The sequence below is a fragment of the Gossypium hirsutum genome, chromosome D01 (genome assembly GCF_007990345.1).
Source record: "Gossypium hirsutum isolate 1008001.06 chromosome D01, Gossypium_hirsutum_v2.1, whole genome shotgun sequence".
Taxonomy (NCBI): Eukaryota; Viridiplantae; Streptophyta; class Magnoliopsida; order Malvales; family Malvaceae; genus Gossypium; species Gossypium hirsutum.
Window position 1 is genome coordinate 52997384 of NC_053437.1, and position 72089 is coordinate 53069472.

The 72089-nt window shown below is 35.4% G+C and overlaps 1 non-coding gene across 1 annotated transcript; it reads right to left on the minus strand.

Moving 5' to 3' along the window:
* Positions 1–31789: 31789 nt before the first annotated feature.
* LOC121214162 (small nucleolar RNA R71) lies at positions 31790–31896 on the minus strand. The gene has a single exon (XR_005909748.1). It is a non-coding gene; the product is annotated as a small nucleolar RNA R71 (small nucleolar RNA).
* Positions 31897–72089: the final 40193 nt, after the last annotated feature.

Here is a 72089-nt window from a genome sequence, read left to right on the forward strand (position 1 = left end):
AATCGGTAAAAATACCTAATGTTCATAAGTGTTAGAGTGGGAATTTGATGTTGCCATAGAAGGGAAAAATGTTTAGCATGTCGTAAAACATAAGAATAAGGGATGAAGTTTAATTTCTGAGCTTTGGGACAAAAGTGTAAATATGTAAAAGTTTAGGGGAAAAAATGTAATTTTGTCAAAGTTAGAGTCAAGGACTGTTTTGATGAATATGGGTATTAAATAAGCTAAATTTGCAATTATAGATCACGAAGAACGAAATTCAGAGCTAGACCGGGGAAAGAAAAAGATTGAGAACTAAAGTGTTAGATTTGATCACATTTTTTGTACTGAGGTAAGTTTACGGTAAATAAATGCAATATTTTGATAATTATTATTAATGCTGTTATTTTTCAGCAATTATGTATTTATTTCATGAAAATATCTAATGTTAACTCAAGTATGAGATGACAGAGAATCAGTGTTAATAGGCCCCGTTGAAACCTGAGGAATGTATCGGATACAAATGTCATGACATTAAGAGGATAAGATCCCATGTAAGACCATGTCTGGGACATGGCATTTGCATCATTGAGATTATGAGAGGTCCCATGTAAGACCATGTCTAGGACATGGCGTTGGAACCGAGATGAGAGGTCCCATGTAAGACCATGTCTGGGACATGAAGTTGGCACTGAGATGAGAGGTCCCATGTAAGACCATGTCCAGGACATGGCGTTGGCACCAAGATGAGAGGTCCCCCGTAAGACCTTGTCTAGGACATGGCATGGGCACCTATATGAGAACTCCCATGTAAGACCATATCTGGGATATGGCATTGGCAGTACAAGAAACATCCCATGTAAGACTATGTTTGGGACATAGCTTTGGCATGTTATATTCAGACAGGAGACCCGAGTATCCTTAGTATTCCAAGTGATTCAACGGGCTAGTAAATAGATGATGTTACATGAAAGTTCAGGTAAAAGCCTAATAGACAAGTTCAGGTGAGTTAATAAGATTAAGATTATCTTAGTTATCAGTTGAGAAAAGAAATTTTAGCAACGAAGTAGTAAGTTAAGCAAGCAAGTAACTAAACGAGTAAGAAAGTAAGTAAAGAAGAAAGTAAAGATCTTAATGCTTAATAAAAATTTATGAATATAATTGTTTATGATAAATGTTGTTATTTATTTACTTGTAAACTTACTAAGCTTTATGCTTATTTCTTTTATTTCTTTTTCTTTCATATAGTATTATCAAGCATAGTCGGGATCTTGAAGACGTCGGAGAGCATTCACACTATCAACCACCACAACTCGGTATTTTAAGACGATAAATGTTTTGAGCTATGGCATGTATAGGGACTTGGTCATTTCAATTGTATATTCTTAAGATATGACCAAAAGATGATATGTAAATATTTGATGATGAATAGTTATTAAAATGGCTAAGTATGATGGTGTTTGTTGTTATAAATGTCTAGGTGCTAAATTATGCATAGAAATCATGAAAAAGTAAAAATTGGTAGTAAATCAGTTTTGAGACAGCAATAGTGACGTGATTTTGAAAAATCACCAAGGATAGTAGAAAATGAATTAGAGGGTGGATGAGATATATAATTAAATCTTATTGAGTCTATTTTCACAAAAAAAATAACAGTGTAGACAAAGGAATTATGTATTCTAATATATTTGCATTTTAGTTAGACAAGGTCAAAGTGGTTTTCGGAATCCCCTATTTTGACTTTGTAAAATCATTAAAACTTTTACAAAAATATTTATGAGTTGTAATTTATATTTCTAGATTCCTTATTGAGTCTATTTTCTGTAGAAACAAGTGAGAACACTATATGAAGTCTGTACAATGAGATAATTGAATTTTAGTGACGAGAGGTCAGGATAGTCAATCAGTGAAATAGGGGAGAATTTAACTAATAAACTCTACTAATTGGCTGAACCAAAAATTCTGAAAACTTTATGGTAAAAAGATATATGAGTCTAGTTTTAGGGAAAATTTAGAGATATAAATTTCTAGTTTCGTAGCTCGAGTTATAATTAATTTAGTAACTACTGCGCAGGTGGACAACCTTATTATGAACAATGAAATAACTTTTAAAAGTAAATTTTTATACCCCGAACTTTTAAGTTAAGTCAAATAACGCCTCATGCTCGAATCCGGCAACGGTATCGGGTAAGGGTTGTTACATTTTATTGGTATCAGAGTAGGTTTAGTCGATTCTCGGAATATTCAATATGAATAAGAGTCTAGCTATACATGCCATACTTATATATTTTGATAGTGTGACGACTCCTGACGATTTTGAAATGTTTTCTTTTATAGTTATAGATCAGATGTTAGAGCACCCGCAAGAACATATTCTATTTGTGCTTGGGAAGAGGTATTCTCCCCTGATGTGATTACGGGTACATTTTCTCTCTATGATACTAATGTTATTGCTTTAATTTATCCGAGTTCGACTCATTCCTATGTTTGTATGAGATTGATGCCTAGTATGAACATGCTTATAGAATCCACTGAATTTCTAATTAAACTATTAAATCCATTAGGCCAGTAGGTGTTAGTAGATAATGTACGTAAGAGTTGCCCTTTGATGATTAGAGGTCATTGTTTTTCAGCCGATCCCATGCTATTGTCGTTTGATGAGTTTGATGCGATTCTTGTTATGGATTGGTTGACTGCCCATGATATGATAGTGAATTGCATAAAGAAATACATTGAGTTGAAATGTGAAAATGGTGATATTATCCGGGTTGATTCAGATGAGTCAGATGGTTCTCTCTCTATGATTTCTGTTATGTCTGCTCAGAAATGTTTGAGAAAAGGGTGTGAAGCTTATCTTGCTTTTGTATTGAATACTAAAGATCCAGAGTTGAAAATTGAATCAGTGCCAGTGGTACGTGAGTATTTAGATGTGTTCCTAGAAGAATTGCCAGGTTTGCCTCCTGTTAGAGAAGTTGAATTTGGTATTGAGTTGGTTCCAGGTACAACTCTCATTTCTATTGCTCCTTATAGAATGGCCCCGTTGGAATTAAAAGAATTGAAAGCTCAGATGCAAGAATTAACTGATAAAGGTTTTGTAAGGCCTAGTTGTTCTCCGTGGGGTGCACTAGTGCTTTTTGTGAAAAAGAAAGACGGTTTGATATGGTTGTGTATAGATTATCGGAAGCTTAACAAAGTAACAATAAAGAATAAATATCCACTGCCTAGAATTGAACCTTGAAGATTACAGTAGGGGCAATCTGATTAAGTAAATATGAAGTGTTTCTTTAGAGATACCAGCCGAACAAGATGGCATTATGAAATGTCGATGATAGGGCCTTAATGAACAACGTACAATGACAACTCAAACATGAAGGAATCATTCTCATGACATTCTACATTCATTCATATACATCTAGTAGGGAGATTTTGATTCATTTCGATCATAACACCCAAATCACTAGGCATAAATAGGGCCATAAAATGGATTCTACAAGTCATGTTCCCCAGAGAACAGATCGGTGAAACCACAAATCCTATACAGCTAAATTTGCAGTGGAACAGATTAAAGCTAAAGGCAACGAATCTTATTTCCCTGGCTTTACAATGGAATAGATTAAAACTGAAGGCAGTGAATCTTTTTTCCTGGCATTTTATTGGAACAGATTAAAGCTGAAAGCGGCGAATCTTATTTCCCTGGCGTTGTAGTGGAACTGATTAAAGCTGAAGGCAGCGAATCTTTTTCCCTAGCGTTACAGTAGATTAAAGTTGAAGGCAGCAAATCTTATTTCCTTGGCATTGCAGTGGAACAGATTAAAGCTGAAGGCAGTAAATCTTATTTCCCTAGCATTGCAGTAGAATAGATTAAAGTAGAAGGCAACGAGTCTTATTTCCCTGGCGTTGTAGTGGAACAGATTAAAGCTAAAGACAGTGAATCTTATTTCCTTAGCATTGCAGTGGAACAGATTAAAGCTGAAGGCAATGAATCTTATTTCCCTAGCGTTGCAGTGGAACAGATTAAAGCTGAAGGCAGTAAATATTATTTCCCTGGCGTTGCAGTAGAGCAGATTAAAGCTGAGGGCAACGAATCTTATTTCCCTGGTGTTGCAGTGGAATAGATTAAAGCTGAAGGCAGTGAATCTTATTTCCCTGGTGTTGCAGCGGAATAGATTAAAGCTACAAGTTATGGCGGATCTTATCTTCCTGAAGTTGCAGTGGAGCAGATTGAAGTCACTAATCCTATCTCCCTGAAGTTGCAGTGGAGTGGATTAAAACTACAAATCCTATACCTTTAAAGTTGCAGTAGGTCGGATTAAATCTACCATAATAAGTCTTATTTCCCTGAAATGCAGTGGAGCAGACTAAAACCACAAATCTCGTCCCCTTTGAAGTCGCGGAAAAGTAGATTAAAGCTACGAGTCATATCTGAAGTTGCAGTAGAGTGGATCGACGCAACAAGACGTAGTGGCTGGAATTAGGCTACTTGAAGAAGAGAAGCACCAAGAGAGGTCAAGACTCGGCAAGACTAGGCAAAATTGGCCTTTAAAGTCTTTGCTCCATTCTTGTTACACGATAATGAGCAAAGAGGGGCAGCTGTAAACGGCCCATTTTACCCGGGGCCCAAAACCAAAAATTACAACTAAATAATTTAAAACCAAATAAATAAAGTCCGTTTACATTTGTCTAAAAAGGGCCCAAATTACATCAGACCCAATCCTAAGCAAACCCATTAGTCCAGACCCAATTAAGCCCAATACAAACACATTACATTAACTTAGTTCCAAACTGTGGGCCCAATAACTAACCCTAGCCCACAACACTAAAAACAACAGAAACCCTAGCCTAGGCAGAGGTAAAATGCAGCTACCGCACCTCACCCATGCATGCCACCACGAGCCTCCAGTTGGCTTCTCACCTGCAACAAACGCAACAAACAAGCAAGAAGAAGCAAACAATAACAGAAAGTACAACAAATAATAAGAATTTTTCTATAATTTTCATTTTTATTTATTCGGCTATATAAAGCCATTTGTAATACTGTAAAAAGGGATTCAAAAAATCAATAAAAAAGAGAACATATAACAGTGAATTTTTAAGGTGATTTTTCGATTTCCATTTTTCTTTTTTTTCTTTCTTTTGTTTCCTTTGATTTGTTTTTATTGCGAACTAAAAAGAAACGAAAGAGGCCATACCTTCGTAAGTGCGCCATCGGAATCTCCGCATGCTCTGTCCCAAATCAGAGTTGAGAGTGGAGGATTTCGGGCTTGCGCAGTGGGGAAGAGAAATAGGGTGGTGGCTACTAATTTTAGGGTTTAAAAGGGGCTATTTAAAGTAGGAAAAAAAACATCGTTTAGGGCTTGTGTCAATGGCTCTAAAACGGTGCCGTATTGAGCCATACCCGATGACCTGATCCAGATGTGGCTAGATCCGTGCGTTTTGGTATGGGGAGGGATATTTACGCGCCAAGTCCCTCTGCTTCTATGTCGTGGTTCAATCTAGTCCTTTTGTTACTTTAATTTTGGTTATATAATTTTCTGCTGGTTTCATTTCGACCCATGATGGAACGCTGCGTTTTGGAGGGTAGGGATTAATTTCCCTTTTGGTCCCTCCCTATTATTCTCGCATTCAATGTGGTCCATATCCTTTTATTTATTTTAGATTTGCCCCTAAATTTTTGTTTTAATTTCAAATTAGTCCTTTTGATATTTTTGCTATTAAATTAATTAGTTTAATACTCTTATTATTATTATTATTATTATTATTATTATTACTACTACTGCTACTACTATTATTATTATTAGTAGTAGTATTTTTTTATCAATTTACCTAACCTTTGTTATATACATTATTTTATTCCATTATGTACTATTATTTTAAGTTTTCTTATATTATTATCATATATTATTATTTAATTTCATAATGAATTCTTTTATATTTTTATGTTAATCCAATAGAATTTATTTTTTTTAAATGGTTTTATTTTATAATACGTAATTTATATTAAATTATTTTCATGTTATATGTTATGGATTTCATATTATTAAAACCATTAATTTTAAGTTCTTTCTTTAACATATTTGTATATATTTGTTTAAATCTATCTTCATAAATATCTAATTTATTTAACATAAAGATTACATTTCATTTAAATAAAATTTTTCAAAATAAAGCAATACTCGATATCCAAGATTTTCGTGAAGATTGTGCCCTAACTTACTGGGCTTCAATTTTCTTCGTTGAATTTAAGTAACCGAGTATCCTTTTTTAAAATCAAACGTAAAAATTTCAAATCAAAGCTTATCTCAGGAATTCGAAACATTGTGTCCTAACTCATTGGAATGACCCTTCGATATCTCAAGACGAGGTTTTTTAATAAAGGCAAACTTATATCTCGTCTTTGGAACACCGAGAAATTGTGCCCTAACTTACGGGGTTTCGGTTTCCTCATTGAACTAAGATGGTCAAACACTTTTAGTTTTCAAATACACAAAGTTTCAATAAAGGTTTTTAAAGGTTAGCTTATGCTCAAGAATTCAAATGTTGCATCCTAACTTACGGGGTACGACATTTTGTTGCCTCGGGATGAGAAAGCCTTTTTATATTCATTCAAATCTATCCAAGTATTGTTTTAAAATATGACATTAATAAAAAGGGGAAATCGTTTTTCATCTCTTCGAATTTTCGACATTCGACTTTAAGACATTAAATAATCAATTCGATACCAATTTTGGGCGTTACGAGGGTGCTAATCCTTCCTCGTACGTAACTGACTCCAGAACCCATTTTTTTTCTGAAACTCGTAGACCAAAATCATTTTTAAGGTGATCCGATCACACCTCAATAAAAGATCGGTGGCAACTCTAATTTTCATTTTTTAAGTCGACACTATTTTTGTTTTCAAAGAGTTGTTTCGACAGCCTTGTGAGTAGATTTATGGGTATTGACTTTAAACTCCATCTTCCTCTTTATGGGGTTCATTGCGTTCCCCTCCTTATCAATTTTCGTGAGCTCATCAATAAGATGATCGATGTCACGATCTTATACAGTCGTAGAAGCTAGTAGGGTGGATGAGGGAAAAATAAAGGGATCTTGGGGGGAATGTGAGGTGAGCTAGCACTAAAATTAAATTTTTGGCTTCTTTACTTGGGCTACCCAGTAACAGAATGGGCCCAACTATCCAAAATATCGTACCTCGTACCTTGACATTTATTCACCCAGTTTGTCGCGGTATAATTCTCTTTGAGATGCTGCGGCAAAGTCCTCTTAGTATCACAACTCATAATCCCACACTTTTATTCTGTCTTCGAAAATCTAAAAAAAATTTGCTCATTAGTCAAAGATAAAAAAAAATCAAACAACATTATATAATTAATGATAATATATAATAAAAATGAAATGAAAGTAAAGCAATTAAAGAAAGGAAAAATAAAAACAGATTTGCTAACTCAAACATCTCAGAGGTCAATAGATTGCTCGTCACGATCCACATGAGCACCCAAATAGTGCTTCCAGCGTTGTCCATTAACTTTGAATGTGACCCCTATTTTCCAATCTTTGATACTAACGACTCCATGCATGTATACGTGAAATACTTCAAAGGGACCTGACCAGCAAGATTTTAATTTACCAGGGGACAATTTGAGCCTCGAGTTGAACAATAACACCTGTTGCCTTGGATCAAATTGTCTTGGAATAATTCTGTTATCATGTCAATGCTTTGTCTTCTCCTTGTACAGTTTAACATTTTCATATGCTTGTGCCCTGAATTCTTTCAATTCATTCAGTTCTAACTGTAACAGTCTGATTTTGACCCTAATCGGACATAGTGGTTTCGGTTCCACAAATTTGAGTCAAAAAAATATTTTAATATTATTTTATGTGTTTACTATGTGTGAATTTGATTGAGTGAAATTTTCGTGTTTCAATTTTGTCGTTTAAGTGATCGATAAAAGAAAATGGCTTAATCACGTAAAATGAAAATTTAGAGGTTAAATCTAAAAGTACCTAATTGTTGTTGTCTTTTTAAAATGGGGGATTTATGATGCAATTAGACCAAAAAATAGATAGTGGGTGGCAGAGGACTAATATAACCTCATTATATATGTTTTTTTTATTAATTATTAAAGGTTCTTTTAGTAAACTAAAATAAATGATAATATATGTTAAATAAAGCACAAAAAAATAAAGCCATTTTTATCATCTTCTTAACTGAATTTGAACAAAAGAAAAAAAAAAGAAAGCTAGCTAGGTTCGACCATTGTTGTGCTTAAATTTAAGGTTAGTTCTTTGTTCGGATTTTGATAATTTTTATATTTTTGAGATCGTTGCTTTGAATACTTCAAAACCCATGTATTAATTTTGTGAGTTGTTGATGATTTTGAAATGTGTCATTGATGAATGTTTGAGTTTTATGATATTAGTTGATGAAATATCAAATATATGTGTTACATTAACATGTTTTGTCTTTGAATTTTTGGTGAATTTGAGTAATTAGAGCTAAATTGTGAAAATAAATTTTTGGGGGACTAAAATGTGAAATAAATTAAATGTGTGGAATTTTATGAAGACAAGGAAAATTCGGCCCTAGCATGGTGTGTGCAAATTTTGTGTATTTTGTGTTTTATGCACTAGGGACTAAATTGTAAAAAGTGTAAAATATCAGGGGCAAAATGGTAATTTCCCATTTATGTGTTTTTGGATTAAATTGAATGGAATTATATTTAAACTAGTTTATTTTGAATATATTTAGATCAAGAACAAAAGAAATCGGAGCTGGATCGAGGAAAAACCAAAATCATCGATTAATCGCCCTATTTTGATTTTCAATGTCTGAGGTAAGTCTAATAGCAAATGAATGTTATTAAATTAATATATATGTGTGTGTGTGTGTATTCTATAAGCTGAATAAAATTTTATGAATTCAATATAAGTTAACCGAATGTATGTATTGAATTTGGTAGGTTGAAATTAATTGTATGAATTATATGTATGTTAGCCAATGTATGCCTGAGTGCTATAAGTTGAAAATAATAGTATAAAATATATATAGATAGTAACCGAATGTATGTTTCGATTTATATGAGCCGAATTTAATAGTATGAATTATACATATATTATTCAAATGTATGTTTGTTACGAATATTTGAATATAATTCGATTTTTGCTGAGATTTGATTATTGAGAAGATTTATATGAATCATAAAGAATAGTTAATTTTTCTGATAAAGAATTTTGTGAGTTCACGAGCCACTTCGATTGCTAGTGTTGGCAATGTTCGGCAGAATAGATCCGAGTGCAAGCATTGTGGCAAATTTCATCCTGGAGATTGCAGATTGCATGATCGGTCTTGTTTTAAGTGTTGATCGCAGGATCATTTTATCCGGGAGTGTCCGATGTTAGCCGAGCAAAACATTGTTCAGAGCGCCAGACCGAGTAATATGTCAGTGCGAGGTAGACCACCCAGGCATACAGGTAACGTAAGTGGTAGTCAGAGAGGGACAAAAGATACGATAATTCAATCTGAAGCTCGTACACCTGCCAGAGCATATGTTATACGCGCTCGCGAGGAAGCTTCTTCCCCAGATGTCATTACCGGTACTTTCACTCTCTATGATACTAATGTTATTTCATTAATTGATCCTGGTTTGACTCAATCATATGTGTGTGACACTTTAGTATCTAGTAAGACTTTGTCTGTTGAGTCTACTGAGTTTGTGATTAGAGTATCAAACCCACTAGGCCGGTGTGTTTTGGTTGACAAAGTGTGTAAGAATTGTCCATTGATGATTTGAGATTTGTACTTTTCGGCTGATTTAATGCTGTTTCCATTCGATGAGTTCGATATAATCCTGGGTATGGACTGGTTGACTTTACATGATGCTGTGGTTAACTGCAAAAAGAAAGACTATTGATTTACGGTGTCAGAATGACGAGATTATTCGGATTGAACCTAATGATCTGAATGGTTTACCAGCAGTGATATCCTCGATGTTGGCTCAGAAGTATGTAAGAAAAGGTTGTGAAGCTTACTTTGCATATCTTCTTGATAGTAAATTGATCGAAAAGAAGATTGAATCTGTACCAGTTGTGTGTGAGTATTCGGATGTGTTTCCTAAAGAATTGTCGGGTTTGCCAACTAGTCGAGAGGTAGAGTTTAGTATTGAGTTAGTACCAGGGATGAATCCTATTTCGATAGCTCCGTATCGTATGGCACCGACTGAATTAAAAGAGTTGAAAGCACAGTTGCAAGCGCAGTTGCAAGATTTGACAGATAGAGGTTTCGCACGGCCGAGTTTCTCTCCTTGGGGTGCTCTAGTTCTATTTGTGAAAAAGAAAGACGAAACGATGAGAATGTGCATTGATTACCGGCAACTCAATAAGGTGACTATAAAGAATAAATATCCGTTTCCACGTATTGACGACTTGTTCGATCAGCTAAAAGGGGTTCAGTGTTTTCGAAGATAGCTTTGAGATCGGGTTACTATCAGTTGCGAGTTAAAGACTCTGATGTGCCAAAGATAGCTTTCCGAATTAGGTACGGACATTACGAGTTCCTGGTTATGCCTTTCGAACTTACTAATGCACCTGTTGTTTTCATGAATTTGATGAATCGGATCTTTAGATAGTATCTGGATCGGTTTGTGGTAGTATTCATAGATGACATTTTGATCTACTCTCGAGATGAAACTGAACATGCCAAACATTTGAGACTTGTGTTACAAACTTTGCGAGATAAACAGTTGGATGCAAAGTTCAATAAATGTGAGTTCCGGTTATGCGAAGTCAGTTTTCTGGGCAATATTGTATCAGCATTGGGTATTCAGATTGATCCGAGTAAAATTTCAGCTATACTTGATTGGAAACCTCCGAGAAATGTCTCTGAAGTTCGAAGTTGTCTGGGACTTGCCGGTTACTATAGACGGTTCGTGAAAGGTTTTTCTATGATTGCGACCCCAATGACAAAGTTGTTACAAAAAGATGTTAAGTTCGAGTGGTCAGAAAAGTGTCAGAGAAGGTTTGATCAGTTGAAAGCCCTTTTAACCGAAGCTCTAGTACTAGTTCAGCCAGAGACCGGAAAAGAATTTGTTATTTTTAGTGATGCATCTTTGAAAGGTTTGGGCTGTGTTTTGATGCAGGAAGGCAAAGTTGTAGCTTATGCCTCGAGACAGTTAAAGCCACATGAAAAGAACTATCCGACGCATGATCTCGAATTGGCCGCTATTGTATTTCCTTTGAAAATATGGCGCCACTATTTATTCGGTGAAAAATGTCATGTTTGTTCTAATCACAAAAGCCTGAAATATTTGATGACTCAGAAGGATCTGAATTTGAGACAGCGACGGTGGTTAGAGTTGTTAAAAGATTACGAGCTTGTGATTGATTATCATCTAGAAAAGGCTAATGTTGTTGTTGATGCCCTAAGTTGAAAATCACTATTTTCTTTGCGTGGAATGAACACACATATAGCTTTGTCTGAAAATGGTGCGATAATAGCTGAGTTGAAAGCAAAATCGTTGTTTGTTCAACAGATTTGTGAAGCTCAGAAAGCTGATAAGGATTTAATTGCAAAACGGACTCAGTGTAACTCGAATGTTGATTCAGAGTTTCTAGTTGATGATGAGGATTGTTTGAGATTCAGAAACCAATTATGTGTTCCAAAACATTCAAAGTTAATTCAGATGATCTTGAATAAAGCTCATAACAGTCGATTATATATTCATCCGGGTAGCACAAAAATGTATAATGATCTAAAACAGCACTATTTGTGGTGCGGTATGAAACGAGACATTTCTGACTTTGTTTCGAAGTGTTTAATATGTCAGCAAGTAAAAGCCGAGCATCAGGTACCTTCTGGATTACTTCAGCCAATCATGATACCTAAATGGAAATGGGATAGAGTCACAATGGATTTCCTATCCGGTTTACCGTTGACACCGAACAAGAAAGATGCAATTTGGGTTGTTGTGGATAGATTGACTAAATTGGCATTTTTTTTCCAATTCGCACAGATTATTCGCTTGATAAGTTAACTGAATTATATGTTTCTCAGATTGTAAGGTTGCATGGTGTACCTATTTCTATTGTTTCAGGCAGAGACCCGAGATTCACATCGCGGTTTTAGAAGAAACTGCAAGATGTATTAGGTACTAAACTACATTTTAGCACTGCTTTTCATCCTCAAACAGATGGCCTGTCCGAACGAATTATTCAGATACTTGAGGATATGTTGAGATGTTGCATTCTTGAGTTCGAAGGCATGTGGGAACGATACTTGTCTTTGATTGAATTTGCGTATAATAATAGTTTTCAATCTAGTATCAAAATGGCACCTTATGAGGCTTTGTATGGTCGTAAATTTTGTACACCATTGTATTGGATCGAGCATAGTGAGAATAAAATACTCGGGGTTGATTTGATTAAAGACACTGAACAGAAAGTGAAAGTGATTCGGGATAGTCTAAAAATAGCATCGGATCGTTAGAAATCGTATGCAGACTTGAAAAGAAAAGATATAGAGTTTCAAATCGGGGACAAATTGTTTTTGAAAGTCTCGCCGTGGAAGAAAATACTCAGATTCGATCGTAAAGGCAAATTGAGTCCGAGATTTATTGGACCGTATGAGGTTATAAAACGTATTGGACCGATTACTTACAGATTATTGTTACCACCTGAGCTAGAAAAGATTCACAATGTATTTCATGTTTTGATGCTGCGTAAATACCGATCCGATCCTACACATGTGATTAGTCCGTCAGAGATTGATATCAAATCTGATATGCTATATGAAGAAGAACCGATTAGCATTCTGGCTCGTGAGGTTAAAGAGTTACGAAACAAGAAAATTTCGTTAGTTAAAACATTATGGGATAAACATGGAGTTGATGAAGCAACCTTGGAACCCAATGATGCAATTAAAGAACGTTACCCAAACCTATTCACTGGTAAGATTTTCAAGGATGAAAATCCCTAAGGGGGGAGAGTTGTAATAGTCTGATTTCGACCCTAATCGGACATAGTAGTTTTGGGACCACAAATCTAAGTCAGAAAAATATTTTAATATTATTTTATGTGTTTACTTTGTGTGAATTTGATTGAGTGAAATTTTCATGTTTTAATTTTGTAGTTTAAGTGACCGATTAGTAGGAAGAGCAACAGCTTCGACCTACTTAGAGACATAGTCCACTACCAACAGTATGTACAGGTTGCCCACTAACGATGGAAATGGACCAATAAAGTCTATTCCCTATACATCAAATAACTAAACCTCTAGAATATTTTTCAGTGGCATTTCATGTCTCCTAGATATATTTCTCATCCTCTGAAAACAGTCACACAACTGAGAAAATTCTTGAGCATCTTTGAACAGACTCAGCCAATAAAATCTTGACTGAACTACTTTGGTAGCAGTTTTCATCCCTCCAAAGTGTCCTCCTAAGGAGCTGAATGCTATCTATTTTGTCATCAGGGACACAATTCCTAATTATCTTATCAGCATAATGCTTAAATAGAAAGGGTTCATCCTAATAATAATGCTTGGCATCATGAAGGAATTTTCGTCTTCTTTGGCTGTTAAGATCAGGTGGCATCACAGCACTTACTAAAAAGTTCACTGTATCTGCATACCAAGGTAATGCCATGGCAACTAACAGTTGCTCATCTAGAAAGTCTTCTTTAATAAGTTTGTCTTTTCCATCTTCATTTCCAGATTCTAACATTGACAAGTGATCAGCCACTTGATATTCAATCCCCTTTCGATCTCTAATTTCCAAGTTGAACTCTTGCAACAAGATTATCCACCTAATCAATCTTGGCTTGGCATCTTCATTGCTCACCAAATACTTAATAGTAGAGCGATCCATGTAGACTGTAACCTTGGTACCAACTAGATAAGAGCGGAATTTATCGAATGCAAAAACCACAGCCAATAACTCTTTTTCTGTGGTGATATAGTTAAATTGTGCATCCATCAGGGTTCTGCTCGCATAATATATTGTACGTAGTACTTTTCCTTTCCTTGGCCCCAACACTGCTCCCACAGCATAATCGTTGGCGTCACACATGAGTTCAAAATGCAATGTCCATTTTGGAGCTATTACAATTGGTACTACTACCAGCCGCTTCTTCAATTCCTTGAAAGCAACCAAGCAATGTTCATCAAAATTGAAAAGTGTATTTTGCTTCAGCAAAGTGCATAAGGGCTTAAATATCTTCAAGAAATCCTTAATGAATCTTCTGTAAAATCCTGCATGACCTAAAAGCTTTTAATACCCTTGACATTGTTAGTAGGTGGCAATTTTTCTATTACTTCGATTTTTTTCTTTGTCCACTTCAATCCCTTGCAGCGACATCCTATGCCCTAGAACAATTCCTTCACGAACCATGAAGTCGCATTTTTCCCAATTCAAAATAAGATTTGTTTCTTCACAATGACATAGAACCAATTCCAGATTTTTTAAACAATCCTCAAAATCATTGTCAAACATAGAGAAATCATCCATGAAGACTTCAAGGAAGTTTTCCACCATGTTAGAAAGTATGGCCATCACACAACGCTAAAAGGTTGTCAGGGCATTACATAACCTAAATGGCATCCGTTTAAATGCAAAAGTTCTATATGGACACGTGAAGGTGGCGTTCTCTTGGTCAGTAAGTGCTATGGCAGTCTGATTATATCTTGAATAACCATCCAAAAAATAGTAGAAAGCTTTCCTAGCTAATCTTTCTAACATCTTATCAATAAATGGTAGGGGAAAATGGTCATTCCTAGTTGCCTTGTTAAGCTTGCAATAGTCTATGTATACTCTCCATCACGTGACAGTGTGAATCAGAATAAGCTCATTGTTAACATTAGTCACTACTGTGACACCTCCTTTCTTGGGTACACATTGTATAGGACTCACCCATGAGCTATCTGAAATCGGATAGATAATGCCAGCATCAAGCCACTTGATAATTCATTTCTTGACAACTTCTTTCATGATCGGATCCAGTCTTCTCTGTTGTTTAATAGAATTTTTATGGCAATTCTCAAACAAAATTTTACGCATGCAGAGAGCAGGGCCAATTCCCTTTATATCAACAAGGGTCCATCCTAATGCCTTCTTAGATTGCCGAAGGACTTCTAACAACTTGACATCTTACTCAGGTGTCAACTCCGCAGAAATTACTATTGGCAAAGTGTTGTTGTCTCCCAAATATGCATATTTTAAATGTTGCGGCAAAGGTTTCAACTTCAATGTGGGGGTTCCTTTATAGAAGGTTTAGAAGGATTAAAAGATTGATCTGATAAATCCAAGGATTCGAACTTCTTCCCTAGTCTATCCACAAACTGCTTCGCTTTCATAAGTTCACCAATGTCCTCAAAATTTACTGCATCACTCCATTAAATTGAATCCTCATCACTATCAAAATTGTTGTGACAGAATTTTGCGAATTTTGCCTCTATTGTTATTTCTATCAACATAATGGCATGGCATTCTTCATTATCATCAGCACATTTTAAGGCATCAAATACATTGAAAGTAATATGCTGATCATTTACCCTCATGGTTAGTTCACCTTTCTGCACATCAATTAAAGTCTTGCTAGTAGCAAGGAAAGGTCTTCCAAGAATATTTGGCACATCCTGGTTAGCTTCACATTCTAAAATAAGGAAATTTGTAGGAAAAATAAATTTATCTACTATTTCCAACACGTCTTCAATTTTACCTTCTGGATGTGCATAGGATCGATCAGCCAGTTGCAACGTAACCGTAACAGGTCTTACTTTTCCAGTTCCTAGCTTCCTGAAAATAGACATGGGCATTAGATTTACACTCGCTCCTAAATCACATAATGCCTTACCAACATAATGATTTCCAATTGAACATAGGATAGTGAAATTCCTAGGTCCTTCAACTTTGGAGGTAATTTATTCATCAACATTGTTGTGCACCCTTCAGTGAGAACAACAGTCTTAAATTCCCCCAATCTGCACTTCTTTAACAGTATATCTTTCATAAAATTTACGTAATTGGGCATCTGCTCCAAAGCTTCTACTAGTGGTATGTTGATATGGAGCTACTTCAAAACATTTAGAAATCTTTTGAAGTAAGCATCTTGTTTATAATTGTGAAATCGCTAAGGAAAAGGTAGAGGTGGTCGTCCTTCAGGTTGCTGATATTCTTTTGCTGTGGCATTTTTATTGGCAACATGATCTAATTCCACTGCAACATGCTTTTGTTTACCCTTTTCGGGTGTAGTAACGTTTTTAGTTGATTCTAAATTCTTTCCATGGTTGAATATGGAGTTGTCCTCTTCTACAGTGGTGTCTTGAACAACATCATCCAATTGTGTCCCACTTCTGATAGTGATGGATTTGCGTTGTTCCTTCCCTTGTGTTCTCGACTTCTTAGTATTGCTTGGCAATGCTCCTTGTGGCCTTGAATTTAAAGCATTCTCTATTACAATCCCTATTGGTACGATAACTCGACATTTACTTGTCACTTTATTACTCGTTACGATTGTGTACACTTGCACATTTTCGTCGTTCCAACTTCCCCATCGCTAGCGAGTTCAGAAGGGTTAGTGAGGACCCCGACTTTTCCAGTTTGTAATTTCTATGGCCGGAGACATCCCGGGGAGTGTTATTCGGAGGACTAGATTTTGTTTCCAGTGTGGGTCCATCGAGCATTTTGTCAGAGATTGCCCTAGAGCTAGCGATGCTTCGCCTACTCAGACTTAGAGATCAGCACCTTCTTGTCAACATGGTAGAGGGTCAACTCATGGTAGTGATAATGTTGCCTCAGGCCAGCAGAGTAGAGGCGAGGTCAAATCTGCAGCCGTATCTGATATTTGAGTTCCATCTAGGCATTACGCTGTGAAAGCTCAAGAAGACTGCAATGCCACTAATGTGATTACATGTATTTTCACATTGTTCTCCATTCCCATTATTGCATTAGTGGACTCCAGGGCCATGCATTCAAATATCTATAGTGTGATCATACGAGAGAGAGGTATTCCTGTTGAGGAGTTGGATGTTGGGGTTCGAGTATGCAGCCTGTTAGGACTTGATGTGTTGGTGGATAAGGTGTATCGAAAATGTCCAGTTGAGTTTGATGTAATTTTTGGCATGGATTGATTTACCGGGCATGATGCAAGTTTAAGATGTAGAACAAAGCAGCTTAAGCTTCATGGGTTGGACGAAACCAGAGTCCTGGTGACTAATAAGATTAGTGAATGCTCGTCTTATGCAATTTCTATAATTGAAACTCGGAGGTTGATTAGTAGAGGCTGCGAAGCCTTCTTAGCTTGTGTGGTGGATACAAGGCTCAAAAGTCTGGCATTGGAGGACCTGTGGACTGTAAAGGAGTTTCTAGATTTTTTCCTAAAAAGTTGCCAGGATTACCACTAGACACAGAGTTAGAATTTGGGATCGAGATATTGTCTGGTACAGCTCTGATATCTATTACCCTGTACCGCATGGCACCGGCTGAGTTGAAAGAGTTGCAGACTCAGTTGCTAGAGTTGCTTGAGCACAGCTTTAGATGCCCTAGTGTGTCGCCATGGGGAGCACCAGTGTTATTTGTCCAAAAGAAAAATGAGATTGTGCATTGATTATCGTCAGCTCAATCAGGTGATAGTGAAGAACAAATACCCACTTCCGAGAATTGATGACATGTTTAACTAGTTGAGAGGTGCTTGCGTGTTTTCTAAGATTGATTTGAGATCGAGGTACCATCAGTTGAAAGTTAAGGAGGGGGATATCCTGAAAATAGCTTTGGGGCTCACAAATGCTCCTGCAACCTTTATGGATTTGATGAATTGTATTTTTTAGCCCTACTTAGATCAATTTGTGAAGGTTTTCATTGATGATATATTGGTGTATTCGTGATCTAAGGATGAGTATGATCACCATCTTCGAGTTGTGCTTTAGACCCTTTAAGAAAGACGACTTTTTTTCCAAATTTAGTATGTGTGAATTTTGGCTTTCTGAGGGGGCCTTTTTGGGTCACATTGTCCCGGTGGATGATATCCGAGTGGATCTGCAGAAGATTCAGGCAGTGGTGGATTAGAAGCCACCACGTACTATTTTTGAAGTTCGTAGTTTTTTGGGCCTTGTTGGGTATTATAGACCGTTTGTTAAAGGTTTTACGATGATTCCTACTCCATTGACCAAGTTGCTACATAAGGGTGTTCCATTTGAGTGGAATGAGAAGCGCCAACAGAGTTTTGACCAACTTAAGGCAATTTTGACAAAGGCACCAGTTTTGACTCAGCCGGAGTCAGGTAGGGACTATGTAGTGTTTAGTGATGCGTCCTTAAATGGGCTTGGTTGTGTTCTCATGCAGGAAGGTAAGGTAGTCGCTTATGCATCTAGGCAGGTTAAGTCGCATAAGCGTAACTACCTTACCCATGATTTGGAGTTAGTAGCAGTGGTTTTCGCATTGAAGATTTGGAGGCACTATCTCTTTAGGGAGAAGTTTTATATCTATACCAACCACAAGAGTCTTAAGTATTTGCTTACCCAAAATGAGCTAAATTTGAGGCAACGTAGATGGATCAAACTGCTTAAGGACTATAACTGCATCATTGGCTACCATCCGGGTAAGGCTAATATGGTAGCAAATACATTGAGTGGTAAATCAATGGCAATATTACGAGCGATGTTTATGAATTTGAGCTTCTTAAAGCACTTTGGTTTATTAGTTGAGCTTTAGGTTGAATCGATATTGGTGCCAGAGTTAAAAGAGGCACAGAAGTCTCATGATAGTTTGGTTGCTAGAGCAGATAGGGTGAGACAAGAAGAAGCATCAAACTTCGAATTACAAGATGGCGTTGTATTGTATTTTAGAGGGCAACTTTGTGTTCCAGCAGGTGAACTGAGGGATAACATCCTTCGTAAGGCACATAGTAGTCCGTTTACTATGCACCTAGGTAGTAACAAGATGTATCAAGAGCTTCGTCCATTTTATTGGTGGCCAAGGATAAAGAGAGATGTGCTAGAGTTTGTGACTCAATGCTTAACTTGTTAGCTGGTGAAGCCAGAGCATCAAGTTCCTTCAGGTCTTCTTCAGCCTATCTAGATTCTGCAGTAGAAATGGGATAGAGTCACTATGGATTTTATAACTAGGTTACCTATGTCTCAGTGCAGACACGACATAATTTGGGTAATCATGGACAAATTGATGAAGACTGCACATTTTATGCCAGTGCACATGGACTTCAGTCTCGAGAAGTTGGCCAAACTGTATATTGGTGAGACAGTGAGGCTTCACGTGGTGCCGACTTCTATTATTTCAGACAGAGATCTGCGTTTCACTTCGATATTTTGGAGAGCCCTTCATAAGGCATTGGGTACTCACCTGCACTTCAGTAAAGCTTTTCATCCGCAGAATGATGGTCAGTCAGAGAAAGTCATTCAAATTCTCGAGAATATGTTTCGTTGTTATATCATTGAGTTTGAGGGAGCTTGGGAGGAGCACCTTCCCTTGGTCGAGTTTGCATACAACAACAGTTATTAGTCGAGCATTCAGATGGCTCTTTTTGAGACATTATATGGTTGTAAGTGCAGGACTCCATTCTGTTGGACAGAACTTAATAAGAGGAAGATTGTTGGTCTGAAGTTGATCAGGGAGACTGAGGATAAGGTTCAGATGATCTAGGACAATCTAAGAGTAGCTTTCTGTAGCACCCCTAAACCATATCCTTTGCCAAAATAGGGTTACAGAGCATTATCGGAGTTTACAGATCAAATAAATAGACATTTCATATCATGTAACATTCATGTCAGAAACCAATCGAAATCAAACATATTTTCCCTTATGCAAGCCCTCAAAGCCTAAATTATGCATTTAAAAACAAGTCGGGACTAAATCGGGTACTCAAAGATTTTTTTAGAAAACATTAAAATTTTTCACAGCTGCAAGGGTCGCACGACCGTGTCCCAGCCCGTGTCCATGCCCCGTGTAACTCCCTGACTTGGGCCACATGGCCAAGCCACATGCCCGTGTGCTAGGCCGTGTGAGCATACTGACTTGCGCAATTTAAAAGATACAGAGGACACACGGCTGTGTCTCTGCTAGTGTGGATGAAAATATGTCATTTTCCAAGCCACATTTCTCACCCAATTTGACACCAACCTAACTCAACATTTTTGCACATCAACAAGTCATAACAAGGCATTCAAAACAAGTCAAAATCAAGTCTTAAACAAGAAATATCACCACATACAACCAATATGCCCTTAGGCACCTCAAATGACAACTTAAAAACATGCCAACCAAGTATCCAAACTTACCTAAATGACCAAATACATATATGCATATTCAAACCACATTTTACTTTTCATCATTCTACCATATTAAATATACATCAAATATGGTAATGCCACATATATATACATCAAAATATACCAAACACAAGCCATATAAGTGGCTAATCTCAACAAAACAATTATATGCCAACATTGGCCAAATTAACCTATACATATCATTATAACCTAATTTAAATATTCGAAAGTACCAAAAAAGCCGATGGATAGTGTGATATAGCTCCAACAAGCTTCCGAACTAAACGAGCTTCCAAATTACTATAAAACACAAAAAAAATAACACAAAGCAAGTATTTAAGCTTAGTAAGTTCATATAACACAGAATTTAACTTACCATATATCCATAAAATAGGTAAGTAAACATAGTATATCTCAACCAATTTGGCCAAAAGCCTAAACACATGATCACCAACATATTAGCCATGAAAATTACATATAAGATCTAACACACATGGATGAATTCATCAAGTAATCACATTTTCAGTATTTCATGTAAATACCAGTAATAGTTCATATCGAACTCATATAATCTCGTAACAAAACTGTGCTCGTTGAACCATCTAGAATATCGTTGGATACATGGGTAGTACACACGAAGTGTACTGAACTAACTGTAATCCATCAATTCATGTACATGTATGCTCACACGAGTTGTAAACAGTAAGCTCTTCTGAGCTGAATAATGGGAAGCTCATGTGAGCTGAATAATGGGAAGCTCATGCGAGCGGAGTATTGGGAAGCTCATAAGAGCTGAAATCGATGACCCTAATGACATATCATTTGTATCATACGAATTCCTAAGGTTAAAATGGGGCTTGGTAATTGTCAAATATACAACCGGTATTTATTCATGGAAATTATACAATTCACGAACAAATAATTCAATTTAAAACATATAAATTTATAATTTAATTACACGAACTTACCTCGACAAATGTACATAGATACAAAGGCGACTAATCAGATATTTTTCTCTTTGCCTCGATCTAACACTGTACAAGGTCTGACAGGATCTATACGAATGAATTTAACTCATTTTAATATAATTCTCATTCAATTTAATCCAACATAGAATTTTGGAAAATTTTACCATTTTGCCCTATACTTTTAATTTCTTTGTAATTTAGTCTCTAGGCTTGAAAAATGAATTTCATGCTATTTAATCCTTACCCAAGCCTAGCCGATTTTTATACATATTAATAGCAGCTCATATATTTCACAAATTTATAAATTTTACCATAAATTTATCACCTTTTTCAATTTAGCCACTAATTGATAATTTCACTAAAAATCTCTTTACAAAAGTTGTTTATCTAACAACAACCATTCATCTTCTATCATCAAACTTCAAAACTCAAACAATTTCATCAATAGCAAAACTCTAATACTTTAATAGTTTTGCAAATTAATCCCCGAGTTAGCTAGATTAAGATACTACGATCCCAGAAACATAGAAATCATCAAAAACGGGACAAAAATACATACCTAATTGAGTAAAATAAGCTTGCCCAAATTCAAGCTTCCGTGGCTAGGTTTTCTTTTGTTTTTTTTTTTGGTGGAAGATGATGATAATAGTTTATTTTGTTTTATTTATTATAAATTTAATCACTAATTTCCAAAATTAACCTTAATAATTTATTCAATTTCCAATGATGACTACTCATGCTTAACCACTAATCAACCTTAATGGCTAATTACTATATAAGAACATCCAGTTTAAAATGCTATAGCTATTTAATACATTTAGCTATTAGAACACAACATTTGCACTTTATGCAATTTAGTCATTTTTATCAAATTAAATAGTAAATTTTCTTAAAAAAAATTTTATACGATATTTTTATCATACTGTAGACCATAAAATAATATTAAACTAAATTTTTTAACTTCAAATTTGTGGTCCCGAAACCACTGTTCTGATTTCACTAAAAAATGGTTGTCACACTTTCGATCGTAAGAAGTCATATGCAGATTTGAAGTGTGAGGAGATAGAGTTTTCAATGGGCGACAAGGTCTTCCTTAAGGTTTCACCTTGGAATAAAGTTTTACACTTCGGACGCAAAGGGAAATTGAGTCCCAGGTTCATTGGACCTTATAAAGTTCTAGAGAGAGTTGGACCAATGGCATATCGGTTAGCCTTGCCACCAGAGTTGGAGCATATTCATAATGTGTTCCACGTGTCCATGCTTATGAGGTACCGTTCTGATCCTTCCCGTATCTTACCGCTTGAGCAGATTGAGGTGAGTTCAGACTTTTCATAGGAAGAAGAGTCGATTCAGATTTAGGCCCGAGATATTAAAGAACTTAGGAACAAAAAGATCCCCTTAGTAAAGGTCCTATGGAGGAATCACGGAGGTGAAGAGGCGACATGGGAGCCAAAGGAGTTCATGAAATTACAGTACCCACACCTTTTTTATTCAAGTAAATTTTGAGGACGAAATTTCTTTTAAGGAGGGGAGAGTTGTAACAACCCAAAATTCTCGAGTCAACCCAAATTCTCAAGTCAAAATTTGAGCGTTGACCTGTGTTGGCAATGGATAAATTTATTTTGGTATTGGGTTTTGTTGGAATTAATTTAGGTAAATTTTGGATCTTTTTATAAGAAATTAAGGATGTTAGGAAGCTTGCGTAAAGTAAGAGGAAGATGGATGGCTAATATGCTGATTTTACCATTTTTTAATAAAAGTCTTCTCCCAATTAATGGGAAAAGATGGTTTGGCAGATTGAGGTGTGGGATAAAGTGGATTTGTCCCCATTTTTCCCTATATTATAATCACCCTATTTTTTTCTTCTTTCTACATTTCTTCATTTTTTCTCTTCTTTTCTCCATCTATTTTCCTTAGAAAACCGTGTAGAGGGAGAGGGATTTGAATGAGTTCTCACCATTTTTCATCCTCCAAATCTCAAAGAAGCTAAGGGTCTTGATCTAGCTTTTTCTAAAGTTCCATGGAAAAAACATCTATGCTCTTCAAGGATAAAGGTAGAGGTTATTGGGTGTTTGCGAGGGTTTGAAATTGAGGAAGCCTACCCATCTTCTCATATTTTATTTATTTATTTATTTAAAGCATGTATTTTTGCATCCTATCAACTCTTTTTTTTTTGTAGGAAATCTTGTGTGTTACATTGTTATTAGTTAAAGAGGGTGGTGAATCTTCTAAAACTATGGGTAAAGCCAAAGTTGTAGAGAGATAGGCAAAAAACTTTGTTGGTGTTCTTCCATTAAGGTGGTACCCTCTGACTCTCCTATGCTTCTTGATAAGTCATAAATATGATGCTTGTGTGATAATGCATGTATGTTATACGTCTTTGGGTGGAAATCATGTTTGGATGATTAAAAATGAAACTAAAAACTTGGTTGTGAAATTTGCTAGAAACAAATTATTACATGAATAGTACGTTTGAAGATTCACCATAAATTCTATAAAAATAATTAAGAAGTGATCTACACATCATTGTAATTGTGAGCCAGTCTAGTTTTGTTTAGAAAAAATGGATAATGATTTCGATTTGTATTTTAAAATGTATGAATTTTTTAGTGTTGAAAAGTCATAAAAATCAAGCAACAGATTTCTTATAAAATAGATTAAGCAATGACTTTGAAAAATGACCAAAAATTTCATTAGATAAAATAGGAAGTGAGCCTTATATCTCTATAACTGTACAGAAGTCTAGTTTTGTATAAAACAAATAGTGCTCAATTTAGAGTTATATATTAAAAGTTATTAATTTTTTAATGTGAAAAGGTTAGAATGTCAACGTAGAAGACTGTCACATCTCATTAGTTAATATTTTAGCTGGAATGATAAGAAAGTTGAAACGAGTATGAAACTCAAATTTCATGGTTGTACTTTTGTGATTATATGTTTGATGCTTTGTTTGTGCTTAGCCTTGAGGCTCTAACCTAACTAGCGGCCATGAGTGGCACTCGGGACGACCCTACGGACGGCCGAGATTATTTGACTAGCGGCCATGAGTGGCGCGGAACTATCTGGATACCCGATTATTTTAGCAGTATGTGCAATCTAACAAGTTTGACAAGTTTGATATGCAAGTGATTTGGTTATGTATATTTAATGATTCATGATTTAATTATTCGATACTCATGCCATGCTTCTATGTATACATTTGATTTGCATGCTTATATTTATAAATTGCTTGAAGTATGGTAGATTTGTAGTGTACCACTGAGCCTATAAAGCTCAGCCTTCGAATTGTCATCATGTTCAAATTTGTAGACTTTTTTCGTGTCCAAGGAACATCATCGACGAGAGACTTCTAGCATCACGTATTAAGAGTACAGTACCTTATCTATTAGTTGGCATTGTATTCCTAAGGCCTTACTTGTATTTTTTTTGTAGGTCTATAACTCATTTATCATTTTTGTTATTTTGACTATTTTGATATACGATGATATTGGAGCTCCACATATTTTGTATAACTACTTTTATTATTATTTTCAGTATAATTATGTATGGTATTTTCTCTTATATAAAATGTATTTCAATGTTTTAAATTATTTGAAAATTTTGTTGGGTTGCTCCGGTGACCTGATGTAGTGCCTTAGTATGCGAGTACTCCGTATTCTGGACTAGGGTGTTACATTAATCCAACAAAAGCCTTCCCAAGTGTGGTATTAACTTGGATTCAATTTCCCAGGTTCCAAGATTTTTATATAAACGGAGAGTTCAGGATGAAATAGGGAGTTTTGTGGGCAAAGTGACAAGACTAGATTTGAAAACAAATAGCAGAACCAGAGGGAGATTCGCAAGGATGGTTGTTTATGTTGATCTAGATAGGCCTCTCATTTCGCAAGTGATGCTTAACGGAAAATTATAAATGGTGGAATTGGAAGCCTTACTGACTATTTGTTTCGCCTACGGTCAACATGGCCATGTTAAAGGTTTGTGTCCTTCAACACGGGTTGAATTGAAAGAATCCAATAACACGATTGATGAAACCATACACTGGATGAAGAAAGGCGACGAGGTGATGATGGAGGAGGCCTATGGCCCTTTGATGATTGTTGAGAAGAAGTCAAGGAGCAATCAACAGGATACTAATGGAAAGAAATTATAAATGAAGGCTAAAAATCAGGCCAGATCTAGATTTTATCCGTTGATTCAGGAAGATAATGAGATGAATTTGGAAGAATTTTTAAATAAAGCGAATTCTTGAAATCATTAAAGAATAAGGGAATTGGGTCAGTGAAGGGGGTTGAGGGTGAGAGGCCTGTTGTCGTTAACGTAGGGGATTTGGTTCATTTAATTGGGCCACAACATTTAAATAGTGGTATGGGCTTAGGAGAACAAGGGGCTGACGTGGGTCATAATGGGCTCGTGCATGAGCAGGTTGCTGGACAGAAGTCTTTAGGCCATAGGTCAGCTACTCCTTTAGTGTTTGAAGGAGAAAATTCTAATGATTTGGAGCATGTGCTTAAGCCCAATCAACGAGAATTTGTCTAAGCCGAGGCTTGGAGAGATTATTTCTATTTCAATATCAAATTTTGAATTCGCAAAAATGCAATCTGGCATTTCAAGGGATATTGGGGAATATTCTGTGCATAATAATCTTATTTTTAATAGTTTCAAGGAAACAGTGGTTAGTTTGGATATGAATTTTTTGGATCCAAATCGTCGTTCAGCTGTACTCATCAAAGAAAATAATGAATTGAATCACCCTAAAAGTAACAAAAAAATAGTTTGATTGGCACTAACAAATCTATTTTTGTTTCCAAAGGGCACGGTTCTAAAAAAAAGTGGGAGTAGCCATGGTGGAACATCCCTTAACCGTATGATTCGAGAAAGAGGAGGTCATTTCAAGAGTGCTAGAAATTCTCGTATTCCTTTTCCATAAGCAATAAACTCGATGGCAAATTTAATTAATTCGCAAGTTGTTCATGGAGCTGACATTGATGTATGAATCTCTATGGACAGAGTGGTGGCGTTGGGCCCACATCCATTTAAAAATGATGGTATCTTTACTTTATTTTTCTTTTAATTTTGTGTCTATGAATTTCACTATTTTTTGCTAAAATTGTCAAGGTTGTGCTAGCTTGAAGTTCCCTCAGTATTTTTCGAGAGTATAACAGGGAGCATAAACCAGATTTGATCAACCTTTTGGAAACAAGGGTTAGTGGTGCTAAAGCTGACTTATTATAGCTAAAATTGGTTTTCAAAATTCTTATCATGTGGAGGTAGTAGGATTCTCTGGTTTCAGTTCATAATCTAGAGAATCAATCTCAACTTATTTGTCTTAGAGTTTCTGGGAATTCTTTTAGACAACTAGTTTTGGTTACCTTTGTGTATAGGAGTCCGGATAGTCGAAAAAAGAGACAGTTAGGGGAGGATCATAATAATTATGTACCAATGGATGGCTCTCCATGATTGGCTATCGGGGATTTTAACGCCATCCTTTCTTCTTGTGAAAAGAAAAGAGGTCGGGTTATTGGGAAAAAATGCACTCTCTTTAGTGAATTCATGGATTTCATTGCCCTTCAGGATTCGATTTTTAGTGGTCTGAATTTCACTTGGAGTAGAGGAGCGATCTTTGAAAGGTTGGACAGAGTAATTTGTAATGACGCTTGGAGTATCCAGTTTCCTTTTTCTAGAGTATTTCATCTACCGAAGCTCAAATCGGATCACAGGCCACTTAAATTATCTCTCATGCCTTCCATTCAGGCTAATATTGGGAGACCCTTTCGTTTCTTAGCAGGTTGGGTTGAACATCCGACTTTCTTAGGTTTTGTCAAAGAAAATTAGAGTTTTTCAAAAAATATGTCGAGCACACATTCTTCTTTCATTGGTCAAGTCAAACTTTGGAATAAGGAAGTATATGATCACATCATTCATCATAAGCATAAGTTGATTCGGAAACTTGAAAATATCCAAAAGGTGATTGATCATGGGAGTTTGATTTATTTGAATCAAGTTAAATTAGAGACCCGAGAAGAATTAGAATCAATGTTACATCATGAGGAACTATTATGGCACCAAAAAGCAAGGTGCGATTGGCTAATTTTTGGATATTGGAATATGAAATTCTTCCACAAAATGACTTTATAGAGAAGAAAATGCAACTGTATTGATGTCTTAAAAAATCAAGCATGGGATTGGATTATGGATGAGGAAGAATTGAAACAAGAAGCAGTTAATTTTTATAAAAAACTTTATTGTCAACATCCGGGGCAGATGGGCCATCTTAATACTAGTTCTTTCCCTCCTCCTGAGCAAGGAGAGCTTCAATTCCTTAGTAAATCAGTTTCTGATGAAGAAAATAAGAAGACCTTCTATGACATGACACCCTTAAAGGCTTCGAATAGTGATGGTTTCCATGCCATTTTTCATCAAAGTCAGTGGAAGCATGTTGATCCTTTGATTTGTGAGTGGGTTAAGCAAGTTTTCGCTAAAGATAACATTGACCCGGATCTCAATAATTCCCTTATTATTCTTTTGCCTAAGGTTCAAAATCCGGAGAGTTTCTCATAGTTTCTCCCCATCAGTCTATGCTCTCTTTTATACAAATTAATAATGAAGGCCATTACCAATAAATTTAAAGTGGTGTTCCCAAATATTATCGATCTGAAGCAAGCTGGATTTGTAGTAGGGAGGAATATTAGCGACAACATCATTATAGCTCAAGAGGTTATACATTCCATGAGAAGAAAAAGAACAAATGGTGGATGGCCATTAAAATCGACCTCAAAAAAGCAATATGACTGTGTCCATCGGGATTCCATTGACGCTTCTCTTCAAGTTGTAAGCATTCCCAACTTTCTTCGTAATGTCATTATGTCAACTATTTCTAATTCCACTATGCAAGCGCTTTGGAATAGAGTGTCTACTCAGAAATGAAAATCGATAAGAAGAGTTTGTTAAGGATGCCCACTCTCGCCTTACCTTCCTATTTTATGTATGGAGTGGCTAGGACATGGTATTCGTGTAGCAATAGAAGCTGATCAATGGTCTCCCATACGATTATCTAGAACAAGTACACCTCTTTCCCATCTTTTTTTCTTTGCTAATGATTTGATCCTTTTTAGACATGCGGAGGAAAATCAGACATGAGTTATCAAAGAAGTTTTAAATAAGTTTTGTGCGTATTCTGGACATAGCGTTAATTTGTAAAAATTGAACATGTTTTTCTCTAAGGGAGTGACAGAAGATATTCAAGCAGGATTTTGGGGTTTCAGGTGGTGCAAAATCTTATTTCTTATCTAGGAGTTTCTCTCTTCCGTGATAAGTTTACAAATAATACTCTACGGTTTATAGTCAACAAGGTGCGAAGTAAACTTTGTAGCTGGGATGCTGAACAACTTTCTCTAGATGGACGAATAACATTGGCTCAGTGAGTTTTGCTTTCGATCCCAAGTTACTTCATGTAGTTGATTATGATTCCTAAAGGCTTGTGTGATGAAATTGAAGTTATGGTTAGGAAATTTATTTGGGGGTCCTCCAATAGAAGCAAAAAGATTGCTTTGGTGAGTTGGGATACGATTTGCCAACCTAAATCCCACAATGGGCTTGGTATAAGCTCATTAAGATATCATAATATGTCATTCATGATGAAGTTAGGGTTTAACTTGATGACTAATTCTTCTACTCTGCGGTTTAATGTGCTTCGTTCTAAATACGGCATTCAAAGCGGTCTGCTAGAGACCTTGTCGAGGAGTCAGAGTTCCTTTTTGTGGAGATCGCTTTTAAAGGTATGGCCTCTTATTCGAGAGAACCTACTTTGGTTTGTTGGATATGGCAAAATTATTAGTTGTTGGAGAGATCCTTGGGTTCCGAACGTTTGGCCTTTGTGTAAAAAGATTGTTCCCAATACTAATCTAGATATGGATTGTACACGTAGCAACATGGTTACGGAAAATGCGGATTGGAATCTAGATTTCTTTCATCTTTGGCTTTCTGAGTAGATCGTTCAGCAAATTATGGGTGATCCACCTCCTCAAGCTAATTCTAGTATGGATAGAATCATTTGAGGGGTACCATGTCTGGTGCTTTTTCAATTAAGAATGTGTATGGGTGTAAACGGAAAAATATATAGGATTTTTCCTATGTAATTTATCACCTTTTTACTTAAATCCGTTGTTAAAACTAAGTAATTGTTTAATAAATTAATGAAATATGTGAAAATATGAAATTAGGACATATAAATTATTAAAATGTGATTTTATGTTTTATTATATAGTTTTCATGCAATAAATGGCTTATTTTATATTAATTTAAATATATTATATTTTTAAGACATAAAGTGAGACATGCATTATTAAATTAAATAATAAAATATAAAATTATATTTAATAATTCATTTTAAAATATTTCATTAATAATTTGGGTTTTAATTAATTAATTAAATTGGATAAAATTAATTCTTTGGTCCTCTAACTTGTTGATTTATTTTGGACAAGTTTAATAGCTTTGCTGGATTACAAAACCGTCCAAATTGGAGACCAAGTCAACCTAAAATTCGGTTGCACATGGCTGTCCATAAACTACTTTTTGGTTTAATTGCACAAGGTCCTTGAAGATTTGAAGAAATTAGAGATTTACCTGAATATTTGTACTTGACCGAGTCTTAGTCCTGAGTTGTTGTGGCACTCAAATTGACTAAAAATCAAGGAAAAATCAACTCAAATTACTAAAATTATGGTCGGCCACCCATGGAAGATGCTTCAAAAGATGGAAACTCCTATTTTTAGTAAACTATCTCTCCCTCCTCACCTATAAATAAGACCCTCTCATTCCTTCATTCATCATCCCTCAAGCATCCATCAAGCATCATTCTCTCTTTTTCACTTAGCCTTTTCCATTCCCAAACCTAGCATTATCTCTTCATAGAGATTTTAGCAATTAAGCCTCTTAAAGAACCCTTGGTCGGCCACCTTGGAGAACCATCAGCAAAGGAGCAAAGCAAACAAATGAAGGAGTCTCGTTAGTCAGAGTCTTGGGCGACAGCCACTCTGAATTGGGTTTAATCTTTCTTTTCTTTAACTTAATATAAAGATGTTTGCTATGTGTTCTTTGTTCTTGTTTAAAAAAATTTTAGCTTAATTTTATTTAAGCTAGGATGATTGCTTTGATTAAATATTATTTATTTGATTCATGCTTATAATGTTTGTGCCTCAATCGATCATGTTTTCAATTAAAATCAAGTCTGTATTTCGTTCACACGTGATTTAAATGCACCTGAATTAGCTGAGCGATCCTAAACAGACGACGGCTAATGGACGCATAATTTAAATGTGCATGCTCAGTTTAGATCCTAACACGATTAAATTGTAGGTTGCATAACAACTCTAACCAAGCTCTGTTATCTACATAGTTTTTAGATTTGTGTGATTAAAGTGTTTCAAACCTTTCACGTCCCTGTTACCTCACATGAATGCTTAGAAACTCTTAGTAAATAAGGATCAGTAAAATGCGTATTTACTAAGTAAAGGATTCCGAAAGGACCTAATGTGGTCTCCAAACTCATGAAAGATCGAGTTGCCATGGAATGTTTTTCCGAATGTTATTAAACATGTTGATAATAAATTGAGTTTAATTAAAGTAATTGTCCTAGTTTATTTATGTTATAATTGTTGCAAATTGTGTTTAATTTTACTAAAATTCATTTCAATCATATAGTTTTCATGCTTAGGATAATTGGCATTAGGGATCATTGCATTTAGTTTAATATATTTTAATCACCACTTCTTAACTATATTGTGTTTTTATTTACCAAATTGTTAATATAATTTTACAAATTAAGTGAGTTAGCACCAATACAATCCCTGTGGAGACGATAACTCGATACTTACTTATTAATTGATAACGACTGTATACACTTGCACAAGCCTAAGCGTTACAAGTTTTTGGCGTCGTTTCCGGGGATTGTCAACTGTTACCATAGTCATTTTTTTGTGAAATTATTTATTTTCAATTTGATTTATTTCTAACATTACTAACTTATTCTTTTTAATTTTTGTGATTTTTTTCAGGTGTTTATGAGCATAGATTGAATTATCGATTTACTCCTGTAAACCCTGAAATTGAGCGGACTTTCAGACAAAGAAGACATGAACGAACAGCTCAAAGAAAAGTTGAGATGGACCTTAGAAATCAGAATCAAGACCAAGGTAATGAAGCCGATTATGTACGAAATCCTATCCTCATTACCGATGATCGGGATCGATGCATCAGACAATATGCTGTGCCACTTTTCAGTGAGTTAAAGTAAGGAATTAGAAAGCTAGATATTGGGGCAGCCCAGTTTGAATTGAAACTAGTGATATTTCAAATGCTACAAACGGTGGGCCAATTTAGTGGTATGCCCATGGAAGATCCACATCTCCACCTTCAATTATTTATGGAGGTGAGTGATTCATTCAAGATAGCTAGTGTGACTGAAGACAAACTGAGGTTGAAGTTATTTCCATACTCGTTTGTCTTCAGTATTTCCGCATGGCAAGAATTAGCAGAGAGATTTTTGGTTAAGTATTTCCCACCTAGAAAAAACGCTAAGTTGAGGAACGAGATAATAACTTTCCAACAATTGGATGACGAGTCTTTGTATGATGCTTGAGAGCGATTCAAGGAGTTACTTCGTAAGTGTCCTCATCATGGGATTCCTCACTATATCTAGTTGGAGACATTCTATAATAGTCTCAATGCACAAACAATATTGATGGTAGATGCTTCCGCGAATGGTGCAATTTTGTCTAAGTCTTATAATGAGGCTTATGAGATCATCGAGAGAATCGCGAGTAATAACTATCAATGTGTAACACCCCGAACCCGATACCGTCGCCGGAGTCGAACACGAGGTGTTAACAGACTTCAAACCACTTATTCGACATTTCCCAGACAAGCTGCCAATCTGCGTACTAGTCGCTTTAAAAATCATATCTTGAGTTCTGAAACTCAAAATCCAGTTCCGTAAATTTTCCCTGGAACTAGACTCATATGTCCATCTACATAGTTTTTTCTAGAATTTTTGGTTGGTCCAATTAGTACATTTTATTAGTCAAAGTCTCCCATGTTACTGGGGTCGACTACACTGACCTTTGCGCATTACGACCTGGATATCTCCCTGTACAGAGCTTCAATACTGATGAAGTTTGTTTCTATAGAAACTAGACTCAGAGAGGAATCTATACATATATGGTATGACTTCTAATTATCTCTGGTTAATTTATAATGAATTTCCAAAGTCGGAACAGGGAATCCAGAAACCGTTCTGGCCCTGTCTCACGAGAACCTGAATATCTCTTAACATACTGCCCGTATGATTGTTTCGTTACTTCTATATGAAAATAGACTCATCGAGCTTCGATTAAATAATTTATTCATCAATTAATTCCACTCCTACTATTTTTAGTGATTTTTCAATCTCACGTCACTGCTGCTGCCAGCATCTGTTACGAAAGCAACTATATCCATTTCGTGATTTCTCCTTGATCTAACTAGTAATTCGTCATACATATCACAAATTATGATCATGACTAGCCATGCCAAAGGCTAATCATTGTCAAACATTCCCCTACTACACTATTGCCATATCATGAATTTTAACACCAAAATAATCAACCATGACATATGGCATAAAAAGGTCGAATTATCAAGATTTACGACCTAACGTTATGAAACCAAACCCAACCGAACATTTATGCCATTTTCGCATGGCTAAAAGTTTACATACCAAAGTTCAAACACAACATAATAGCCTATACATGCCGAAATGTTCTCCTAAGCCGACTAAGAAGAAAGTACCAAACTTGCTAGCCGGTGTGATGACTTCGACGACGGCACTATCACGCAAAAAGAGACGAGTCCAAGAAACCTAGAATAGGTGACAAGCAAACACCGAATGAGTATATAACTCAGTAAGCCATAAGCATTCCACAACCACCCATTAATAAAATTATCACAACAGGAAACAATGAAATGAGGTTAAGTACTCCATCCATACCAAACTATACCATAGTTCCTTAAACCCTATGGTTCAATCTCATACCAAGTCCTACATTGGCCTTTCATACATCATTTTATTTTCGTTATAATCATACAATTAAACGAACTTTCACCTATTCCACAATGGACCTTATGTACGTGACTTCAACTATAATCGTCACATAGGTTCAAAACTTACCAAGCTCAACTCCAAATATAAACATAGCGCCTATTAGCCATGAACTCAAGGTACTTACCTTTTCCGCTGTCCAAAATTGACTCGGTAAAGTCGCACCCTTCATGTAAATAATTTATAGAAAATATATATTGGGTTCGCACACATAGTGCTTAATAATCAACCGCGCACACTTAGTGCCATACACTTTAAACTCACACACTTAGTGCCATGCATTTCAAGTTCGCACACTTACCTTTTCCGCTGTCCAAAATCGACTTGGTAAAGTCGCACCCTTAATGTAAATAATTTATAGAAAATATATATTGGGTTCGCACACATAGTGCTTAATAATCAACCGCGCACACTTAGTGCCATGTACTTTAAACTCACACACTTAGTGCCATGCATTTCAAGTTCGCACACTTACCTTTTCCGCTGTCCAAAATCGACTCGGTAAAGTCGCACCCTTAATGTAAATAATTTATAGAAAATATATATTGGGTTCGCACACATAGTGCTTAATAATCAACCGCGCACACTTAGTGCCATGTACTTTAAACTCACACACTTAGTGCTGTACAATTTAAACCCGCACACTTAGTGCCAATCTCATGACCGTGAACACTTATTGCCCGCACACTTAGTGCCGAAAACCAGCCACTCAATAGGCTTCACTTCCTTTTTACATTCGACAAATTTCATCTCTACTTACATATACATTTGTATACATTTCATCTCGTTAAACACAATGGTATAGGTATTACGATCCTTTAAATCAATACCAAAGATATGCTTAATGACTTACTTGTGTTGGGTAAGATGGTTCCAACTCGGCTACTCGATGATCTTTTCTTTGCCTTTGCTCGATTCTCCTCCTTTAACTCCTTGAGCTTAATCAATAAATCAACTAGTTTAACCGCCTTGCTAAATATTTACAATCCAATTACACATGCATATATATGTTAGTATATTCGGCAATCACCCTTACTAATCACCCACTTGATCAATTATAGAGAATCAAAGTTAATATCACAATGTGTACCCTATATGGCCCATTATACATAATCAAATTTAACATCATCTATATATTTACTCATATGGCCGAATATACCTAATCATACATACACCTAACCAAAATAATTTCTAAAATCTTTATATCATTTATACACTAGTAAAGCATCCTCTCCCTTTCCATCAATTTAGCACATGCATTACTCATTAACCTACAAAAATTATATTCGGCCTTAGCACACAACTTGCTAGCCGATTCTTCCCCATCTAGCAACCAATGCACATATGTGCTCACTCAAAAATGCTAAAAAAAAAAGATTCAAGAATCATCAATCCACCATCACATGCATCATTAACAAGCTTCATATTTAGCATGCAATGGCATTAACACAAACTCCACCTAGGCCGAATCTTAACTCATCTTCATGCCTCATCACCACAACATCAAACATCAAAATACCAACCAAGAATGTAACATGCATGGCCGAATATCATCTCCATCATTTAACAAAGTTTGAACCATGGCTAGGTAGATTTCAAACTTACAACTTAAAATATACATGAATCTCAAAGAATAATATCAAACATACCTCAATCTAGTTACATGCATGGCCAAACTTCCTCCTAATTCTCTTCCAAACCAAACATGAAGCAAGAACTCCTTCCTCCTCCCTTAGAATTTTCGGTCAAAAGAGGATGAAAAAGGATGAACAAGTTTTTCTTTTCCTTTCTTTAGCTCACGGCAATGGGGGGGAAACAACCACTCTTTTTTTTTGTTTTTCCTTTCTTTATTACCCATACTCCTTATTTTATTTTTTTCCTACATACCTCACTAGGCCAACATGTTCCCAACATGTTTCCACCCATAGCATGGCCAACCACTAGCTCAAATTTTGGGTAATTTGACATGCAAACCCATCATTTTCACAACATGCATTAATAGACCATTTTAAATTAGCCTATCATATTTTCACCATGTCTCATGTCGATCCCTATTTAATAATTTCTCATGCAATTGGCAAAATTGGAGAATGAAACTTCCACATACTCATGTACACACATAATAAGCATAGAATATGGAAATCAATTATTTTTATGACTCGGTTTTGTGGTCCCGAAACCACTTCCCGACTAGGGTCAATTTTGGGCTGTTACAACTCTCCCCCACTTAAGAAATTTTCGTCCCCGAAAATCTTACCGGTAAATAGGTTTGGGTATCGTTCTTTCATCGAGCTCTCGGTTTCCCAAGTAGCTTCCTCGATCCCACGTTTGAGCCATAACACCTTCACTAACGGAACCCTTTTGTTTCGCAACTCCTTCACTTCACGAGCTAGGATACGTATCGGTTCTTCTTCATAACTCATATCGGCTTGAATTTCAACCTCTGATGGGCTAATTATATGCGATGGATCAGATCGATAGCGTCGAAGCATCGAAACATGAAAGACGTCGTGAATCTTTTCAAGCTCAGGGGGCAAAATCAATCTATACGCAACCGGACCAACTCGTTCGGAGATTTCGTACGGCCCAATGAATCTCGGGCTCAACTTGCCCTTACGGCCAAACCTGAGTACCTTTTTCCAAGGTGAAACTTTAAGGAACACTTTATCTCCCACCTGATATTCAATGTCCTTTCGTTTCAAGTCCGCATACGATTTCTGACGATCTGTGGCTGCCTTCAGACTTTCACGGATTACCTTTACTTTCTGTTCGGCATCTTTAATCAAATCAACTCCGAAAATTTTACTTTCACCGAGCTCGGTCCAAAACAATGGTGTACGGCATTTACGACCGTACAAAGCCTCGTAAGGTGCCATCTTAATACTTGATTGAAAACTATTGTTGTAAGCGAATTCAATCAAAGGTACATACCGTTCCCATGAACCACTAAACTCAAGGATGCAGCATCTCAACATATCCTCGAGTATCTGAATTATCCGCTCGGATTGACCATCGGTTTGGGGATGAAAAGCGGTGCTAAAATGCAGCTTGGTAACCAAAGCTTCTTGCAATTTCTTCCAAAATCGTGAGGTGAATCTCGGATCTCTATCCGACACGATAGAAATAGGTACCCCGTGTAATCTCACAATCTGAGAAACATACAATTCGACTAATTTATCCAATGAAAAATCCGTACGCACGGGGATAAAGTGAGCCGACTTAGTCAGTCTATCAACAACAACCCAAATCGCATCCTTCTTACTTGCTGACAATGGCAGTCCGGACACAAAGTCCATTGTGACTCGATCCCATTTCCACTCGGGTATCATGATCGGCTGAAGTAATCCGGAAGGCACTTGATGTTCCGCTTTCACTTGTTGACATATTAAACATCTCGAAACAAAGTCAGAGATGTCCCGTTTCATACCATGCCACCAAAACTGTCGTTTCAAATCGTTGTACATTTTCGTACTCCCCGGGTGAATTGACATTCGGCTACAATGAGCTTCGTTCAGAATCATTGAAATGAGTTCTGAATTTCTTGGAACACACAACCGACTTCTGAACCTCAAACAATCGTCATCATCAATTTGAAATTCGGATTCCATATTCGGAATACATTCAGCCCGTTTTGCAACCAATTCATCGTCGACTTTCTGAGCTTCACTAATTTGATGAATCAATGATGGTTTGGCCTTTAATTCAGCTACTAACACATTGTCGGGTAGAACAGAGAAGTGCACATTCATCGCTCGTAAAGCAAACAGAGATTTTCAGCTTAAGGCGTCCGCAACCACATTAGCCTTTCCCGGGTGGTAATCAATGACAAGCTCGTAATCTTTCAACAACTCAAGCCAACGTCTTTGTCGCAGATTTAAGTCTCTTTGAGTCATCAAATATTTGAGACTTTTGTGATCCGAAAATACATGGCACTTTTCGCCAAACAAGTAATGTCGCCATATTTTCAAAGCGAATACGATGGCGGCTAGTTCGAGATCATGGGTTGGATAATTTCTCTCGTGTGGCTTCAATTGTCTCGACGCATAGGCCACAACTCGGCCTTCTTGCATCAATACGCAACCTAACCCGAGTAGGGATGCGTCACTATAAATGACAAACTCTTTGCCTGATTCGGGTTGCACTAAAATTGGAGCTTCAGTCAAATGAGTTTTTAGTTGATCGAAGCCTTTCTGACATTTCTCCGTCTATTCAAACTTAGCATCCTTTTGAAGTAGCTTCGTCATTGGTGTGGCTATCATCGAGAAACCTTTGACAAATCGTCGGTAATAACCGGCGAGCCCCAGGAAGCTCCGAACTTCAGTAATATTTCTTGGAGGCTTCCAGTTAAGTATGGCTGAAATTTTGCTCGGGTCAACTCGAATACCCGATGCGGATACCACATGACCCAAGAAGCTAACCTCTCTTAACCAGAACTCACACTTACTGAACTTAGCATATAACTGCTTATCCCGCAAAATTTGCAACACTAGCCTCAGATGCTCAGCATGTTCGGTCTCATCTCTTGAATAGACCAAGATGTCATCAATGAACACAACTACGAACCGATCCAAATATGGTCTGAAGATCCGATTCATCAAATCCATAAATACCGCAGGGGCATTTGTGAGCCCAAACGGCATCACTAAGAACTCGTAGTGACCGTACCTCGTTCTGAAAGTAGTTTTGGGTACGTCCGAATCTCGAATCCGCAACTGATAATAACCCGATCTCAAATCTATCTTTGAAAACACTGATGCTCCTTTTAATTGATCAAACAAATCATCAATACGTGGTAACGGATATTTATTCTTTATCGTCACTTTATTCAGTTGACGATAGTCAATGCACAACCTCATGGTTCCGTCCTTCTTTTTCACGAACAATACTGGTGCACCCCAAGGTGAGAAACTTGGTCGAGCAAAACCTCTATCCATCAATTCTTGCAACTGAGCTTTCAACTCTTTTAACTCGGTTGGTGCCATACGATACGAAGCTATCGAAATCGGCGTAGTTCCCGGTACAAGCTCAATACCAAACTCTATCTCCCGAACAGGTGGCAAACCCGGTAACTCTTCAGGAAAAACATCCGGGTATTCACAAACCACCCGCACAGATTCGGGTTTCTTTTTTAATTCTTTATCATCAAGTACATACGCAAGGTATGCTTCGCACCCTTTTCTTACATATTTCTGGGCCAACATTGCTGATATTACAGCTGGCAACCCCCTTAAGTCCGTAGACTCAACTCGGATTACCTCGTTATTTGTGCACCTCAAATCAATAGTCTTGCTTTTGCAATTCACAACTGCATCATGCGCAGTCAGCCAATCCAAACCAAGAATAACATCAAATTCATCAAACGGCAAAAGCATCAAGTCCGCCGGAAAACAAGAACCTCGAATTACTAGGGGACATCTCTTACACACTTTGTCGACAAGCACGTAACGACCCAAGGGATTTGACACCCGAATTACGAACTCAGTAGACTCAACAGGTAGAGTCTTACTGGAAGCTAAGGTTTCACATACATATGAATGAGTAGAGCCAGGGTCAATCAATGCAATCACATTAGTATCAAAGAGAGTGAAGGTACAAGTGATGACGTCAGGGGAGGATGCCTCCTCTCGTGCGCGAATGGCATATGCTCTAGCAGGAGTACGGTTCTCGGCTCGAAAAGCCGTATCAGAGGTCCCTCTCTGACTACCACCCCTACCTCCTAAAATTCTCGGTGGTCTACCTCTAGTTGTCACTCCACTAGGTCTTGCACCTTGAATCTTATTCTTCTCATCAAGCTCCGTGCAATCTCTAATGAAGTGGTCCTTCGAACCGCATCCGTAACAGGCCCTGTTAATAGACTTACCCCAACATTCACCTATGTGTCGTCTTCCACATTGGAGACATTCAGGTTTCTCTAGATGATTATTGCCCACACTAGCTACCGAAGTAGCTCGGGAGTCCGTCGATGGTCTTGCTCTGATGGAAATTCCCGCAGTCGTCCTCGACTTATTAGTGTCCTCCCTGAACTTCTTTACGGCTGAGAACGGAGCTTTACCCGTCGATCTTTTACGATAGTCTCTAGCTTCAAATTCAGCCTTCTTCTTCTCCTTTCCAAGTTCTTCCGCCTTGCAGGCTCGTTCGACTAGTGTTACGAATTCTTTTATTTCCAAAATACCCATTAGTAGCTTTAAATCTTCATTCAATCCTTCTTCGAATCTTTTGCACATAGCAACCTCATCAGCTACACACTCCCGGGCATACCTACTGAGTCTTACGAATTCATGTTCGTATTCAGATACTGTCATACGGCCTTGCTTGAGTTCCAAGAATTCCTTACGCTTTTGATCAATGAACCGTTGACTAATATATTTCTTTCAAAATTCTGTCTGAAAGAAGTCCCAAGTTACTCGTTCATTTGGGACTATGGAAATCAGGGTCCTCCACCAATAGTAGGCTGAGTCCCGCAACAAGGATATAGCACACTTTAGACATTCATCGGGTGTGCATGACAGTTCATCAAGCACCCGAATGGTGTTATCAAGCCAGAACTCGGCCCTTTCAGCATCATCAGTAACTATGGCCCTGAACTCCTCAGCCCCGCGCTTCCTAATCAAGTCTATAGGTGGCTTACTCAGCCTCACAGGATCAGTAACTGATGGCATTACTGGCTCCTGGGGTGGATTATTCAAATTTGGGAATTGTTGGACAGCCGGATTGGTTCGGGCATACTGCGCGACCCACTCATTCATCATGGTAAAGAAGGCTTGTTTAGCCCCCTCACCTTGATTATTCGCAGATGACTGAGGTTCAACAGGCGGTGTCCCTTGTGTAGGAGCAGCCGCTACACTTTCAATGTCATCCGCCAAGGTTCTCTCTACACCGGGATCCATTTACTAATCAAAACATAAATTTTAACCGTCAGAAGTCATCACACAGTTAAACATTAACATTCGGCATGTATAGCTAGACTCATACGTGCTATGGTAGTCCTAGAACCGACTAAACCATAGCTCTGATACCAATCAAATGTAACACCCCGAACCCGATACCGTCGCCGGAGTCGAACACGAGGTGTTAACAGACTTCAAACCACTTATTCGACATTTCCCAGACAAGCTGCCAATCTGCGTACTAGTCGCTTTAAAAATCATATCTTGAGTTCTGAAACTCGAAATCCAGTTCCGTAAATTTTCCCTGGAACTAGACTCATATGCCCATCTACATATTTTTTTCTAGAATTTTTGGTTGGGTCAATTAGTACAGTTTATTAGTCAAATTCTCCCATGTTACTGGGGTCGACTACACTGACCTTTGCGTATTACGACCTGGATATCTCCCTGTACAGAGCTTCAATACTGATGCCGTTTGTTTCTATAGAAACTAGACTCAGAGAGGAATCTATACATATATGGTATGACTTCTAATTATCTCTGGTTAATTTATAATGAATTTCCAAAGACAGAACAGAGAATCCAGAAACCGTTCTGGCCCTGTCTCACGAGAACCTGAATATCTCTTAACATACTGCCCGTATGATTGTTTCGTTACTTCTATATGAAAATAGACTCATCGAGCTTCGATTACATAATTTATTCATCAATTAATTCCACTCCTACTATTTTTAGTGATTTTTCAATCTCACGTCACTGCTGCTGCCAGCATCTGTTACGAAAGCAACTATACCCATTTCGTGATTTCTCCTTGATCTAACTAGTAATTCGTCATACATATCACAAATTATGATCATGACTAGCCATGCCAAAGGCTAATCGTTGTCAAACATCCCCCTACTACACTATTGCCATATCATGAATTTTAACACCAAAATAATCAACCATGACATATGGCATAAAAAGGTCGAATTATCAAGATTTACGACCTAACGTTATGAAACCAAACCCAACCGAACATTTATGCCATTTTCGCATGGCTAAAAGTCTACATACCAAAGTTCAAACACAACATAATAGCCTATACATGCCGAAATGTTCTCCTAAGCCGACTAAGAAGAAAGTACCAAACTTGCTAGCCGGTGTGATGACTTCGACGACGGCACGATCACGCAAAAAGAGACGAGTCCAAGAAACCTAGAATAGGTGACAAGCAAACACCGAATGAGTATATAACTCAGTAAGCCATAAGCATTCCACAACCATCCATTAATAAAATTATCACAACAGGAAACAATGAAATGAGGTTAAGTACTCCATCCATACCAAACTATACCATAGTTCCTTAAACCCTATGGTTCAATCTCATACCAAGTCCTACATTGGCCTTTCATACATCATTTTATTTTCGTTATAATCATACAATTAAACGAACTTTCACCTATTCCACAATGAACCTTATGTACGTGACTTCAACTATAATCGTCACATAGGTTCAAAACTTACCAAGCTCAACTCCAAATATAAACATAGCGCCTATTAGCCATGAACTCAAGGTACTTACCTTTTCCGCTGTCCAAAATTGACTCGGTAAAGTCGCACCCTTCATGTAAATAATTTATAGAAAATATATATTGGGTTCCCACACATAGTGCTTAATAATCAACCGCGCACACTTAGTGCCATGCACTTTAAACTCACACACTTAGTGCCATGCATTTCAAGTTCGCACACTTACCTTTTCCGCTGTCCAAAATCGACTCGGTAAAGTCGCACCCTTAATGTAAATAATTTATAGAAAATATATATTGGGTTCGCACACATAGTGCTTAATAATCAACCGCGCACACTTAGTGCCATGTACTTTAAACTCACACACTTAGTGCCATGCATTTCAAGTTCGCACGCTTACCTTTTCCGCTGTCCAAAATCGACTCGGTAAAGTCGCACCCTTAATGTAAATAATTTATAGAAAATATATATTGGGTTCGCACACATAGTGCTTAATAATCAACCGCGCACACTTAGTGCCATGTACTTTAAACTCACACACTTAGTGCTGTACAATTTAAACCCGCACACTTAGTGCCAATCTCATGACCGTGAACACTTATTGCCCGCACACTTAGTGCCGAAACCAGCCACTCAATAGGCTTCACTTCCTTTTTACATTCGACAAATTTCATCTCTACTTACATATACATTTGTATACATTTCATCTCGTTAAACACAATGGTATAGGTATTACGATCCTTTAAATCAATACCAAAGATATGCTTAATGACTTACTTGTGTTGGGTAAGATGGTTCCAACTCGGCTACTCGATGATCTTTTCTTTGCCTTTGCTCGATTCTCCTCCTTTAACTCCTTGAGCTTAATCAATAAATCAACTAGTTTAACCGCCTTGCTAAATATTTACAATCCAATTACACATGCATATGTATGTTAGTATATTCGGCAATCACCCTTACTAATCACCCACTTGATCAATTATAGAGAATCAAAGTTAATATCACAATGTGTACCCTATATGGCCCATTATACATAATCAAATTTAACATCATCTATATATTTACTCATATGGCCGAATATACCTAATCATACATACACCTAACCAAAAATAATTTCTAAAATCTTTATATCATTTATACACTAGTAAAGCATCCTCTCCCTTTCCATCAATTTAGCACATGCATTACTCATTAACCTACAAAAATTATATTCGGCCTTAGCACACAACTTGCTAGCCGATTCTTCCCCATCTAGCAACCAATGCACATATGTGCTCACTCAAAAATGCTAAAAAAAAAAGATTCAAGAATCATCAATCCACCATCACATGCATCATTAACAAGCTTCATATTTAGCATGCAATGGCATTAACACAAACTCCACCTAGGCCGAATCTTAACTCATCTTCATGCCTCATCACCACAACATCAAACATCAAAATACCAACCAAGAATGTAACATGCATGGCCGAATATCATCTCCATCATTTAACAAAGTTTGAACCATGGCTAGGTAGATTTCAAACTTACAACTTAAAATATACATGAATCTCAAATAATAATATCAAACATACCTCAATCTAGTTACATGCATGGCCAAACTTCCTCCTAATTCTCTTCCAAACCAAACATGAAGCAAGAGCTCCTTCCTCCTCCCTTAGAATTTTCGGTCAAAAGAGGATGAAAAAGGATGAACAAGTTTTTCTTTTCCTTTCTTTAGCTCACGGAAATGGGGGGAAACAACCACTCTTTTTTTTTTGTTTTTCCTTTCTTTATTACCCATACTCCTTATTTTATTTTTTTCCTACATACCTCACTAGGCCAACATGTTCCCAACATGTTTCCACCCATAGCATGGCCAACCACTAGCTCAAATTTTGGGTAATTTGACATGCAAACCCATCATTTTCACAACATGCATTAATAGACCATTTTAAATCAGCCTATCATATTTTCACCATGTCTCATATCGATCCCTATTTAATAATTTCTCATGCAATTGGCAAAATTGGAGAATGAAACTTCCACATACTCATGTACACACATAATAAGCATAGAATATGGAAATCAATTATTTTTATGACTCGGTTTTGTGGTCCCGAAACCACTTCCTGACTAGGGTCAATTTTGGGCTGTTACACAATGGCCAACAAATCAAACAGCTTCAGGAAGACGCGTAGCTGGAGTTCATGAAGTTGACTCTCTCACTTCATTATCAGCTCAGGTATCGTCTATTTCCTCTATGTTAAAACAGTTAACTGCTAATAGTACTAATAATTTTGCAGCTTAGCCACCAAGTCCGTTTACCATGTCCGTTTGAAATAGTTTCCTGTGTCTACTGTGGGAAAGGTCATCCTTTTTCAGAATTGTCCATCAAATCCTGAGTCAATATACTATGTGGGGAACCAATATCAAAATAGGAGTGGACAAGAACCCCAGTCCAACTTCAACAATCCTTCATGGTGTAATCATCCTAACTTTTCTTGGAGCAATCAAGTAAATGGACCGAACAACAACTTATTACAGCAAAGACCCAACCAATCTCAAGGGTTTAATCAGCAAGCTCCAAAACCACCTCAAGCTAAGGCATCAAATAGTTTGGAGAACTTGTTGAAAGCGTACATGGAAAAAAATGACGCTTTGATCCAAAGCCAAGCAGCAACATTGAAAAATTTACAAAACCAAATGGGTCAGTTAGCTACGGAGCTACGTAATAGACCGCAAGGAACCTTCCCAAGCGATACTGAGAATCCAAGTAATTTGGGTAAAGAACATATCAAGGCAGTAGCATTATGAAGTGGTAAAATTCTAGAACCCGATTGATTGATGTTGAAGATAAGCCCGTTGAGAAGAATCAACTAGCTGTTGAAGTTCTTACACCAAAGGAATCAGAATCTGCAATGTCTGACAAGGTAAACCCTGACTTAGTGAATCCAGAATTTTAACATCTTCTTTGGATGCAGATTTACCTACTTAGAAAAGTTATTTGATTCAACCAAAAGTTCCATCACTTTCATATCCACAAAGATTGTAGCAACACAAGCAAAAATAGGAGGTACAATTCAAGAAGTTTTTGGATGTTCTGAAGCAGTTACACATCAATATTCTGTTGGTGGAGGCTTTAGAATAAATTTTGAATTATGTGAAGTTTATGAAGGATATACTGTCCAATAAGAAATGACTGAGTGAGTATGAGACTGTTGCCTTGACAAAGGAGTGCAGTGCGTTCCTGCAGAACAAACTGCCACCGAAATTGAAAGGCCTAGGAAGCTTTACTATACCCTGTAACATTGGTGACTCCTACTATGGTAAAGCTTTGTGTGACTTAGGAGCAAGTATCAACTTGATGTCTAAGTCTATCTTCAAGATGTTAGGGATAAGTGAAGTAAGACCTACAACTGTGACGCTTCAGCTAGCAGATCGATCTTTAGCATATCCCGAAGGAAAGATCAAGGATGTTTTGGTAAGAGTCGATAAATTTATTTTTCCTGCTGATTTCGTTGTCTTAGATTTTGAAGCAGACAAGGAAGTGTCGATCATCCTTGGGAGACCTTTCTTAGCCACGGAAAGAACGTTAATTGATGTGCAGAAAGGAGAACTCACTATACGAGTTCAAAATGATCAGGTAACCCTCAACATTCTTAAAGCGATGAAATTTCCTGATCCGGCAGAGAAGTGTTCAGTTATGAAAGAGATAGAAACCTTGGTTTCTATGGAAAGCAATTTTGAAGAAGATCCATTGGAGAAAGCCTTAGATCTTGACCCTTTAGAGGATGAAGAAGGTGAAGAAAACATAGCTTTGATGGAAGCCAATTCGGGAAATTTTATTCAATCCTCAAGGTTTGAACCATTAGAGTTGGAAGTCAGAGAATTTATGCAATCCAAGTTGTCAATTGAAGAACCACTTAAACTCAAACTAAAGGTACTTCCTTCCCATTTTAAATACGTTTATTTAGGTGATTGTTCTACTTTGCCTATGATTATTTCAGTGGAACTGACGAAAGATCAAAAGGAGAAACTAATTGTTGTTCTAAAGAAATTTAAAAAGCAATTGGTTGGACCATAGCTAATATTCGAGGTATAAGCCATTCTTCTTACATGCATAAAATCATTTTAGAAGAAGGTGAAAAAGCTCAAATTGATGGGCAAAGGAGGCTCAATCCTATTATGAAAGAAGTTGTAAGAAAGGAAGTGATCAAATGGTTAGATACAGGAATCATCTATCCTATTTCAGATAGTTCGTGGGTAAGTCCAGTACAGTGTGTACCGAAGAAAGGTGGAATCACGATTGTTGAAAATGAGCATAACGAGTTAATTCTAACGAGAAATATTACCAGTTGGAGAATCTGTATTGATTATAGAAAGTTGAACAAAGCCACTCGAAAGGACCATTTTTCGTTGCCTTTTATGGATTAGATGTTAGATCGACTGGCAGGTAATAAATTCTATTATTTTTTAGATGGCTATTCGGGATATAACCAAATAGTTGTATCCTCGGAGGACCAACAGAAAACAACCTTTACTTTTCCATACGGTACGTTTGCTTTTAGGCGAATGCCTTTTGGTTTATGCAATGCACCTGTAACTTTTCCATGATGCATGATGACAATAATTACTGGTATGGTTGAAAATTTTGTTGAGGTTTTCATGGATGATTTTTCTATTTTTGGTAACACTTATGATATCTGTTTGAGTAATTTGGTGAAGTTACTGAAGAGATGTGAAGAGACGAATCTTGTCTTTAATTGGGAAAAATGTCATTTTATGGTCAAGGAAGGGATTGTCTTAGGTCATAAGATCTCAAAGAAAGGAATTGAAGTCAATAAAGAAAAGGTGGACGTAATTGAAAGATTACCAGACCCAATGAATGTGAAAGGAGTCAAAAGTTTCTTAGGCCATGCTGGTTTTTATAGAAGGTTTATCAAAGGTTTCTCGAAAATTTCTAAATCGTTATGTTTGTTGGTAGAGAAAGATACAGTGTTTGATTTGAACAAAGCATGTTTGGAAGCTTTTGAAGAGCTAAAGAAGCGATTAATCTCAGCCCCAATAATCATTACACCTGATTGGAACTCATCTTTTGAGTTGATGTGTAATGGAAGTGACTATGTCGTTGGAGCTGTGATGGGTCAAAGAAGAAATAAAGTGTTTCACCTTATTTACTATGCAAGTAGAACTTTGACGGGATCCCAATGCAATTACATGGTAACCGAAAAAGAACTCTTCGCTATAGTTTTTGCTTTTGACAAATTTCGTTCATATCTTATAGGTACCAAAGTTACAATATTTACTGACCATGCGGCCATTAAATACTTGCTCACAAATAAAGATGTAAAACCAAGGCTAATTCGTTGGATACTTTTACTCCAAGAATTTGACCTCGAGATCCAAGACAGAAAAGGTGTCAAAAATCAAATAGTTGATCATCTGTCGAGGTTGAAGCAAGATGAGGTAACTCAGTCATGTGTGCCTATCAACGAGAATTTCCCAGATGGACACTTATTTAAGGTAAATTGAATTCATGAAATACCCTGGTTTGCTGATTTTTCCAATTATCTTGCATGTGGAGTAATTTCTCGAGAAATGATATACCAATAAAGGAAAAAATTCCTTCATGATAGTCGGTATTATCTTTGGGAGGATCCATTTTTGTTTAAACAATATGCAGATTATATAATCCGAAAGCATGTAGCTAAAAATGAGATTGCTGAGATCTTGTGTCATTGTCATTCATCTCCAAGTGGGGGACACTTTGGTGGTTCACGTACTGGAGCAAAGATTTTGCAAGCAGGTTTCTTTTGGCCTACACTACTTAAAGATACTTATGCTTATGTGAAGAATTGTGATAAATGCCAAAGGTTCCTTTGACAAACATTTTGGAGATTGAATTATTCGACGTATGGGGCATTGATTTCTTAGGCCCGTTTCCTTCTTTGTATGGGAACATATACATCTTAGTTGCTGTGGACTATGTATTCAAGTGGGTTGAAGTTGAAACATACCCTAAAACTGAAGCTAAGGTAGTCATGCGATTTCTACATAAGCATGTGTTTACACGATTTGGGACACCAAGAGCTATTATTAGTGATGAAGGTTCTCACTTTGTGAACAAATGGCTTAAGTGGTTGGTTGATAAATATGATGTGATGCACAAGATTGCTACTGCCTATCACCCCCAGTCTAATAGGCAAGTTGAAAGAGTGAATGGCGAAATCAAAGGTATCCTTGAAAAGGTAGTACGCCTTAGTAGAAAAGATTGATCTCGAAGGCTCAATGATGCATTATGGGCCTATCGAAAGACATTTAAGACTCCGCTAGGAATGGATCCTTATCGATTAGTCTTTGGAAAGGCATGTCATTTGCCATTAGAGTTGGAGAATAAAGCTCACTAGGCTTTGAAGCAATTGAACTTTGATCTTAAGTAAGCCGGTGAGAGAATAATGTTACAACTTGATGAGTTAGAAGATCTAAGGTTGTTTTCCTATGAGAATGCCAAAATGTGTAAAGAAAGATCAAAGAGATGGCATGATAGTCATATATAACCTCGCGAGTTTAAAGAAGGTCAGAAGGTTTTATTATTTAATTCAAGGTTGAAGTTATTTCTTGGGAAGCTTAAATCCTGATAGAAAGGACCTTATACCATCTACCGAGTTTATCCTTATAGAGCTACTGAAATATATGACAATTGCGGAGGTACGTTTAAAGTTAATGGTCAACATCTCAAACACTACTGGGATGGTGAAGTTGAGCAAATTGAATCCTCGCTCAAATTAGCAGACCCTTAATTTTTTCACGAACTCATTTTTTAAATAAATAAATAATTAGAAATTATTTTCTTAAATTATTACATTTAATCAATTTTGTCTAAGGAGATTGGAACTTAAGCGGGACCACTGTGACCCCTCCAATCTTTCTTGCGAATTAATTTAATGTAATTTGTTAACAAGAAATTTTCTAATTAAGAATTAAAATTGTTTTCATTTGTTCTATTTAAATTTTAAATTTTTATGTTAATAAAAGGGGTCAAATTTGGCCCAAGTACTAATCAGTTGTTTTTTAGTAAGATACAGTCTGAGTTTGAGGCCAAAGAATGCAAAAAGGAAGGAAAAATCCATGCCTTGCCGCCCAAGTAACCCTAATAAACTTTGCCGAATTTTCGGGAAAAGATACCATGTCTCGCAAAAGAACTAGATCTTCAAAGACTACTCTTGAAAACTCGATTTTGATCGATGAAAAAGTGAAAGAGAGATTTGATTCAATCTTCAAGCATCAACCTATGATGCCGGAAAAAGGTTTTGACTTGAAGAGTAATGATTTGATGGTTGTTCCTATACCGATTAGAAAGAAAATCAATGCTCTCAAGTGGGAACGATTTTGTGATGCTCGTTCACTTCCTGATGATAAACTAGTTCGAGAATTCTATGCTAGTTTGACTATGTAAGATGCTACTGAAGTCATCGTTTGAAAGAAAAAGGTACCTCTTACTTCTAAATCCATCAATGATTTGTTTAATTTACCTGATGTTGAAGAAGATGAGTACTACCCTATGATGAACAATATCAATTGAGACTTTCTTCAACAAGTGTTTGATGTTGTGACAAATCCGAGATCCCAATGGATTATAAGAAAGTATGGGAGTCATTCTTGTCGAAGAGAATATTTAAAACCAGTAGCAAAGGTATGGTTTTATTTCGTTCGCTACAGTTTTATGCTTATCTCACATAGTTCCACCATCTCGATGGAACGGATGCTTTTGTTATATGCAATTTTGATAGAAAAGTCCATTAATGCTGGGAAAATTATCCTCAAGGAGATTCACGATTGTGCTAAAAAGAAGGCAGGAAGTGTTATTTCCCATCATTAATCACTTCACTTTGCTTAAAGGCTCGTGTTAAAACACAAGCAAATCTGAAGGGGCGATATGTTTAAGGATGCATTACAAATTATGATCTTGAAAGATTAGTAGGGAGGGCGCATGAACTGAATCAAGGCGAGCAAGAAGAGCAAACTGAATCAGATACAGAGAAGTCAACAGATGGAACTGAAACTGAAGCTAATTCAGTCACAGACACTGAAGAGGAAGAATCTGATAAGAAACCGAACATTCTTGAGCCAAGGGTTGAGCTAGAAGAAGAACCAGTCAAGCTAAGTGTTGAACCTGAATATACAACTGTCATGCCGACTTCTGTAAGTACTTCAAGGAAATTGAAGTTGTCAATTTTGATGGATATGTGCAAGTTCATACACAATCAACAACAAACTTACTGGAAATATGCAAAAATTAGAGATGACTCAATTCAAAATACTTTTAAGAATATCTCTAATACTTTTTTCCTGGGTTCCCAGATGCTATCTTTGAGACATGGACGGAAGATACTGACGATGCAAACAGAGATGGAGCTAAAGAAGACAAGGGGACTAAGTTAGAAAAATAAAAGGGGGGTTCTTGTCCTGTGATTTATTTAATTATTTTTAGGTCTTTAGGAATTTATTTCTTTCGTAATTAGGATTTAATTTCTACAGAATAAAAAATAGCAAGCATGAACAAACTTAGCACTTCTTTAGAAAGAATAAGACTAAGTGATGTGGTAATGGGAATGAACATGTCTAGGATTGGGTTATTAGGGAAGACTTGGTACTTAAGCAGTCTTAATGACTCACCTCTCTTTCTTTACAATCCTACCTCCTCTTCAGTTTTCATTCATTAGTTTGTTCTTGCAATGAGGACATTGTTTCTTTTTAAAGAGGGGGTAAGGCAAATAAATTGCTCAAACTTTTAAATTTTTCAAGTATGTTTTAATCATTTCTTTCATAAGTATGTTTTAATAAATGAATGTTTAGAGATATTCTTGTTACTGAGATAGTTTGTATGCAAGTATGAATGATGATTTTATCTAAGTGAAAGTATGTTATCATGAAGAATGGAATGCTTGTATGATATTAGCCTTAGTAATGTTTGCTATGAAAACTTAGTTCTTTTGAGATTAAACATGCATGAAGGTTTATATCTTTAGAATTAACTTAGTAACTTTCTTGAGGCGAAATCCTAGGGGACATAAAAATCTTAAATGATATAGGCATTATTTCTTTGGATTGTTTGAGCCTTTTCAAGCCAACCCTATGATATTAGACTCTTGAAACTATAATTTTGAGCTTAAAGGCCTGTTTTTTTGCAATAAGCCTACATTATAAGCCAATTATCAACTTTTTAATGCTATCTTAAATTTGTGCACCTATCTTAACTAAAGTTGTCTTGGGAATCAACATTTGAGGAAATTTTCATAAAGATGTATGTGCTCATGATTAAAAGAAAAAGAAAAAAAATGTATGAGCTCGAGTTTAAAATAAGTTTGGGGGTGCTCCAAATGTTCACTTAAAAAGTTTGTATTACGAGAAAACAAAGACAAAGTTAAAGGTTAAGATTTTTAAACCGAAATGTCCCATCTCTTAAAATCCCTACCTTTAACCGAGCCCCATGACAACCTTATAAAAGACCTATTGATTTGATGATTATGCCACCTACATTAGTGGAGAGGAAGTCCTAAGTTCAACATATGAAGATCATAAATAAGCCTTGCGATTGTTTGCTTGATTGATAAGAAATTATGTTGAATGAAGAATGTTATCTATGGTTGTGACATACATGCAAACTATGATTCGTGTTGGCATATTTTGAAGCTTAGTATAATCTTAAGAAATGTTTGCATATGAATTACTTGTTAATAAAGAAGATCGATAAGCATGAAGTTATTAATGCATGATAATGGGACAAAGATTGATGTTGCTTACACAATTAGCAATTTTGCCTTAGCAAGACCTTTTGCAGTGCATAAACATTACTTGGGATGAGCAATGATTTAAGTTTGGGGGTGTGTAAACAGAAAAATATATAGGATTTTTCCTATGTAATTTATCACCTTTTTACTTAAATCCGTTGTTAAAACTAAGTGATTGTTTAATAAATTAATGAAATATGTGAAAATATGAAATTAGGATATAAAAATTATTAAAATGTGATTTTATGCTTTATTATATAATTTTTATGCAATAAATGGCTTTTTTATATTAATTTGAATATATTATATTTTTTAAGACATAAAGTGGGTCATGCATGATTAAATTAAATAATAAAATATAAAATTATATTTAATAATTCATTTTAAAATATTTCATTAATAATTTGGGTTTCAATTAATTAATTAAATTGGATAAAATTAATTCTTTGATCCTCTAACTTGTTGATTTATTTTGGACAAGTCTGATAGCTTTGCTGGATTACAAAACCGTCCAAATTGGAGACCAAGTCAAACCAAAATTTGACTGCACATGGTTGTCCATAAACCACTATTTGGTTTAATTGCACAAGGTCCTTGAAGAGTTGAAGAAATTAGAGATTTAACTAAAGATTTGCACTTGACCGAGTTTCAGTCCTGAGTTGTTGTGGCACTCAAATTTACTAAAAATCAAGGAAAAATCAGCTTGACTTACTAAAATTATGGTCGGCCACCCATGGAAGATGCTTCAAAAGATGGAAACTCCTATTTTTAGCAAACTATCTTTCTCTCCTCACCTATAAATATGACCCTCTCATTCCTTCATTCATCATCCCTCAAGCATCCATCAAGCATCATTCTCTCTTTTTCTCTTAGCCTTTTCCATTCCCACGCCTAGCATCATCTCTTCATAGAGATTTTAGCAATTAAGCCTCTTAAAAAACCTTTGGTCGGCCACCTTGAGAACCATCAGCAAAGGAGAAAAGCAAACGAACGAAGGAGTCTCGTCAGTCAGAGTCTTGGGTGACAGCCACTCTGAATTGGGTTTAATCTTTCTTTTCTTTAACCTAATATAAAGATGTTTGCTATGTGTTCTTTGTTCTTGTTTAAAAAAATGTTAGCTTAATTTTATTTAAGCTAAGATGATTGCTTTGATTAAATAATATTTATTTGATTCATGCTTATAATGTTTGTGCCTCAATCGATCATGTTTTCAATTAAAATCAAGTCTGTATTTTGTTCATACGTGATTGAAATGCACCTGAATTAGCTGAGTGATCCTAACCAGACGACGGATAATGGACGCATAATTGAAATATGCCTGCTCAATTTAGATCCTAACACGATTAAATTCTAGGTTGCATAACAACTCTAACCAAGCTCTGTTATCTACATAGTTTTTAGATTTATGTGATTAAATTGTTTCAAACCTTACACGTCTCTATTACCTCACACGAATACTAAGAAACCCTTAGTAAATAAGGATCAATAAAATGCGTATTTACTAAGTAAAGGATTCCAAAAGGACCTAATCTGGTTTCCAAACTCATGAAAGATCAAGTTGCTAGGGAATGTTTTTCCGAATGTTATTAAGCATGTTGATAATAAATTGAGTTTAATTAAAGTAATTTTCCTACTTTATTTATGTTATAATTGTTGCAAATTGTGTTTAATTTTACTAAAATCTATTTCAATCATATAGTTTGTATACTTAGGATAATTGGCATTAGGGATCATTGCATTTAGTTTAATATATTTTAATCTCCACTTCTCAACTAATGCAAAAAGAACAAGAAAAGGGATTGGTGTTGAAACTGCTTGCGGAGTTTGTTGTCATAATTACGAAAGTTTTCTTCACATTTTTTTGAGATTGCAAAGCAACAATGCATATTTTGATTTAGCTAATTCCAACAAGTAAACATTCTATTTTCTTTCAGGGTCTCTTCAAGATTGGTTGGAGCACAACCTCAACTATCAACATTTGTCTACCTTGATGGAAGAAGTTAATTGGTTTTGCCTATGCAGGATTTTAAATTGGCACCTTTGGAGGAATTAGAATTTATACATCTTTCAAGGTTTTTTCTTAGAGTTCTGAAGAAGTTATTAAGGCCTTACTAAGTTGGGCAAAGCAGTATGTTTCTGTGTCGAAGTTGCATGCCAATAAATCTTCTCCATCGTTCGTTGTCCCTTCCTCTTTGGACAGTTGGGTTTATTTGAACACAGATGGTTCAATTAAATCAGTGGATAAGTTCATTGTAATTGGAGGGCAACGTAACCAAAATGGAAAGTGGATTATCAAATTTAATAGGTATTTGGGAAATTGCGCAGTGCTTGATTATGAACTTTGAGGCATTTTAGATGGTTTAAAAATCGCACTTGACCGAAGCTTTCAGAGAGTTTCCATTCGGACCGATAGTCTTAAAGTTGTTAACCTCATATATGAAGATGTTCGCAGAGATTCTAATTTTGCTTTAGTAAGAAAAATTCACATGTTACTAAAGTGTCTAAGTCATTAGAATCTTCATCACATTTCTCGTAAAGATAATAAACTTACTGACAAAATAGTCAAAACAGTACGAGTCAGAGAGTCGGGCTTACAGTTGTTAGATCAGTCCTGCCTGATGGATTTTCTTAATGTCTATTATTTGAATTGTGATTTCTTCTTCACCAAAAAAATATTTTATTTTTAGATGCATTAACTCATTTAAAATAAATTATGGTGACAGCTATTTTAATGATAATATATATCAAATCAAAATTATTTTTCTTGGTGAAAAAGAAATTACAACTCAATTATCAAATATTAATAAAACTCATCGCATAATTCTTATCAACCAACAGCAACCCCGGTTCCCTGTCTCGCCTAAGCTTGACTATCCTATCTACAATTCTATTCTATTCTCTAGGAATATGTTGAAGATTCCAGTGTCTCGGAAGCTTTAAAAATGAAAGTATTCTCCTAACTAGAGCAGAATTAGAACCTTCACAAACTCTTTCATGGATGAGGTTAACAGCTTCAAGATTGTCCGTCCGAATGATAACTTTCTGAAAGCTGCGATCAAGAGCAATTTGCAACCCATGTAAGATGCCCCATAATTCTGAATCAATAACTTCACAATTGCCCAAATACCTTGTGAAACCAACAATCCAATTCCCATTATGATCTCGCAGAAGTCTTCCAGCTGCGGCAAACATATCCAGAGATTTAACCGAACCATCTGTGTTTAAATAGACCCAACCATCCGAAGAAAAAAGAAGGAAATCTAATCTTGAAAATTTAGTGACATGCAAACCTAACACCGAAACATACTACTTTTCCCAACACGGAGAAGCATTGGTAACCTCATCAGAGCTCCACGAAAGACCTTGAAATATGGTAGGTTCCAATTCTTCCAAATGCGCCAAATGATAATCCCAAACAGATAAGACCAATTGACACCTCCCACTAGGTTTACGACTTACTGATTTCGTAGATTAAACTTCATCCATTCGTGTAGAGACCCTACAAAAAATAGATTGTTTACCTATAAGGATTAACTACATCCATATTTCTCTTGCCATTGTGCAATCCCTTAGAACATGAAGGACACTCTCATAATTCTAGCCACAAGTACTATAAGTAGTATCTATTCCCAATCCTCTTCGTATCATTTCAACATTAGTAAGCAAACGGTGTTTAATTGCAAGCCAAATGAACACTCTAGCCATTTGTGGTCCCTGATATTTCAACAGTAATTTCCAAACATCCTCTTTTGTATTCCATGAATCTTCCCGAAGTTTCTTGTATGCACTTTTAATTGAGAAAGAGCCAAACGTGGTCCCCCCAAATAATTCTATCCATGCCAAAATTTAGTTGAGATGCCAGAATCCCTACAATCTGTTGAATGATATCTTTAAGTAACCATAGACGGAAGAAATCTAAGTTCCAATCCCCATTTTTCATAACCATATCACTAAGGGTACAATCCATATCCAAGCTAGAATTGTAAGTTATCCTTTTGCACAAAGGCCCAACATTAGGAATCCAAGAATCCCTCCAACAATTAATACTGCGCCCATCTCCAACTGACCAGAGCAGATTCTCATATAAGAGAGGCCAAATCCTCGATAAAGATCTCTACAAGAAAGAACATCGTCCCATCGATAATTATTTTGGCAATCCACTTTGAACCCTATATTTAGACCGAATCACATTAACCCATAGAGAATAAGAAACAGTCACGAAATTAAACCCCAACTTCATCATAAAAGAAGTATTATGATCACATAAAGACCTTATACCAAGACCACCATGTGATTTAGGTTGCCATATCAAATCCCAACTTACCAAAGCTATTTTTTTTATTTCCACTAGTGGATCCCCAAATGAATTATCTAACCATAACTTTGATCTCATAACACAAACCTTTCAGCATCATCATCGATTGCATAAAGTAACTCAAAATTGATAACAAGACCGATTGAGCTAAGGTAATTCTACCTGGAAGAGAGAGTTGTCTAGCGTCCCAACTACAAAGTTTACTATGCACCTTATCAACGACAAAGCACAAAGTATTATTCGTAATCTTCTCATGAAAGAAGGGGACCCTTATATACGAACCAAGATTCTGCACCACCTGGAACCCAAAAAATCCAATAATACGCCTTTGAATATCTTCATCCACCCCTTTAGAGAAAAACATATTCGACTTTTGCAAATTAACATTATGCCCCAAAAAACCACAAAATGTGTCTAAAACTTCCTTGATAACTCGTGCCTACTTCTCCTCCGCTTGGCCAAAAAAATCAAGTCATCTGCAAAAAAAAGATAAGAAAGGGACGGACCTAATCTAAAAAATTGGATAGGCGACCATCTACCGTCTGCCATGGCCGCATTAATACCATGCCCTAGCCACTCCATACAAAGAATGAAAAGGTATGGTGAAAGTGGGCATCCTTGACGAACTCCTCTTGCCGGTTTGAATTTTTGGGATGGCACTCCATTCCAAAGCACCTGCATAGTTGAACTAGAAATAGCCGACATAATGACATTACGAAGAAAGTTAGGAATACCTATTGCCTATAGAGAAGCGTCTATGAAATCCCAACGAACGCGATCATCAGCCTTCTTGAGATCAATTTTAATGGCCATCCAACGTTTATTCTTTTGCTTACTCTTCATAGAATTTATGGCTTCTTGGACAATGATAATGTTATCATTTATATTTCTTCCTGCGATAAATCTAGCTTGTTCAGGTCCAATGATCTTCAAAAAAATCATTTTAAATCTATTAGCAATAACCTTCATTACTAGCTTGTATAAGACCGAACAAAAACTAATAGGACGAAATTGCGAGAAACATTCCAAATGTTGAACTTTAGGTATAAGGACAATAAGTGAATTATTAAGGTCTGGATCAATGTTCTCCCCAGAGAAAATTCATTTATCCCACTTACAAATTGAAGGACCAACAAGCTCCCACTGACTCTGATAGAAAATAGTTTGTAAGCTATCACTGCCTGGTGCTTTTAAAGGTGTCATATCAAAAAGGGCCTTTCTAATCTCCTCATCAGATACTGGTATACTAAGGAACTGAATCGCTTCCTGCTCAAGAGATGGGAAGGAACCACACCCAAGACTACCCGTTCTTTCTGGTTGCTCACCATAAAGGTTCTTATAAAAATTAACTGCTTCCTGCTTCAAATCATCCTCATCCATAACTTACCCCCTGCTTGATTTTTTTAGGGCAACAATAAGATTATGATTCCTTCTCTATAAAGTTTGCCTATGGAAGAATCTTGTATTACGATCCCCAAAAACTAACCAATCACACCTAGCCTTCTGCCACCACAAAAGTTCCTCATGATGCAACACTAACTCCAGCTCTTTACGGGTTTCTAGCTCAACCTGATTCAAATAAGTCAAGCTTCTTCGATCAATCGCTTTCTGAACATTTTCAAGCTTCTTCTTCAAAAGATTCTTCCAATGTGTAATGTGACCATATACCTCCTTATTCCATAATTTCACTTGATCGGTGAAAGTAGCTTGGGTAATCAACATATTCCCCAGAAAATCCTAATTTTTTTTAAAAATATCTAAAAACCCAGGATGCTCAACCCAACCAGCCAAAAAAAAACAAAAAGGTCTCCTTGTGGAAGGCTGAACTGCAGGCATAAGAGTTAATTTAAGAGGTCTATGATTCGATTTAAGCTTTTGTAACTGCATGACTCTTGATGAAGGCAACTTAATGCTCCAAGCATCATTACAAATCGCTCTATCCAGTCTCTCAAAAACTCCCCCTCTAATCCAAGTAAAGTTTCGACTACTGAACCCCAAATCTTAAAGCCCCACGGAATCCATGAAATCACTAAAGAGAGCACATCTTTTCCCAATGACCCGACCTCCTCTTTTTTCACAAGAAGAAAGAATAGCGTTGAAATCTCCAAACGCTAACCATGGAGTCCCATCCACCGGCACAATACACTTAAGAGCTTCCCATAACTGCTTCCACTTTTGACCATTAGGACTACCATACACAAAAGTGACCAAAATCAATTGCCTATAAGAATTTCCAGAAATTCTAAGTAAAATAAATTGGGAATAATTACTCAAAATATCCACAGAAATTGTATCTTTCCACCCTATTCAAATTCCACCAGAGAAACCCACAGCCTCCACACGATGCGAAAATTCAAAACCGAGCTTAGTAATAATAGAATCAGCTTTGACACCACTTACCCTTGTTTCTAAAAGGCCAATCAAATCAGGTTTATTCTCTCTATTATACTCCAAAAAAACACAAGGAAATTTCAAACTAGCACAACCTTGACAATTCCAGCAGAAAATAGTAAAATTCATACTTAAAATAAAATTTAAAAATAACAAAATTAAAAATACCACCATATTATACGAATGTGGAACCAAGGCCACCAATCTGCCCATCAGCATTGCCGCCAATCTCTTCTGCGCCAAGCCCAACTTGCGAATTGATGAGATTAGCCATAGAGCTTATAGCCTCTGTCAAAGGAATTCGAGAAATTCTAGCATTTTTTTAATCTACCTCCATTTTCCTTAAACGTACGATTAAGAGAAGCTCTACCACGACTATTACCAACTTTATTCTCAGTACCACGCCCTCTGGAAACAGAAAAAGATTTATTAGTATTAACCAAAATATTTTTCTTATTACCTTTGAATGATTTTGATACATTATTTTCATTAATAATAACAGCTAAATGAAGATTTGGGTCTAAAAGATTAGCATCTAAGTTGACCACAGTTTCACTAGGGCCTTTGAACATGTGATTATTAAGAACCAACTTAGTCCCCGCATTTTCTGAAGAACCCGACTGCATTTCCACTAATTCCTGTCCCAATATATCTTTAGGAGCAATCCCACCAAAACGTTGCTTATCCAAATTAATATTTTTTCCATTCAAAACCGTGATGTCAAGTCCAATAGGACTTAACCCTTCATACGCTAATGGACCAGCCTGCCTAGGCCTATCCTCTCCTGGCCCACCAAGCTTCTCATTCAACGGCCCGTTCATCCTTGCGTCATCTTCCTTTGATTGCGCCAAGCCTGCAGATGGAATGAGAGAAATAAAATTAGAAAAGGATAATTTATTTCTCAAGTCCTTATCATTTTGGAAAAACCCATCCGACCCCACAGGTTTTTTTCCCAACGATTTAAGACTAACAGCATCCTTATCCTGGCCTTTCTCAATAACCCCTGGCTTGCTGTTACTTAGACCCATAGTAGGCCCAACAGAAGACCTAAAACCCTCCTCAATTCCACGGTCCACACCAATAGCATAGCCCAAATCCCTTTTAGAACTAACCTTAGCTTTATTACCCCTCACCACCACAACCTCACTACCAGCTTCCTTCTCCCCCAAAAAACCCCCATTAAACCCTCCTAAATCACCGCCTAAAACATCTTCCACAATCAATGGTGAAAATCTAGACCCCAAAGTATTCTTCCCTAATTTCGCTACCCCATTAACCCGAGAATCCCTTTGGCCACCCTTGATCTCCTCTCGACCAACATCCACGGCCCGTAATCAACTCTCTTTCCTTTACCACCTCCACCGACATTATCTCCGGAGGATGCCACTGCCGCATCCACAGAGCTCCCTGAAGCCAGATTCGCCACCACCAACGGGCACAACTCCTTAACGTGACCATATTTTCCACGACAGAAGCATACCGTCGGGAGTGCCTCATACTTAACCCGTTGAACGGCACCATCAACCAAAACCTGAGAGACCAATGGTTTATCCAGATTGATGATCACTGCCAAGCGAGCAAACCGTCCTCTGGTTCTGTTGTCAGTTTGTAAATCTAATTTGACAATTTTCTCAATTGGTCCTCCAATAGCCTCAATGATTTTTCATTTGTACAGGTAGCCCGGAAGACCTAGCAATCGAATCGAAGCCATCACCACACTAGGGTAAGGCTGTGTTAGATTAAACGTTTTCGTCCATGGTTGCACAGTAAGGTATTGCCCAAATATGATCCATGGACCCTGGGTTAAGACTTTGTTATAATCTTCAGTATCCTGAAACTTAACCAAAAAATATCCATTAGATGAAAAGATTTTGCAGGTTTCCAGAGAATAAGGATATGATTGTGCAGCACGTTATAGCCAATGTTACGCCCTAACAGCTTGAGAATGACCGTCAATTCCATCTCTTTGAACAGGATGTCCTTAATGCGATCCGAGAAGGCGATTGACGGTATCCATCAGCCATGGACATATTCACATCCCCTTCCAATAATTCAAAATCACTCTCATTTTTTTCCGAAAATCCCTTCAAGATCCCCGTCAGAAGAGGCAACACCTCCCCCTAAAAGCTTGTCTTTAAAAGACATAATCGGCTGTTGATCAGAATCAACAACCATATTAGTGGCTTCCCCATCAACAGCTTCCTAGAATCTTACTTTTTTGGTATTCCGATCACCATCAGCGCGAGGATCTCTATCAGTATAGTTGCCGGAATTTTGCGTCTCCATTTCTTTCCAATGTTAACCGACCAACCTTTAACGGAAAAAACATTCTCGGTAAATCAAAATTATTTTAATGAAATGTAATATATATATATAGCATATGGTAAAGTATATGATAATATTAACAAGTTTCCAAAAATTAAGAAAAAGAATGCCTTAAAAGTTATAAAATATGGGCAAATTACCAAAAAAAAACCTTATTTTTTTAAAATTTATCGAAATGGGCCCGGTATTTTATTATTTACCGGAATGGGCCATTTTTCCAGAAATTGCGTCCACGTCAGCGCGATGTCAGGGGACGTGTCAGAACATCGCGTCCACGTTAACGCGCTTTGCTTACGTGGACACAAATTGCCCCTACGAGGACGTGATTTGCTGACGTGGATGAATAGTTTATGTTTTTTAGCTTGGAAAACTTTAAAAGGCCATAACTTTTTGCTTGGTTGTCCGATTGAGACGATTTTTTTTATTTCGAATAAATTTTCGAAATCTACGCGCTGACAAATAGCCGAAGGCGATTTGCCGTAGTTTTCGTCGAAAAAGATCCTTTTTTGCGACTAAATTTAATTTTTTCAATTTAAATTTGAATTTTGAAACATTCAAATCATTATTTTCTTTATTTATTTGAAGTAAACACCGAATTTTTTTACAGAATTGTTGTATTATTTTTTCTGATTTGACACGTGTATGGAATAGGTCCGATAAATCGTTAGAACGTAAGTAATATAATTAAGATAATAATAGTATTTCTATAATATGTCAATTAATTAGTTTAGCTTAGTTAGTTAAGATACTTGCTCTTTTCCCTTAGTACCTTGGTTCAAATCTTGTTGGTAACAATTTTGAATCTTTTTGGTACTTGTTGCTATTGATGTAATATTGAAGAGTTAATTGATTAAAAAAATAAATACAAGTACAAAAAGATTCAAATTTTATATTTTCAAAAAACCGAAAAAGCCCTACATTTTTAAAATTTATCGAAATGGGCTCAGTATTTTATTTTTTTGACCGTTGGTACTGTTCACGCGAGGGCCGAAATCGCGTCCACATCAGCGCGAGATGCTGACGTGGAAGGAAATCGCATCCTTGAGAGCGCGATTTCCTTCCACGTCAGCATCTCGCGCTGACGTGGACGCGATTTCCTGACGCGTACCCTGACATCGCACTGACGTGGACTCGATTTCCCTGAAAAAGGACCATTCCGGTAAATAATTAAAAAATGGGTCCATTTCGGTAATTTTTGAAAAAAGGACTTTTATTGGTAAATTGTCCATAAAATATTTGTAGTTTTATTGTAACATTAATTTTGGTAATAATTACGAATACATTAGGTAAAAGAATATTATAAAGTTCTAAAAATTTATTTATTCAATTACCATTATGCTTTTGAATCTTAGTTAAACATTGAGGCAAAATATATTTTTAATTAATTTTTTAAATTTAAATGTCAACTAATTAGCTGAATTAATGCTAAAAATGAAAGATACATATTTTTTACCATCTATTTTTAATTAATATAAAGAAATTTTATAGATCTAAAATATTATTTTTAATATGAGTTTTGTAAGAGTTCAATCATTGACTTTGTTAAAATATCAACACCTATAAAATCATTTAAATGGATTAATAACAAAAAAAAATTGACTTTTCACACTAAAAAATTTATTAAACCAAACTTTAGTTCACAAATTATTTTGATATAAAAAATATGATGTTTTTTAATAAAAATTTATTTCAAACGATATTTTGAAAGAAAAATTGTTGAACTTATATTTAAAAAATCTTTTAAGGTCAAATTAGTTAAACAAACTTTTAAATATTTTTCAAACAATTAAAAATGCTCTAGGCAAAAAATATCGATTTGGATCAATACTTTTTGTCAAGTATCGATAAATTTAGTTGAGTATCGATAGATTCACAGTTTTATCGATACCTTTTTCGATATCAATACCTTTTTCAGTATTGATACAAAAATGACATTTTGTCTTTCAAAGTATTTATCAAGTATCAATACACTACCGATATCTTTTTCTTGGTATTGATAATTTTTTTTCAAGTATCGATAGTGGTACACTTTTATCAATACCTTTTTCAGTATCGATACAAAATTGGCTTTTTGGCTTTCAAAGTATTTATCAAGTATCGATAAAATTCTCTTGGTACCAATACTGATGTCTCTAACAGTCACTAAATTGGGAATTAAATGCTAATAGTATCAATACTTGTAGAAACAATATCGATATCTATTATTGCTGGTGACATAAATGCATTGGTATTTTCATCCCCAACGGCTCTATTCAATGTCCCAACAACACAATGGTTGGAAATCAATTTGGGAGTATAAATACAAGTTTCCAAAGGCTCTACAATAGACCTGTCCATGGGTCGGGCGGCCCGGCCCGACGACCCGCCCGAAATATGGGAGGGTTCGGGTAAAAATATAGGCCCGAAATATGGGCTTGGGCAAAAAACGAGGCCCGTTTAAAAAACGGCCCGGGCCTCGGGCACCACTTTTTTGGCCCGGGCCCGGCCCGGCCCGAATATAATAAATATATTTTTTTTTATTTTTTAATTTTTAATTTTTAATTTTTAATTTTTAATTTTAAAATACTTTTAAAATAATTTTTTTAATTTTTTTTATTTTTAAAATAATTTTTTAATGTTTATTACAAAATGGGCCGGGCCGGGCCGGGCTTGGGCTTATGATATTTTTCTCGGGTCGGGCCTGGGAAAAATTTCAGGCCCATATTTCGGGCCGGGCCGGGCTCGGGCCTAGGAGGCGGGCCGAAAAATTTTTTCGGGCCTGACCCGAACCCAGCCCGGCCCATGGACAAGTCTACTCTAAAACAACAAGAGAGATTAGCGTAGCTCAAATTTCAATCAAACCACCTTTATGCTTAAATTTTCATACTTTTCTTGTACACACTTGTGAGTTTTCATTGTTATTCATTCAGCTCAAATGTTTTCTTATTTCATTTGTGCTCAATTGGAAAACAATTTAGTCTTGTAAGGATTAATTCTTAATTTTCTTATTTGTTTCACTTTTTGAGAGGGTTATATCTTAAGGTTTGGGTAGAAACCTTAAAGTAGTTGTAAGGTTAAACATTGTCCTCAAAGGTTAATCAAATGACACCATGTTTGGTTGAGGGGAATGTTATTCGTTGAATGGTAAACCATTCTTTTGTTTGGTTGAATGTAATATTCATTCAATGGAATTATCATTACTTCCTTATTACATGTCTTCCCCTAATAGTTTTTCTTTGGTATCACCAAAGAATGGTTATTCCATACAACCTTAAATAACAAAACAAAATTAATTTCCAGTTAGTCCTTTAAAACTTGGACTCAAAAAATATAAAAACAAAATATTTTAAATATTTTAATATAATTTAGTACAAAACTAAAAAATATTTTAATATAATTTAAAATAAAATATTTTAATATATTTAATATAAAAATAATTATATTAAAATGTTATTAAATTATTTATTTTTATTTTTATTAAATTATAAAAATATTTGAAACATTTTAATATAATTTAATATAAAACTAAAAAATATTTTAACATAATTTAAAATAAAATATTTTAATATATTTAATATAAAAATAATTATATTAATTTTTTATTAAATTATATATTTTTATTTTATTAAATTATAAAAATATTTGAAATATTTTAATATAATTTAATATAAACTAAAAAATATTTTGACATAATTTAAAATAAAATATTTTAATATATTTAATATAAAAATAATTATATTAAATTTTTTATTAAATTATATATTTTTATTTTATTAAATTATAAAAATATTTGAAATATTTTAATATAAAAATAATTATATTAAAAATGTCATTAAATTATATTTTTATTTTTTTATATTTAATGATAATCATATTAAAATTTAATAACAATAACAATAATCTACCAAAAAAAATTTGCTAAAGAGACTTTGGTCATTTCAGTTTTTTTTCTTATGCTATTACAAAATCTATTTCATTCAATGAAACACAAGAATACTATTACAGTTCTATTCTTTTACAATTGAATTACTAATTAAAGATTTATTCTATTACAGCTCTTTTTCATTACAGCTCTATTTTTTTACAGCCTTATTTAATTCCAGTGAACCAAATGTGTCGTTAGTGAATTTAGGAAAATTCTTAGTAGTGGAAAGCTAAAATAGTGAAGTAAATAATTGGGTTCCAACCACTCTAAATCATGTTCAATTATTTTTTCTTTTCTTTCAAGCTTCCACGTAATTTTTAAAAGTCAATTTACTCCTCTTGACAATTCTGGATTGATTAATTGAGATAACAAAATTGTAAAATAGATTTAATATATATTGTTGCAATTTTGTAAAGATGGTAAGATGCCCATAATTATGAGGAATTATGGTGACATGGAAATGGATTTGAAGTAGGATTTCTTTTAAAAAGATTTAAATCAAATCCCTAAAAAGTTGGAAAAACAAAAGGAAAACATAATTGCAAGATCAATTTTTTATAGAATTTTTATCTTATAAATCGACTCATTTTGAAATTCTTTCAACACATCATTCAAGCTATTTCTATTTTCATTACAGATTTTTACTTAAAAGCAATTCCATAATGTTCATAATTTATTTATGATGAATTATTTTCTAATCTTTCGTTTTTGTTTAATTTTTGTTCTTAACAAAAATCTAGAATATTGATACTGATTCCCAATCTAAAATTATTGAAGATTCAAGTGCTATAGTTGCCTTTACAAGAATATGTGTTTGGAGCATTGTAAGTTTTAGTGGAGAAATGAACATCATAGGGAGTTTCTATGATTATGTTCTAATGTATCTTTAAACCATCATATCAAAAATAATTTTGTTTGAAATATTATCTTATTTCTAATCAAGATTATGTTTTTAAATATGCTCTAAATTCTTTTATTTATATGAAGGAGTAAATTGAAAATAAAATATCTAACATTGATTACATTAAAACTTTAATATATATACATATATACTTTTAAGTCTTTATTGTAGCAATTATTAATTTATATAGATAAATAAAATTTTTAATATTTTTTAAATCAAGGATTTAACTAAAGTTTTTGATAAAACATTCAATGTTTATGAAAAAAATAAATTTACCTATAAAAAATGGAATATTAGATATCAATGACAATTTAATTAAGGTTTAAATTTTTTAAAAAAAACCTTAAATAACACAAACCAATTCGCATAATTAGTGCATTAATTATTTTTTTACACAATAAAATTATTAAAATTTATGATTTTTTAAAATTAATACTAAATTGCTTGAAATCGATTCATCTAGCAATTGTAGTAACGAAATTTAAAATTTTCAAAATAAAGTAATTTATTTGTAGAAAGAAATATATTTGTCTAAAATTGTTTATTCATGGATATTTTGGAATATATATTAAGATTTTAACTCAACACATATTGAGAAAATTGTTTCATGTGTCAAAATGTTTGAATATTTCTTACAATTATTTTTAAAAACCCCTAATATTTGAATATCATTTCTTTAATTTTTGCATATTAAAAATAATGGAAAATAATAATTGAACAATTCTTAAAGTTAAATTAATTACAAACATATTCAATAATTTAAGAAAATTTAAATAATATATATTATAAATTATGAGACATTATCGTTGTCTCTTTATATTTATATATAAACCTTAAAAATAACAAACTTTCAATAAAAAAATATTATTAAAATAATATAAAACTATTTGTAGTTGGTTAATATTTGACAATATTCTAAACTTTAAATATTTATACTATTTTGTCTTTACAATCTTAATCATAATATTTTAAAAATAAAAAAAAAATTCAAAGAATAAGTTAACATTTTTATTTATAATTTCAATCAAATCCATGGAATAAAAAACTAGATTTTAATAATAATGGGTTAATCACCAAATTTTATATAAAAGAACCTAAATTGCATTTTTTTTTCGAGATTTAAATTCCATTTAAAAGGACGCAAATTAATGTTTTTTCATGGTAATAATTTAATCATTTTTTAGTAAATTATAATAATAGAATAAAGCTTGAACAGCAAATGTAACTAGCGCGACTCGAATCCAAACCACATCTGGGACGGTGAACACTCTTAATCATCAAACCATCATATAAGATTCAATTTATTGAATAATAATGTTGACATGTAAATGATTGGAGACACATGGAACTTAAACAACTATGCTAAAAGTTAATATTTTCATTTATGTTTCTCTAACTTATTTTTTTTTAAATAACATAAATATCCGTACTTCTTTTCATATAATACTAAATTTAAGGGATAATATATATTTATTTAGTGGCAATTAGGTTGATTTTGAAGTTTTTTTTTTGTCTGTCTTGAACTTGGTAGTTAAGTTAATTTTGGTCTTTAAATTTGAAAAATATAAAAGTTAGATGATTTGGTATTATGATATTGTGCCACATCATCACTTAAAAGTTTAAAATTTTATATAAATTTTCAGGTGATGATGTGGTACAATCTCAAAGTGTCACATTCAATGTTTTATTAATCAAACTAGCAATTGAACAAGTCAAACCTCTAGTTCCCGGTTCAACCAGTTAGAGTGATTTGACTACCGAGTAACAATAATTAAATAAATAATTAAAAATTGATAAGATCTAACAATATTTAAAAAATATGGGTTAAATATAAAATTGGTTCCCGAACTTTTCCACTTAATCCAGATTGATACTTATGGTTTTTTTGTTCTAGATTGGTACCCAAACTTTTTTTTCGTCAACTAAATCAGTACTCGAGTCTAGCGACGTTAAATTCAGGACATGTGGCACTTTAAAATAAAGACACGTGGCAATAATGATGTCATAATGATATCATCATTTAAAAATATTTAAAATTAAAAATAAATAAATAATAATATTTGTTTCTTTTGACTCTTCTCTCCCTCTGCAGTCTGCACTTTTGATTCTCCTTTCTTCTTCTTCTTCTTCTTCTTCTTCTTCTTCTTCTTCTTCTTCATCATCTTCTTCTTCTTCTTCTTCTTCTTTAACCTAAGTTGCTGCTGTAACACCCATATCCTGTTCCGTTATCGAAACAGGGTTATGGTGTGTTACCGTACAAGTCAGAACATTTCATTTCAATTAGCATCCAATCATAAAAATAATTTCATAAATTCAAATAAGATTCAACATGAAATAAATCAAACATTTACAGGCCTTAAATCGAGCCTTCGAAGCCCTCAAAATAAGTTACGAACATTTAGGGATCAAACCGGAACAAATCAGAATATTCAGGAAAAATTTTTAAAAAATTCAAAATAGGGCTCACATGGTCGTGTGGCACTACTCAAGCCGTGTGGTGCAGGGACATGGCCGTATGGCCAAACGTATCTCAGACCATGTATCATTCGAAATGAATCTACAAGGTCATGTCGCAGGCCGTGTGCTAGCTCATGTAACAATCGAAATACCCTCACACGTTGTATCGCAGGTTGTGTCTCAGACCGTGTGGATATTGCACTTAAACACGCTCAGGCACATGCCCGTGTGGGTTACCCGTGTGTGACACACAACTGTGTGACATCTGGTATTCCAAGCCGTGTGTATCCAAAATTGACCCAAAATATGCTCTTTTCTTCTCCCATATGCATGCATACCTAAACATACTCAAACATACAATCAAATAGATCATTTGACACCTTCAATATCAATCTACTCATGTAATATAATCAATCCTAAGCCTAACCAATATGTCATCATAGACACCTCAATATTTCATTACAATTCACTTCCATATTTTCATATACAAAGCACAACTAACACATCAAAATCTTACATCTATATCGTTTCATATCATTTGTCATCATAGTGTCATTGTAGTTCATTCTTGATCAACAAATTCTACCCAAGTAAAACATGCATACCTACATAGGTTATCCAAATACAAAAATACAAGTTAAATGTATAATTTGCACAAACCAAGTACTTATGCATCATATCCAAAAGGACTCCTATTACATGCCATATATACAAAGCTAAAATCTAAGTCTACCAAAAATTCCTGGATAGTGTGATTCTTCGAGCTGATCCGATCTCCCGATCCACAAAACGTATCTACAAGATATAAAATAAATAATAAGAGTGAGCTTTCATAAATCTTAGTAAGTTCGTCGATTGAACTGTAAAGCTTACCGAATCAAATAATAATAATTCAACAAAAAGATTAATGAACAGATTTCTTGTCAACAAGGTTATTATCAAAATTATTGTCAATCATAGCTCCTAACAGGTGAGTAATGCTTAAACATTAGTTCAAATCAATTTTCCACATTTCAATAACATTCGCATTTCTTACTATCACAATGCATAATCTTTTTAACATATAATAATACAAAATTTACCACTTTTACACATATATACTATTACAAACCGCTTACTATTTCACACATTACATTTAGATCCTCATTTGTTTCCATCTGGTAAATACTGTAAAGATGATTGAAACCCCGGTACACGTTTCTTATTATGCCATAGTCCAACTATGGTCTTACATATGCATTGCCATGGACCTGCCATGGTCTTATGTTCATAGTGCCATAACCCAGTTATGGTCTTATCATCAGAATGCCATAGCCCAACTATGGTCCTACATATAAACACTGTCATGGTCCAACCATGGTCTTACGTCCATAGTGCCATAACCCAGTTATGGTCTTATCATTAGAATGCCATAGCCCAGCTATGGTCTTACATATATACTTTGCCATGGTCCAACTATGTTCTTACATTTGAATAATTTTCATAGCCTTGCTATGGTCTTACGTGCAAATGCAACCTGTCTCCATTGATATTAGAAATTATCATTTTCGTAACTTTTTACAATTCCTGTTCTATTAACAAATCGATTTAATATTAGTAATTTTACATCATTTAAGCTCTAACATTCATAAACAATTAGAAATATAATTGAGTTCATATTAAATGAACTTACATAACTAATTTGCAGTAATGGCTCAAAGTATCTCAATTAGTGATCGACGTAATATCATTTCATTATTTTCATTTTCAATTACACACATCAATATAATCTAACATTATGCAATTAGGTTCATATAATCTAACATATTGGATCAAGAACAAGTGGAAAACTGAAACCCTAAACTGAACGAACTTACCTAACTAAATTGTAGCAATAACAAAGGTACAAGGACAATTCGATAATTTTCTCTTTTCTTCGGTTTTCCACTCGTTCTTGATCCAATATGAGAACCAAAGCTAATCGAACTCCCTCCTATGGCTTCTTAGGGTTTCGGTTCAAAATTATGAAGAAGATGATAAGTTAAAAATGATTTTAACTTGTTTTCTTTATTATATTTTCATTTAATTACCAATTTACTAATTTGCCCTTCATAATTACTCATAATTTTCAAAAATTATAAGCATAATACCATCCACTAACCCTTTTAATGGTATATTTACCACTCAAGGAGAGTTTAATTGCACAATTGGTCCTTTAATTTTATTAAATTCCAACTAAACAAACTTAATTTTTCAATTTAATCCTAACTAATTAGGACTAAATGAGAAAATAGCCTAAAAGTTAGTGGATTTAATCATATCCATAATCACTTGGACTTTTTACCATGGTTTAATTACCATTTTGGTCCCTTTACTATTTTAAATCAAAAGTAATTAAATTTTACCTCTTTTACAATTTAATCCTTTTATCGCAATTAAGCAATAAATCATCAAAATTACCGGACCAAACCTCAATTCATATATAATACGACTCTGTAAATATTTTTATTAAATATTTATAGCCTTAAATTATGGGAACAAGGTCCTAATACCTCGTTTGCAATAACCACTTGACTTTTGAATCGAACCACTTATGCTTTTAATTCTATTGGTTAAAATTCCTCATATCAAAATTCATTATAAAATCACTATTGACTCGTATAATATAAATACTAATTATACGAACTTACTCATTGGACTTGTGGCCTCGAAACCACTATTTTTGACACCACTAAAAAACGGGTTGTTACAGTTGCCTCCATTGCTGCTGCCGCCGCCGGTTGGCCTCCCTCAACCCAAATCGCAATACTAACTGCAGTAATTGAAAAGCTTTGAATTTGAAGAACCAAAGAAGAAGATGCCTCACTTGGATTCTCCTACCATGGCTTGTAATTCCTGCACTTCTCCCAACCACACCAAATCTGTAATTTCTCTCTCACACACTTCTTTTTTTAAAAGATAGTTTGTATTCTCATCTCTCTCCTATAGTTTTCAAGTCACTGAACCCATACAATAAATTCACAAATTACAATACCTTTCTCTATTCCATTTATATATAAAAGCAACAGCAACAATTCACGTTAATTAACCCTTTGCGTTTTTTGTTTAACTTTTTTAATCCTAAAATTCGAATTTTCCTTTCAATGTTTCATTCAAGATTTGCAGGAAGAACGTGCGAATTTTATATCTTCATTGTATGGATTGTATTTTTAGGGTTTTTAATATTGGATTCAGGTGAAATAATTGTTTTGAAATTAGGGTAAGTGTTGGGTTTTAAAACTAGCTAGGGACTTTGTTTCGATGTGAAAATCAGGATATGGATACAGAGAAAGGGGGAGGAAGATGATAATCAAATGAATGGGGAACCTTGAAATACGGATTATGAAATGGTGAAAGATGGAAAGAGAGGGCTACAATGATTGTGGGGAAAATGAGATATTTTACAATTACGATGGTAACCTAAAGAGATTGAAATCGAACGATTATTATTCATACATCGAGTTCGATAGTTTCAGTAGTAGTTTAGGTTATTTCTTGGCACCCTTTTTGAGTTTTGGGTCATCGAACATATCCGAAATCGATGAACAGGAAGAAGAGAAAATTAGTCATGAAGTTTCTCCATTGAAAACTGAGGTTAGTGAGGATGATATTGTTGTCAAAACTGGGTTTTACTTTTGAGAGCTTCACTCCGGTGCCATTTTCAAGTCGAAAGGGGGGCTAATCGGAGGAAGAAGAAAAGAAGAATAAGGAGGAGAAAGGAAATTAATTACGTGGCAAAAAATTAGGGGAGAAAAGTCAAAAGAAAAAAATAATTTATTTAGATTATAACATCAGCATGACATCATTTTCGCCACATGTCACAATCTTATTCTGCCATGTGTCCTAAACTTAATGGCGTTAAACTCAAGTACTGATTTAGTTGACGGAAAAAAAGTTTGGGTACCAATCTGAGACAAAAATAACTATAAGTACCAATCTGGGAGAAGTGGACAAGTTCGGGTACCAATGTTATATTTAGCCCAAAAATATTAAATTGGTTCAAGCTATTAAATTGTCAATTTTTGTCTTGAGTTTTTATTTTTACCAACTTCACGCAATTTCCAAATCGATCCAAGCCTGAATCCGAAAAATGCAAGCTCAAAAGGGCTTAGACTCGAAAAAATCCAAGCCCAAAAAAATTTGAGCTTGAGAAAGTCCAAGCCTAGAAAAATTCGAGCCGAGCTTATCCAAACCTGAAAAAATTTGAGTCCGAAGAAAGCTCTGTCCGAGCTCGCTGTTTGCCACCTCTATTAA